We start from the raw sequence: 72,089 nt of genomic DNA, 5'->3' as shown, positions 1-72,089 counted from the left end.
CAAAGAGCCTTACCCGAAGCAAGGAAAGATCTCCCAAGAATAATTAGCACATCATAATTAACCTCACAATCTAGAATGATAAAATTCGCCGGAAGAATGAATTTATCAACCTGGACCAAAACATCTTCAATCACACCCAACGGACTTTTCATGATACGATCAGCCATTTGCAAATTCATAGAGGTGAGTCTTGGTTTACCAATCCCAAATTCTTGAAAATCGAATAGGAAATCAAATTTATACTTGCCCCAAGATCATAAAGAGCTTTAGCAAATTCGGCACTTCCAATTGTACAAGGAATCGTGAAAGCACCGGGATCCTCCAACTTTTGAGCCATTTAATGAACAATTGCACTCACTTGATGAGTGACTTTAATAGTCTCAAAGTTCATTGACCTATTCTTGTTCATAAGATCTTTCATAAACTTTGCATAACTGTGAATTTGTTTCAAAGCTTCTACCAACGGCACATTGATTGAAAGACTCTTCATCATTTGAATGAAATTCTTGAATTGGTTCTCACCATTTTGCTTGGCAAGTCTTTGAGTGTATGGAGGTGGAGGCTTAGGAAATGGTACCTTTGCCTTTTGCACTACTGGTTCCGGTATGTAAATAATGTTTTCCATATCATCAATATCAATCCGAACTTCCTCATTAGGTTGAACAACATTGTTCGGGATCTCTTCTTCTTGCATCACTTGATCATCATCAACAAGTCGCCTTCCACTTTAGGTGGGTGCATTCCTGTCTCTTTCACTTCTTGTGATAACCGCCATACCATGCCTGTATTGTTACCACCCTTTTGGTTTACCACCGTGTCACTTAGTAGTGCCCCCTTAGGACGAGAATTTAATGCTTGAGAGATTTTCCCCATTTGAACTTCTAGGTTGCGGATTGATGTGTTGTGTGAGGTAAGTTGGGCATCCGAACATGCATTCTTTTCTATCATTTGCTTGAACATGTTCTCAATACGTCCCATCTCATTATTTGAAGAACTTGACCCATGGGAAGGATAAGGAGGTGGGTTGCTAGGTTGTTGATACGTTGGGGGACTTTGAAAACCCGACCCCCGGTTGCCTTGATTGTTACTCCAAAAACCTTCATTGTTGCCTCCCCAATTTTCTTGATTGTTTCCACTCCAGTTCCCTTGATCATTGTTTCCACTCCAATTTTTTTATTGTCGTTGTTATTCCAATTCACTTGATTGTTAGAATTCCAATTGCCATGATTGTTTTGTGGTCGCCATTGGTATTGGTTTGGGATCTTGATAACAACACAACAGGGAATTCAAGAATTACTAAGGAAAAAATAAAAAAAAAACAAGAAACGTGTAGAAGCTAAAAGAAAATAGGGGAACGAAAAAGAAGATAAAAATTAAAGATAGATTGAATTTAAGAAAGAGTTTCTTTAATTCAAGAAGTTTATTCTTGAAGTTGAGTCCTAACAACAACAATTAGCTAACGAAGAACTAATCGCCTTTGATAGAGAATTAAAAACAAGAGATAGATTGTGAAACCCGACCCTTTAGAATAACAAGAACAACAATAAGCCTAAACTTATCACCTTTCTTGAATACCTAGAAGTGATCTAAGATTTCAAATAAGGTTTTAATCTTATCACCTTAAGTTTAGTCTTGAAGGTTGAAGAATAAATCCAAGAGTAGCCACACACAAGAGTGCAAGAAAAATCTCACAAATTTTATTGATATTGTCTATAATAATCTATGTATAAAAACAAAGAAGACACCCATTATATAGGTAGTAGGGGTCACGAAATAAAGTATAAAATAACAAGGAAATAAAGTCCTAAACTACTTTGGACAACAAGTCCAACTACCTTAGGAAAAGAAAAATACTAGGAAGCAAAAACCAAGTCATTCTCGGAAAGTAATTCCAACAATCTTAGGAAAAGAAAAACATAACCTTAACTAACTAGGAATGCAATAAATATAGTCCTAAAATATATGGAAATAAGTCCCAAACCAATCTTAAAAAGAATCTTGGAAATCTTGAAAGAAATTTGCAATCAACTTGGCACCAACTTGCACTCAACATGTAGCACGCCTATGTACCCTTCTTGGACATCAAGTAAGTCATTTTTATCTTATAAAAATATGGCTTTATGTAGGACTTCATGGGTTGCAAGTTTGGACATATTTTAGGTGCCAAATTGGTCCAAAACTTGACTGACTATGCTTCCTCAAAGGATGACTCTTGGGATCCAATCCTCCTCTTCTTGGACATAAATTTGGGCCATAAAATAATTGTAATACCTAGCCAATTCATATCCTTTATCCTTGAGCTCTTCCTCCCAATTAACAACTTCTTTATTTGCACTTGAACTCTAATGACCTTGTTTTGCAAATCTTTAGCTTGACATCTTGTTAAGGGCCTTCTTTGAGGTGCGAAAGCTTCATCTTTGTCCTTGAATAGATTTGAGCTTCCTAGGATGCTATCATTCCCCTCTTCTTGAAGAAAATTAGTCCTCGAATTTCGACCTTACAAGAAAAAGAAAACATGCACTGGTAAATGGCATCCACTTATCTGAAAAATGGTAGGAATAAAATAAGATAGTGACCTTGTATCCACGTAACCCAACTAATCTTAATAGGTGTAAATACTCCTTTATAAAACATATGGACATCATCATCCAAATAAAATTTATGCCTACTTTGATTTGTCCAATAAAAACCTCTCTTAGATGCACTATGTAATGAAATTTGCAATGTGATCTTGTCAATAAGGTAGTCCAAACATGTGCATGCCAAAGAAATTACAAAATATTGGCCATGCTTCACAAGTATCTCTTCCACATGTATCAAATAAGACACTTTTATGATATTGCCAAGTATCAATTATAAATCTCATGGATTCTTCTAAATGTAAGTTATTCAAAGAAGCACATAAATTCTCAGAAAGGCCAGAAAAACCCATAAATTCCAAAATAAAAATTTCAATACATTCAAGCTCATGATTATAACTTTCCCTTATAATATTCGCAACATCAATGGATTCTAAACAATTGCTCAAACTGTCACAGAAAGTCATAGATAGGTTCATGAAAGAGTACTTGATCACAAGCGTCACAATAACCATGCATATCCTCTTTACTAGTAGAAAACACTTTTACAAGATCACAATCAACATGACTTAAATAATGACTCTCTATCACACAACAAAAATCATGTTCTAGCAATTTATCACATGAAAGCTCACTAGACAATTGAATAAGAGAAGAAGAAATATTTAAATCATTCGCAAGCCTCTTCTCATAAATTTCATGCCTTTTTCTACTAAGTTGGAATTCATAATCATCTATGTCATACTCAATTTCAATAGGAAGCAAATTACTCTTGCACTTGAACTTAAATATTACAGTTAATGACTTAATATGCAAGAAAATATCATCATCCAATATAATTATAAAGTCACCAACATAAGAAATAAGAGTATAGTTCATTACCTCTAAAAATACCTTAGGTGCTATAGAAAGACCAAGAAATTGAATAAACCAATTATACATACCATAGTTGGACTTATTTACCAATGAAACATCATCACCTTGTATTGTTTTATGCAATGGCTCTAACTTAGCAATGTCTTTAGGCAACTTCATGTTATAAACCTGTAAATAAGGATCAAAATAGTCAAAAGGTTCAATAACAAAGAATTTAACCAAGCTTTTATCTTTCACCATCCAATAAGAATTAATTTGGAAAAATTCATATTGGAATACAATTGGATCCTTTGCCACCATCTCTTGAGCCTCACCTCCCCTTTCAGAAGGTCTTTCCACACTTAGCTGCACAAAATGACAAGAACTAATACAAGAAAGAGTTAATGGGTTGGGATGTAAAGAAAACTTTTTCTTGCTTACACTCTCTTTAGCTTTTATCACAATACTAACTTTCTCCTCACCCTTAGCCTCTTTTCTATCACTAAAGTTTTTTTCTTTTTCTTCACTCAAACCCTCTTGTTTTTCTCTCTCTACCTCACAAACTTTTGTTATCTCATTGCCTCAAGCTCACTCTTTTTCATAGATTTTGTTATCTCACAGACTTTTGTTATCTCTCTATTCGTTTCCCTCAAGCTCACTCTTTTCCTCACTTGATATCCCATTATTTTCATTCAACACAACCTCTCCTTTTTCCTTTCTTGGGATGTCGACATGCACTCCCCTACTCCTCTCATTCTTTTCTCTCTCATATTTTTTCATATTCTCTTTAATAGACTTTTCATCTTCATAGATTTCTGATGGAGTCAAAGGTCCAAGAATGCATTTATTTCCGTTAACCCCAAAAGAGTATCTATTTTTTTTCCATGTTATATGAAGCTCTTCTGTAGACATACCATGGCTTTCCCAACAAGATATGATAATTTTTCATGGGGATCACTTCACACCAGATCGCATCTACATACCTTCCAATAGAGAATAGTAATAGCACTCTTTTATATACCTTTACTCCTCTCAACATGTAGGGTTCAATATGCTCAACACAAGGCAAGTTCAATTTCTTAACCATATAAGTGCTAATTGAGTTATAGCCAAACTTTTTGTCAATTCTAAGGGCACAAATCGCATATATCACTTTAGCTCTTGTTTGAAAAATAACTTTACGATTGTCTTCCTTCCATTCGGTATAATGTAAGTTTGACTTTTCAAGTTGTTGAGTCATAGCTTGCCTCCTTTCACTATAATTTATTGTTTGAGACATCTTGACATAGATTAGAAGAAATATGTATCTTTTAAATTTGCATTTTTCCCTCTAATGTTCTCACATATCTTGCCTTTTTTTCACTCAAAGCAACTCTTGATCGTTAATCTTTAGATTTATTAATAAACCTTACTAGTCACAACCGTAGTGATAAGAATGTGGAGTTAGAAAAAGAAAAGGAAAGTGAAGGACCAAAACTAGGAAGAATAGGAATTGGTAAGTAGGAAATAATTTAGGAAACTCAAAACCCACAAGAATAAGGAAAGAAGTACCTTAATCTTCAAGAACTAGGATCCCTGTTGGCCCAAGTGAAGTTTGGTTGTGATGATTGAAAAAGGAACTTGTGCATAAACCAGGTCCATACACAGTGTACACACACATGGGCAGATTCGAGCATAAGGGATGCACGTAAAGGAGATAAGCTTAAGTTGTTATATCTGATATCTCTTGACCAAAAAGGTTGCATAAATGATAAGGAGAAGGAATCCTTACTCGAAGAAAACTTTATCCAAGATAAGGGAGGAGTTAGAAGTTGAAGATAACTAGAACTCTCCCACCAAGAAAGAGTAGTATTAGAACTCTAGTTATTTCTTATTCTACTAACTCTATATATTGCAGGATATTCTCATTCTATAAGTACGCACAAACGTTGAAGTTAAACATGAGTCAAGAGCAAAATATCAAGGCATTTTGCAAATAATTCTTGTGTGAATCAAGTGTGCGAACATGAAGCTACATGAACCAAATAGAAGAACCAGTTCCAAGTGTCTGTCTTTTATTCTAGTTCAATTGTAGTAGATGGTTTCAATTTGTACCTTTCAGCTTCATCTAGAAGCAATTGTATTAGGTACTCTGAGTGTTCAAGTTAGAGTTAACTTGAAGTTGTCGTAACAGTTAGAGGTTGGTTGCCACAACGGGATTAGAGTTAATCCTTAAGTTTACAAAGAGTTTTGTAAATGCTGTTTTGGCTCAATGATTTAGTGAAATGTTGGGAAAAATCTTTCTGTGTAGTAGGTCGTGGTTTTTATACTTGTGTTCTTTACTTTTTGCATTTACTATTTTCGCAACAGTACTATAAGGAACACTTAGAAGAACCAGGTCCTTCTATAATCAGTGCACGCGAAAATTGGACACCACACAAATCACCACCCATCCCCTCTGTGTGGCATTGAAATATAAAACACCATTTGGTATCAGATCAGGTTATCCTTGAAGAGTCTAACACCTTAGGAATAGATCAAAATGAGTGCACTACCTGAGAACTGTAAAGAGCAATCCGCCATTAGGTCACCACTATCCAGTGATCACTACTATTGCTTGTGGAAGGAGAGGAGAAGAGATCACTTGCAGATGACTAATGGATGCTTCAAATGTGGTAAAAAGAACCACAAGATCAAGAACTGTCCTATGTGGCAAGTCGAGGGGATTAAGGAGAGATCTAATAAAAAAAACAGAAAGAAGGAGCATGTCCATGATAAGAAGAAATACAACAAAAGGGCCATCTAAAGCAATGGTTGCTTACTGGGAAAAATATTCAGATGAGGACATTGATGATGATGATAATGATGATGATGATACTGAACAAGCTCTTATAGCAATTTTAGAATCTGAAGATAAACCTGATAAAGAATCTGAGATAAGTCTTCTGGACCTAAAGGATAAAATTAAATTCCTTTCTAAAAATAGACTATCAGAACTGTTGCTAACTTTAATTGATGAATCTAAGAATATAAGTTCTGAAAAAGAACAGTTATCAAAAGAGTGTAACTTTTTAAAATCAAAGTGCAAAAACCTGAAAATTAGGGCTTGTGAAACTGGAAAAGAAAATACTATTTTGAAGAACCATATTCATGTACTTGACGCAATTGTCTTAGAACTTAGATCTGATAATCTAAAATTAAAGTTAGGAACATGTAAAGAAATAGCTAGTGTCACACAACTCACACTAGAAAAAGATTTTGGAAAGATAAAAGATGAGCTATATAAGAGGGATGAACATGTAAGAGTCCTAATGGGGGATCCGAACAAGGTCAAGCATGAGCTAGATAAAACTTGTAAATTGAACAGGTCCTCTGATGCTCTTTCATGGCTACAAGAACATCATATTAGCAACAGAAGAGGACTTAGATTTGGGAACTCTGCACCTAAATGGGATCCCAAAAGAAAGTACCTCACACTTCTTGAGAACAAGATTTGTACACACTGTGGTAAAATAGGTCACTATAAAAGTGAATGCACTGCAAAAGAAAAGGCAAGTCAAAAAAATAAAGAATTTGTTCAAGGGAAGAATAGGCTACCAAGTTGGGCTAAAAAGAATTTGATTTACCCTTTTTCCTATAGAAAGGGACCCAAACTAGTTTGGGTTCCTAAGACTAACCCCTGATTTCCTTTTGCAGGTCCAAGTGAAGGGGAGCAGCCAAATATGGTACATAAATAGTGGCTTCTCAAAGCACATGACAGGAAATAAGTGTTACAACCCAAATTCGCGTACCTTAGATCACGCCGTAAGTTAGTCAACGTAAATCCAAGAAGAGATTATCTTTGAGATGATAAGAAGTTAATCCTATTGGTCTTAAACGATACAAGGGTGTATAAGAGTGGTTAACAAGTATTAGAAGTTAAACGAATCAAGGATGTTGTAACCCGTATTTTCGGGTAACACTAGAGGTGATTAATTATCCCAAGAGGTCATGTTTTAATGTATTTGAATCATATAATATCCGTATCATAAGTCTTGAAGTCAAGCGAGTTATGAAACAAAGTCGATAAAAGTTGTCGCAACTTACGTTTATAATTTTACTTAAACTTTAGGTCAAATGTTACTACATTTTTCTCCCAATATACTTGGAATTATGGGGTTATCTACCTATCAAATTGAAGATCTATGAGTCTAGTTTCCAACGTATTAAACCGTTCGTCGATACAATCTCGGAATAGAGAGATATTCGCGTTTTCGCGAGAGTGCGCCAAGCAGCTCTCTATGGGGCCCACATAGGCGATTTAAGACATATGGATATATATAAGATACCTCAACCCCGTTTTAAGTCATTATTTTTCAGTATATTCAGACCTTAGAACCCTAAAAACACTCTCTCAAGGTTCTCTCATGATCCAAGACCCAAACAAAGGGCAAACAACACAAATCAAGTATCGGGAATCCCGTGGCGCTAGTAAGTTTCTTGTTCTTCTTGTTGTTGCTGATTTTTGTGTTGTTCCAGCTCGTGTGGGAGGTTGTTTTAAGTGTTTTATGTTCTGTAAATACTTCTTCAAGTTTTTAATATCAACCCTAGGTGATTTCAAGTCTTCTAAAGTAATTCTAGTGCCGAAAAACCCGAATTGATTGCTAGTTTCGCTTCCTTGTTCTTGTGGCAGAATTGGAGAGATATTTCGTGGAAAATTAAGGTCAAATTGGAGTTGTTATTTCTGTTTAAAGGTAAGGAACCTCTTACTCTATATATATATTTAAGATTATCCAAGTTGCGGCTAAGTCGTTGAAGCTAGAACTTGTGAAATATATATCGAAAGGCTTGGTAGTAATGTTGTTGGTTGGTGGACTGTTTTGGGAGGCTCAATATGATTATTAATGATGTTGTTTGGGATGTTTGGTGATTGTATTGACTTGTGTGAAGTCATATAAATAGGGGAGGTGCTGTCCGTTTCATCGTAAAATAGGTTGCGGTCGATACATAATAGTTACGACGCTTAAACGATAATGAAAGTGTCATTTCTCTTATTGTAGACTAAGGAGTCGTGACATTTGCATAGCTTGAGGTTGGGCAGTATATACAAGGTATGTGAGGCTATCCCCTTCATTCTTTCGCACGACTCCAATTATACATAATGTAATGAACGAGCTCCCAAAGATATTCTACTCTTAGAAGCTAGCAGTACTTACATTGCTGCCCTTCTTATGAAACGATTGATATTGATGTTACTTCTCTTATTCTTATATTATCAATGTTGTTGGTAGTTCCTGATTCTTATAAGATTCTTGATGAAGAGTTAATCCTAATAACGTGTACGAAGGATACCGACCTTACGTCACTCCGAAAGGTTCAAAATGTGATTCCAATGAGTCCAGCATGCATCATATATATGTATCTATTTTACTCTACCGAGCCGCGCTATAGTCGGCCGGGTATGGCACCTATTGTGCAACCACTGATCAGTTGGGTTTTACCGAGCTCCACGTGGCCGGGTATGATTCTACCGAGCCCTATGATGGCCGGGTACGTTTTACCGAGCCTATTACGGCCGGGTACGATATGATGATGGTGATGCCCACAAAGGCGTATATTTTAAAAGTTTATGTATATATATGTATGTATCATGTGTTTCATGTCAGTAGCCCTCAGAGGTACCCAGATGTCACAGGTTGTATATTCCCTATCCCTGTTTACAATACTGTTCTTACTTATGCTTTTCTGCCTTACATACTCAGTACTTTATTCGTACTGACGTCCCTTTTATTTGTGGAAGCTGCATGTCGTGCTGCAGGTCCTGATAGATGGGTAGACGCAGCTCCCCCACCACAGTAGGCTGTCCAGTTCAGCGGTTATTGGCGAGATCCCTTCTCCGGACTTGCCGTGGTCTTGGTATGCATTTTTGTTATAGACATTATGGGCATGTCGGGGCCCTGTTCCGGCAATGTTGTAGAACTTATGTTCCTTTAGAGGCTCATAGACAGGTGTTGGCTCATGGTAGCTCGTACCTTATATATAGTTTCTTGACAGTCTTGTCGTCCCATGTTATGTATGTTCATGACATTATCTTTCATTGTTGGATGTTCATGATCCATGTCTACCATTTATATTGATCTTGTCGGCCCTTAAAGATAATAAGGAAGGTTAGATAAAATGTACGTTGGTGCTCGGCAAGTATGGCCCGGGTGCTAGTCATGACCCTCCAGTTGGGTCGTGACAATAAGAACCAATTCCTTTCACTTCAAAACCTTAAAGGAGGTAATGTCTCCTTTAGAAATGGGGAGAAAGGTTAGATCATTGGGGTTGGAAAGGTAGGTAAGACTGATTCTCACTCTATTGTGAATGTATACTTGATAGATGGAATGAAGTACAGTCTAATAAGTGTATCACAATTATGTAATAGAGGTAACATGGTAGCATTCACATCTACCAAATTCCTTGTGATTAATCTTACCACTGACAAGATAGTTTTGTAGGAAAAAAGAGTGAACAACATATATGTTGTAGATCTGTCCACACTTTCAGAAAATGAACCCACTTGCTTAAGTGTGTTGGATAATGATCCCCTCCTTTGGCACAAGAGACTTGGACATGCCAGTCTAAGTCAACTAAAGAAACTAGTCTCTAAGGATTTGGTGATAAGACTGCCTAACATTAAGTTCAAAGAAAATAAAGTTTGTGAGACTTGTGAAAGGGGGAAGCAGGTAAGATCCCCTTTTAAAAGCAAGAAAGTGGTAAGCACCACCAGGACGATGGCACTGGTTCATATGGATCTTTGTAGACCAATGAGAATATTAAGCAGAGGTGGTAAGAGATATGTGATAGTGCTTGTTGATGATTACTCTAGGTTTACTTGGACATTGTTTTTATCATCTAAAGTTGAAGCATTTGACATGTTCATTTCTTTTGTTAGAAAAACTCAGCAACAACTAGGTAATCAACTTGCATCAATTAGGTCTGATCATGGTACTGAATTTGAGAATGCTAAATTTGCTGAATTTTGTGATGAGCATGGCATAAATCATAATTTTTCTGCTCCTAGGACTCCATAACAAAATAGAGTAGTTGAAACAAAGAATAGGACACTTGAAGATATGGCTAGGACTATACTTCTTTCTAGTAAATCGCCCCATAGTTTCTGGACAGAAGCTGTGAACACTGCATGTTACATCATATGAAAGTGTACATGTGATTTTTGATGAAACTAGCATTCTTTCTGAGAAGCAGGAACATGAAGATGAAGCAATTGGGCTGGTGATAAACTTAAATGAAACCACAACCCAGACTGAATCTGCACCAGAAGTAGGAACAGGTGATGGAACAGGTCCTTCCACCCAGGGCAACTTGACAGGGGGAACTGAACAAAACGGAAGTGATCCTCAAACCTTAAGGGAACCTGTCCATGAACCTGTTCCTCAACAACAAAACATTGAAGGAACATTTAGGGAAAACCAACTGGTTGTGAAACCTTACAAGTATCAAAGTTCTCATCCCATTGAGAACATAATCACTGATCCAACCTCTGGAATCAAAACCATATCTTTTTTGAAGAATCTTTGTACTTTTGATGCTTTTTTATCTCTAATTGAACCTAAAAATGTTGTTGAGGCTTTGCAGGATGCAGACTGGTTAAATGCAACGCAAGATGAACTCAACCAATTTGAGAGAAGTCAAGTTTGGCATCTGGTACCAAGACCCAAGGACAGATCAGTAATTGGCACAAAGTGGGTCTTCAGAAACAAACTTGATGAAGATGGAACAGTTACAGGGAACAAGGAAAGATTGGTGGTTCAAGGATATAGTCAAGAAGAGGTCATAGACTATGATGAGAATTTTGCTCCAGTTGCAAGATTGGAAGCAATTAGACTCCTTATAGACTTTGCTGCTTATATGGAATTCACTCTCCATCAGATGGATGTCAAGAGTGCCTTCCTCAATGGCTATCTAAAGGAAGAAGTGTTTGTCAAGCAACCTTCGGGTTTTGAAAGCAAGGAATGTCCTGATCATGTGTACAAGCTTGACAAGACACTTTATGGGCTAAAGCAGGCTCCAAGAGCATGGTATGAAATATTATCAAAAATATTTCTTGAGCATGGCTACAAGAGAGGTAAAATTGACAATACTTTATTCTTGAAAGAAAAAAGTAAAGATCTCTTGGTAGTTCAGATATATGTTGATGATACAATCTTTGGAGCAACTGATAAGTTAAGTAAAATATTTGCTAAACTAATGTAGAATAAATTTGAAATGAGTATGATGGATGAGCTTAATTTCTTTTTAGGCTTACAAATTAAACAAAATTCAAATGGAACTATGATCCATCAGCATAAGTATGTGAAAGAGTTGCTAAAATGGTTTAAAATGGAAGATTCCAAAGAAATTGACACTCTTATAGCAACTGCCACAAAATTGGATGTAGATGAACCTAGTTCATTTGTTGATCAGAAGTTGTATAGGGGAATGATTGGCTCTTTGTTGTATCTCGCTGCTAGCAGACCTGACATTGTTTTCAGTGTAGGACTTTGTGCTAGATTTCAGGCAAGTCCAAAGGAGTCTCACTTGACTACTGTCAAGAGAATCCTGAGATACCTAAAAGGAACCACTGACCTTTGTCTATGGCACACTTTCTTGGCTCATGTCTTGTGTCTTGGGCCACCAAAAAGCAAAATTCTGTGGCCTTATCTACTGCTAAAGTTGAGTAAGTTGATGCTGCCTCATGTTGTGCTCAATTGTTGTGTATCAAACAACAATTAATGGATTTTGGAATTGATATAGGTTGTATCCCCATCTTTTGTGACAACACTAGTGCGACTAGTATGACCAAGAACCTGGTTCATCACAAAAGAACTAAGAACATAGATGTTAGGCATCACTTTTTGAGGGACAACTATGAAAAAGGTTTTATCATTGTGGAATTTTGTGCTGTTGACAAGCATATAGCTGGCATATTCACAAAATCTCTAAGTAAAGATCACTTTGAAAGGAACAGGTTAGAATTAGGGATGATTAAGATCACCTAAAAGGAACCAGTTCTAACTCAAAAATTGGTTAGAGAAATTGTGAATTTTTGTAAATAATTAGATTAGATTTTGCTCAGTCTCATACTTTCATCAGTATACTCTTGTGCCGTGTGCTAAAATAATTCATTAATCTCTAATGATATTATCTCTATTTTCTTGGAAAATTCAGACTTACACAAGAGATTTTTCAGTGAAGAACCTGGTTCATCAAGATTACTTGGAACGTACTCTCCACTGTGCATATTTTGAAATAATTATATTTGGATTATGATCAAGAGGAAAGTCACATTCAATTCTAAACTCCTTGACCTTATCAGTTACGAAATGAACCGGTTTCATTCAAACAAGAGTCCAAAACGCAATAAGTGCCTAGATTCTAGGGACACTCTTCAACGTCTTTTCAAACTGAATTCCAGTTTGATTAGACTTCTAAAAAGGCTGTCATTACCCAATTAAACACCTCCACTTTAAATTGATTAGGCTTTAGTTGTTTCTTCACTTCTAAATTTACAAGTCGTCAAAACTCTCTCTATCTTCTCTCATCTTCCTAACACACACAAAATCATCCTTTTCTCAAATTCCCAAGCACAAAAATGGCAAACCCTTCTGAGAATCCCTCATCACTACCCAAGGAAATCACACCCACACCATCTATCACACCTTCAACCACGCCCACCTCTAAGAAAAACAGAGTCAAGATGCTAGTCGCAAGGTTGTTGCAGGAAGAGAACAAATCAAGAAAATTAATGAAAAATTGAAAGCAAGTCGAGAAGAAGAACCCCAAAAATCTGATGAATCATTCAAATTTGCTACTGAGGGGGAAGAAATTGTTTCTTCTGAAACAGAACAGGTAATATCTGGCCCAAATACTACTACTGAAATCATCTATGAGGTTATTGCTAATTTGGAAAATATGTTCATTCTGGTGGGAATTGTGGCTGGGGTTGAGACTACTGAGTCTGGGAGAATAGGTGGTAAAGATAAAAAGAGAAAAGAAAAAGATAGTGAGGATGTTCAAGATGTTGTGAGGGGTATGGGAAAAGGAGTGGTTGAAGGTTCACCCACTCCTACTAGTCTGATTGAAGAAACAAGAGAAATGGTAGTGTGGAGTGAGGAATCTGCTGGAGAAAGTGTAAAAGAAAAAGAGGAAAGTGGGTTTGGATAAGCTGCTGAGGGGTTGGTTCGATTAGGAAAGGATGTTCAAGAAACTGTTACATCTGACCAGGAAACCCTCGCAGACCTACTAAAAAGGGTAACTGGCAGTTACAATCCCAAAAGGAAAAGGAGTTCAGGAGTCAAAGTTTCTGGCACTGCTAGCGCAAACAAGAAGAGAAAGTTTGCCTCTTCTATCCCTGTAGAGATTCATCCTACAAGAGGAAGAGCTACAAGGAGTCAAAAGAAGCAGAGTGAAGCTGAACTGGAAAGGGCCTTAGAAGAAAGTAAGAAAAACGCTGCTGCTAAAGGAAAAAAGAAGGTGGTTGAGGCTGTTGAAATTGACGAGATGGACCTGGTCTTTCGGGATAAAGAGGAGACAGAAGAAATGGAGGTTGTGACTCCAAAGGCAAAGAAAGCCAAGACTTCCACAAAGAAGTCTATTTCCAAAACAAATTCTGCGGAGCTATCTACTTTGACTAAAAGAACCGGGTCTGCATTGAAATCAAGAAAAGTGAAAATAGTGGAGGAAGAAGAAGAACAAGAATTTGATGTTGAGAAGGAAAAAATGATTAAGTTTAGGAAGAGAACCATCTTGAAAGGTAGACTCCTCAGAGACTTGGAGGAGGAAGGTATGTTAATGCTGCTGGAGAAGTTACAATTGCAAGGATGGAAGGACATGGTCCTTCAGATGGATGGAAAGCTGGCCAGAACTGAGATTGTAGAGTTCATGGCAAATTGTAAGATCAAAGATGGTAGGGTCATCAGTGTGGTAAAGAGGGTGACGGTGAGTTTTGATGACAAAGAACTGGGAGAGATCTTAGGTGTACCTGCTGAAGGGTACAATGATTACAAGAAGCTCAAATGGCAAAGTCTAGAGAATCTCCCTACTGCTCTTGCCATTTCAAGAAAGTTTGGTGACAATGATGAAGAGCTTGAGCCCAAGGTTGTGTATAAAAGTGAGATGAGACCACCCCACAAAGTGTTTTTAGAATTTGTTAACAAAGTTGTCCTACCTAGGCAGGAAATGAGGCACATTGCCACATTCACGGACCTGGTCCTTATGGAATATTTGGACAGTGGGAGAAAAATCAATTGGCCTGGATTTATTAGTCTCACGATTGTACTTGCACACTTCAAGATACCCATCAGAAAATGGGAGGTTGGTACAAACAAGGATCACTTTGGGGCAAATACTTTGACTGCTTGTGACTATAAAGTCCACACCACTCCCAAAGAACCTGGTTCATCCAAAAAGGTACATGTGAACAGCAAAGTGCGAGCCTTAGTGCAAGAGAGTGGGGCTAAGGATGCTGAAATTGATAGGCTAAAGAAGAGGTTGGCAGAAGTGGAAATTGAGAGAGATGCTCTCAGAGCTGAGATACCAAAGGAGAAGGAGAAGAATGATGGTGTTCTTCATGATATGTTGAAACTACTTAAAGCCAAGAACCAAGAATCTGGTCCTTCCCAGCCTTAAGACCTTCCTAGCCTAGTTAGATCAACCAGTGACCCGGATGGAATTTTTTTATTTCTTTTGCACATGATCCAGTATTTTTATTTCTCTTTATGTTTGTGGATGACTAAGTATCAACGATAATCGACTGTTTTTGTGCTCTAACTGTTTGTTGATGCTTCTTAGATGGATAATATCATTAGATTGATAAATGATACTTGATTCCATGATTGCATTTGAAGTAGCCCAGTGGCCATGCGTAATTTCTATTAAAATCTGGTTATCTAACATAATTATGCAACTTTTCAATGATGCCAAAAGGGGAAAGATAGGTTGTGCTTTTTTACTTTGGACTGTGATATTTATAACCTAATGAACCTGGTCCTTGATGATTAGTGTCTTTAAAATGGAAAGTGTTCTAACATTGTGCTGATGTTGAGCTAAGTTGACACATGGCCTATGCTTGTGAAAAGCGCATAGCTTGTCATCATCAAAATGGGAGAAATTTGTTGGCCCAAGTGAAGTTTTATTTTGATGATTGACAAAGGAACTTGTGCATGAACTAGGTCCATACACAGTGTACACAGTCACGGGCAGAATTCGAGCATAAGGGATGTACGTGAAGGAGATAAGCTTAAATTGGTATATCTGATATCTCCTGATTGAAAAGGTTGCATAAATGATAAGGAGAAGGACTCCTTACTCGAAGAGAACTTTATCCAAGATAAGGGAGGAGTTAGAAGTTGAAGATAACTAGAACTCTTCCACCATAGAAGAGTACCATTAGAACTCTAGTTATTTCTTATTCTACTAACTCTATATATTGCAGGATGTTCTCATTCTACACGTACACATAAACACTGAAGTTAAACGTGAGTTGAGAGCAAAATAGCAAGGCATTTTGCAAATAATTCTTGTGTGAATCAAATGTGTGAACCTGAAGCTACATGAACCAGATAGAAGAACCAGTTCCAAGCGTCTGTCTTTTATTCTAGTTCAATTGTAGTAGGTGGTTTCAATTTGTACCTTTCAGCTTTATCTAGAAGCAATTGTATTAGGTACTATGAGTGTTCAAGTTAGAATTAACATGAAGTTGTCGCAACAGTTAGAGGATGGTTGCCACAACGAGATTAGAGTTAATCCTTAGGTTACAAAGAGTTTTGTAAATGTTGTTTTGGCTCAATGATTGAAGTGTTGGGAAAACTCCTACTGAGTAGTAGGTCATGGTTTTTTTTTCACCTTTTGAGCCGGGTGTTATCCACGTAAAAATACTTGTGTTCTTTACTTTTCGCATTTACTATAATCAGTGCACGCAAAAATCAGTGCACGCAAAAATTAGACATCACACAAATCATCCCCCCCCCCCCAATCATGTGTGGCATTAAAGTATAAAACACGAATCCCCTCTTCTTGTTTCCTTTCTTGACTTGGAAACTAAATAATACTTGAATTTTGATATAATAATAAACAATAACACTTTTCTTTTTGTTTGTTTTTTTTGTTCAAGAACCTCCCAAGATTATCAAGATTGAAATCTTGACTAGCATATGCTCTAATACCACTTGATAACAACACGATAGAGGATTCAAGAATTACTAAAGAAACAATAAGAAAATCAAGGAACGTGCGGAAGCTAAAAGAAAATAGGGAAACGAAAAAAAAAGATAGAAATTAAAGATAAATTGAATTCAAGAAAAGAGTTTCTTGAATTCAAGAAGTCTATTATTGAAGTTGAATCATAACAACAACAATTAGCTAACGAAGAACTAATCACCTTTGATAAAGAACTAAAAACAAGAGATAGATTGTGAAACCCAACCCTTTAGAATAACAAGAACAACAATAAGCCTAAACTTATCAACTTTCTTGAATACCTAGAAGTGATCTAAGATTTCAAATAGGGTTTAATCTTATCACCTTAAGTTGAGTCTTGAAGATTGAAGAATAAATCCAAGAGTAGACACACACAAGAGTGCAAGAAAAATCTCACATTTTTTATTGATATTGTCTATAATAATCTATGTCTAAAAATAAAGAAGACGTCCCTTATATAGGTAGGAGGGGTCACGAAATTAAGGCTAAAATAACAAGGAAATAAAGTCTTAAACTACTTTGGACAATAAGTCCAACTACCTTAAAAAAAGAAAAATACTAGGAAGCAAAAATCAAGTCATTCTTAGAAAGTAATTCCAACAATCTTAGGAAAAGAAAAACATGACCTTAACTAACTAGGAATGCAATAAATATAGTCCCAAAATATATGGAAATAAGCCCCAAGCCAATCTTGGATAGAATCTTAAAAATCTTGAAAATCTTGAAGGAAATTTGAAAGCAACTTGGCACCAACTTGAACTCAACATTTAGCACGCCTATGTACCATTCTTGGACATCAAGTAAGTCCTTTTTATGTTATAAAACATGAATTTATGTAGGATTTCATAGGCTGAAAGTTTGGACACATTTTAGGTGCCAAATTGGTCCACAGGTGGACTGGCTAGGCTTCTTCAAATGATGTCTCTTGAGATCCAATCCTCCTCTTCTTGAACATAAATTTGGGCCACCCTAGCCAATTCATATCATTTATCCTTGAGTTCTTCCTCCCAATTAACAACTTCTTTATTTGCACTTGAAGTCAAATGACCTTGTTTTGTAACTCTTTAGCTTGACATTTTGTTAAAGGCCCTCTTTGAGATTTCAAAGCTTCATCCTTGTCCTTAAATAGATTTCATCTTCCTAGGATGCAATCACTTGGAAGTTGTTTCTTTGCCCTTGAAAATTGTTCACATGTTGCACTTCCTCCTCTTGCTCATTATAAGAATCATCTTGATCAAAACAACCATTGTCTTGCATATAGTTCTCCACTCGAGTTTGCACTTGTGGACCCTTAGTCCTCCTCTTGTTTGCCAAAACATTCACTCATTCCATAGCATGAACTTACTTAGGGGCTTGCACTTGACTAAGTTAAGTTTTTGCTAGTTGATTCATGGTAGTGGTCAATTCGGCAATGACTTGCCCATGGTCATGCAATTCATTGTAGAGGTGGATCATGTTCGGATCACCTTGTGGAACATTGGCCCGGGATTTCCAAGTCGATGACGTTTCCTCCATCTCATCTAAGATTTCACACGCCTCCGCATAAGGCGTAGTCATAAAGTTCGCACAGGCTAGTTGATTCACTACACATTGGTTGGTTGTATTAATCTCACGATAAAAGGTTTGCTGTATTATGTTTTCGTCATATCGTTGTTGGTACATTCCTCAACCATTGTTCTATAACGCTCCCATATCTTGTGTAGTGGTTCATTCGGCTCTTGCTTGAATGCCAAGATCTCATCTCGAAGTGTAGCCATGTGCCCGGGAGAAAAAACTTAGCAATGAACTTTTCTGCCAACTCATCCCAAGTGTGAATTGAATGTTTCGGCAATTGTTCCAACCAATCCCCGGCAACGGCGCCAAAAATTTATCCACGTCCAATTCGCACTCAATAGTGAGTGAAAACAGTCGTTGGAAGAATAGTACCCAACAAGAGCCAGGGTCGATTTCCAAAAGGAGTTTAATATGGGTGTTAGGGTGTACACTTGATGAGAGTAAATTAAATAACTCAATTGTGCTTCCAAACAAGGGATTTTATTTTCTACTTCTAAATTAACACTAACAATTGTAAACTAAAAAAAAGAAACTAGAAAGCGAGTAACTGTTTTTGTTATTTTTACCAAATGTTTAAAAGGCCTAGGGTAGTGACCTTCACCTAGGTGTTTGCCTAATGGGTTAAGTACGTTAATACTTATTTTATTGATTGGGGTGTATTATACCTCTAAACTCTAAGTTACGCATCAATACCTTTCGGTCATAGAGTGATTTTGCCCAATTTGGCTTTCTCAAGCCCAAATGGGTATCAAGCTAAATAGTTGATAAGAGCTCAAGTTAGGTTTTCCCTATCTCTAGTTCAAACTCTTTAATTAGGCTAATCAAATCCTTAACTAGCCAAGTTTTTCTAAACTAAGTCCTTTCTCAAGTAAAGACCAAGTCAAAAAGGCATGAATCAATGTTTGCAACCATTAATTCTATAATTAAAGAATAAAAAAACTCTAAATAACAAACACCCAACCATAAACAAGTATTAAATGAAATACCCATAAGGTTTACACACTAGGGTTGGGTCACAACCCTAGTAAAAGTCTAGCTACTCATAGTATAAAATGAAGAAAACAAAGAAGAAACATTAATTAAACCCATAATATAAAATTAAAATGATAAACTATGATGTTTTAATCCCAAAATGATCACAAATTTCCTAAAATGGAAAACTACAATAGCTATTGTTGCTAGAACTTCAACTTGACCTAAAAATGTGATTCTCGTCTATTTATAGTGGCTCAAAATTCGCTGGCAAAAATGCTCCTCGAGAGGTTTTTGCGGCCTCACAATTCCATGTGTGGTCCGCTTATTGCTTGAATCTGCAAAGAAATGGATTCTGCAGTCGCACAATTTGGTCTGCGGCTGTGATTTAGCTTCTGCGACCGCACAATTTATGTGCGGTCCGCACATTAGGCAAGGCTTTAAGTCTTGATTAGTTGCACACTCTGTGAACTTTTTGAATTCTTGTCAGTGCGGACTATGTTCTGCGGTCACACAAATTGTGTGCGGTCCGCACTTCTACTTCAAGTACTGCTGGCTTCTTCATCAGTTCTGCAGCCGCAGAGGGAATTCTGCGGTCCGCACTTGCTTCTGCAGACCGCACTTCTTGTGTGTTGTGCCCCTTCTTGCCTTTTGAGTCGGATCATTCCTTTTTGAGTTGGATTTATTCATAAGAGCCCAAATTTCCAATATTCCGACAATTTGCACACTTTTATTAGTTTTGGGAACATAAATCGATACTTTCAGACTTAAACAAAAGTAAAAATATACTAATAAGTAGTCAAAATTCACACTTATCATGGCCACAATCACAAAACCCTTCAATTATACCGCCAGAAATAAGAGTAATGCATGGCAGGCCCAAGAAAGTAGAAGGAAGTAACCAACTGAAAACAAAACAGGAAATAGGAGTGTTCCAAACCGAACAGAAACCAAAAACCGAACTGAAACCGAAAATCGAATCGCAAGATTGGCTTAATGGCTTATTGGTGTCGGATTAACTGGTGGGGAACATATTGAAATTTTATTATTAACGGCTTATCGATTTGAGGGTTGATTATTCAATTTTCTTATCGGATAAAGCATTAACCCGTTAAGAATTTTTATATTTATATATTTGTATCCATACGTATATTAAATAGCCCTTCCACTTATCCACTATTAGAAACCCTAAAATCTAAATTCCTAATTTCTAATTTCCCTCATATCTCAGAACTCAGCCCTCTCGCCTCTCCCTCTCGCGTCACCCCTCATTCTCAGACCCTCTACTCTCTAAAGGTTGAGGGAACAGTCAACACAACCACAACACCACAACGCCTCGCCTCCCATTCTCTTCTCTAATCTAGTAATTTGTTCCTCGTTTCCTCTAATCTCAGAACCCAGCCGTCAGTTACGGCCATAGCTAGTGCAGCGAAAGGTAAAGTGGATATGCTTTATATATAAAGACCAAATATTAGTATAAGATATGTAGTCAGATTCAATGTGCAAATGTGATGTTCAAATCCTTGGTCAGTTGCAATTCATGTAATAAAGTTTCGTTGTAGTAATAGAAGTAGAAGTAAAGTATTTGGAAAAATCTAGTATCCAACTACCTATATGGTTTCTAAATGTCAAAATTATTCTGGGATTAAAAGAGGGATTTTGTGGCAGAAGAATGTCATTTTCTCGTCATACTTTGTCTGAAAATAAATTTACTTTCTAATTCAATTTCGATTCAGTTCTAAATGAAAAATACTTCTTCTTCATTGAAAAGAGTGTAGCTTTTTATCATTCATATTCATTCCTTTTCTTTTCTTGTTGCAGTGACTCATAGCATGGCTGAAAATATACAAAGTGATAAGGCGATGGCTGAAAATGGGGATTCTAATTTAAATGCAATAAGTCAAGCCAAAACAACGGAGTCAAATATAACCAAAAAAGGAAAAAAAGGTTTGTTGCGTGGGATCATTTTACATAAATTATTACTTCCGAAGGGAGTACAAAAGCAAAATGTGACGGTTGCTTTCGTGAGTATTGTTTTAAGACAAAAAACGGTACATCGACACTTCTTTCTCATATATTTAAGTGTCCTAAACGTGCTGGTATTGTTGATAAAAACAATCAAATTTAGGCTTTCAATCTGTTTTGGGGGTAGTCAGGGTGACGTACTATTGTTACTTGGAAATTTGATCAAGAAGAGTGTAGGAAGGTGTTATGTCGTATGGTAATAGTTGATGCGCTTCCTTTCAACTTTGTTGATAAAGAAGGTTTTAGAGACTTTATGAAAGTGGCGCAACCTTATTTTCGGATCCCTTCCCGTAATACTGTAACTAGGGATTGTTTTGATCTTTTTAATGAAGAAAAGCAAACGTTGAATAGGTCGTTTATAGAAACAAAACAAAGAGTATGTATTATCACTAATACCTGGACTTCAATACAAAGAATCAATTACATGTGTATCACTTCCCATTGGATTGATAGTGAATGGAATATGCATAAGAGAATAATTAATTTTTGTCCTATTGTTATCCATAAAGGCGAATATATGGCAAATGATATTGGTAGGTGCTTACGTGAGGGGGGGATAAATAAGATCTTCAATGTCATCGTTGATAATGCAAGCTCAAATGATGTGACAGTAAAAGAATTGTCTAAGCAATTAACAAAAATGGGAACTAATTTGATGGACGATAATCACCTTCAAGTGAGATATATGGCTCACATCATGAATCTTGTGGTCTGGGATGGTTTAAAAAAAATCTTCAGTGTCTATTAAACGTGTTAGGCATGCAGTGAGATATGTTAGGCAGTCTCCTGCGAGGTTGAAGAGGTTTCAAGAATGTTTTGATGATGAACAACTCAATTATAAAAAAAGAAACTTTATGTTTGGATGTTCCAACAAGGTAAAATTCTACCTACTTGATGTTGCGTAGGGTTGTTGAATTTGAAAGTGCATTTTCACATTATGCTTCTTGTGAAATTGGCCTGGGGCATTATCTTGAGCATTCTTATATTGAAGTTGGAATTCTTACAAGTGAACTTTTGAGTAGTGATTGGGAGAATGTAAAAATAATTACAAAGTTTCTTGAAAATCTTCTATCTTCTTACTTTGAAAATATCTGGATCACGTTATGTTACATTAAAAATTCATTTTCTTGAAATTTGTGCGGTTGCTGTTTATTTGAAGCAATTGATAGAAAATAAAGATATAGTTTTAAGGGAAATGGCAAAGAAGATTAAAGAAAAGTGTGATAAGTATTCGAGTGATCCAGGAAAAATGAACAAGATAATTTTCATCTCATGTATTTATAACGAACCGACCGGTCGTTTTGAGTAGTTGCACTTCGCTCGGTAGTTTGAGGGCATGAAAAGCTCCTTATGATGTACTATGACTCATGAGAATCGTCGGTTTTGGCTTTCAGGTTATTCTGAATCGATTTGGAAGAATGAATTTCATGATTTAAGCTTTAAGTTAAGAGTTGACCAAGTTTGACTTTGTGAATTTGACCGCGAAACAGAGTTTTGATGGTTCCGTTAGGCCTGGATGGTGATTTTGGACTCGGGCGTATGCCCGAATTTTCATTGAGATGTCCATAGAAGGATTCGACACTAATTGGCGAAAGTTGAAAATTTGAAGGCTTGAAAAGTTCATACGTTTGACCGGAAGTTGACTTTGTGGATATCGGATTCGGATTGTGGGTCAGGGAATTTGAATAGCTTCGTTATGTTATTTGGGATTTGTGTGCAAGATTTGAGTTCATTCCGGGTTGATTTGATGTGTTTCGGTGCTAGTTTTTGAAGTTGAAAGTTCAAGTTCATTTAAGTTCGATTTGAGGTGTGATTCGTCGTTTTGATGTTGTAATGTGTGATTTGAGGCATCGACTAGGTCCGTATTTTGTTTTGAGACTTGTTGGTATATTCGGGAGGCGCCCTAAGTGGCTCGGAAGAGTTTCGGACGAAGTTCAGATCGTTTGGATCAATTTTTGGCTAAGGCAGCTAGTGGTCGGATCCGGTATGATCGCACCTGCGGCTGATTTGCGCATGTGCGATGGTCGCAGAAGTGACAGAGGAGTCGCAGAAGCAAGGTGAGAGCTGGGTGAGGAAGATCGCAGAGGTGGAATGATGGGCGCATCTGCGTGTCCGCAGAAGAGTAATTTTGAGCCGCAGAAGCGGTGTGGCGCAGAAGCGTGAGTTGTTTGTCGCAACTGCGTGTGCACCGAACTGGGGAATGCTCCGCAGGTGCGGAAGTCTGGTCTTCACAGGGCTTCGCAAAAGCGAGAATTGTCCGCAGAAGTAGAGGTCGCAGATGCGACAATGTGACCGCATATGCGAAATTGTTGGGCAGAGTCTATATATTTCGAGGTTTTGGTTCTTTTATCATATTTTGAGATGTAGGACTCGGATTGAGGCGATTTTTGAAGTAATTTTCATCACAAGGATTAGGGTAAGTGTTCTACATTTGGTTTTGGTTTTATTTTTTGAATCCATCTTCAATTTTGGCAATTGTTGATGAATTTTAAAGAGAAATTTGTGGTTTTAGCCTAAAGTTTTATAAAGTGAGTTTTTGAGTTTTGAACATTGATTCAGAGTCGGATTTGAGTGAAACTAGTATGGTTAGACTCGTAATTGAATGGGTTGTCGGATTGTATATGTTTCGTCGAGTTTCGAGGCGCGGGCCCGGGTTGGGCTTTTGGGTTGATTTTGGACTTTTGATTAAAGATCTTATCTTTATCGATTGAGTTTGTTTTTTTGGCATTATTTGATGTATTTGAGTTGTTGTTGGCTAGTTTCGAGCCGTTCAGAGGTCGGTACGCACGAGATGGCTTTTTTGGAGCATCGCTTGGCTTGCTCGGTATTGGAATTGGCTTGTTCGAGGTAAGTAACCCTTCTAAACTTGGTGCTGAGAGTATGAAACCCCGAATTTCGTGTTATGTGTTTGTTGTTGAGGTGACGCACATGCTAGGTGACGGGCGTGTGGGCGAGCACCGTGTGAATCGCAACTCCATTATTTATGTGGTACTGTGTAGTTACCTAATCCTATCTGTAACTATGAAATCTCTACGTACTAGAGCTATTGAGCTGTGACCTATGTTAGAAACCATGTCTACGCTACATGTTTATTCTGTTGGGACCCACTGAGGTCATTACTGTTGTTGAGTTATTTGCTTACATTGCAATTTCATACCCAGTCATGTTCAATCATTTCATATCATATCTCAGTCTCTGTTGCTGTTGCTATATATCGACACATCATATCATCATTTTTGGGCTAGTTTCATGGCATTGTGAGCCCGAGAGACTGGAGAGATTATTGACTGAGTGAGGCCGAGGGCCTGATTGTGAGTGATATTATGGGATCGGGCTGCACGCCGCAGCATGTTATATTGATTTATGCCTGGATCTGGCTTATTATAGCGCTTGGGCTGAAAGAGCCTCTCCGGAGTCTGTACACACCCCCAGTGAGCGCAATTGGTTATATTGAGGGATGGATCTTCCCTGGACATGGATCTTGCCCGAAGCATTTATATTTAGGGATGGATCTTACCCAGGCTAGATTGGCCTTATACAGTACTGAGCGACTGACCTGTCAGTTACTATATATATTTGGGATGGATCTTCCCTGGGCTGGATTGACCATATACAGTACTGAGTGATTGGCATGATGAGTGGAAAGTCTGAGACTGTGAGATTGAGTACTCTAAGAGTGTAAGTACATGAGTTCATCTCTGAGATACATTGCATTTGACATGCACACTTGACATACAGGCATAGAGATGCATTTTTCATCATGTTGTACGATATTGCATCATAATTTTACCTGCATAGTGGCATGTAGGCATAGAGATGTACTTTCCTTATGCTATCTGAAAAATGAAACATCTTACGAATTGTTGAAAAGTTTTTGTGAAAAATCACAGTTTTACAAACCTACTCATATTTTGGTGATTTCGGCAAAAGATTTGAGTTTTACTGTATACTTGAAAAGAAGCATTTATTTTATGGAATTTTATACGATATGAGCATTTATTTATTGAGTTATTTCCTGCACCATCTTTACTATATTGGTATGAACTATTGCTGGTTATTGGAGTTGGACTCTGACCTTTGTCCCAACTCGTCACTACTTTCAACCTAAGGTTAAATTTGTTACTTATTGAGTACATGGGGTCGGTTGTAATCATACTACACTTCTGCACCTTGCATGCAGATGTTGGATGATGATGTTGTTGTGATCGACGAGAGCTGGATTTGAAGACATACCTGTGTTCCGGTTGTAGTTGCCTCTTATTCATGGTAGCCTTAGATTTATGAAAATTTATTTATGTACATTTCGAACATATGATGTATTTGTTTCATACCAGCTTTGTAAATTTTAATCTTAGAAGCTTATGATTTGTATTACTAGTTCTTGGGGAGATGTATTAGTTTTAGATATTTTCCTTTAATTAATTTTATTGGAATTGGATAGTTGAAAATTGGTTTACCTAACGGGTTGGGTTAGGTGTCATCCCGACTAGTGTGATTTTGGGTCGTGACAAGGTGGTATCAGAGCTCTAAGTTCATAGGTTCTATAAGTCATGAGCAAGTGTCTAGTAGAGTCTTGCGGATCGGTATGATGACGTCCATACCTATCTTCGAGAGGCTACAGGGCATTTAGGATAATTTCCCATCTTTCTTTCCTTATCGTGCGGAATTGATTCAGCTTGAAATATAACTCTTTGAATTCCTCCCACGCATTTGTACATGCATGTGAATGCTCGATATCAACTGTGCATCACCGACTTGTGATTCCATGGGTAAGGTGCGAGATGTGAATTCGGTGTGCTGATGATGGGCCAGTCTGGAGGACTTGAAGCCGGGTTTTGATTGTAGCTTAAGCACGGGGATTTCAGTTGTGTGAGTATATACTCTTGGACTTATATATCCGGTAGTGTCCCTATGAGTGAAATTTATGGCTCGGTGAGTGGTTGGATGGCTATATGAAGAAATATGATGTGACTGTGGGATGTGTTCAGATGGATTGAAAGTGACGAGAATAGTTTGCTGAAAAGGTAAAACGGGACTATTGGGTGCTTGATCCATGTCTTGATATGACGTATAGTCTCGAGTTATGAGTGTGTTTGCGGATCTTTCAGGTTGTTTAATTGAGGAACGAAGTAGATTTTCATGTCTTGTTGATGAGTTCAGACTCAGGAAAATTAAGTGATTGCATAGTAGTTATGGCTGTGAAAGGGGATAGAGAGATGTCAGTTTGAGGCTAAACAGGTGGGTTATCTTCTGCGGAGTAATCTACGGGGGTATGATCCTTGTAATGTTGTATGGAGAGTTCTTTTCTACCAGCGGGGTAGATGTGTTGAGATTTGAATATGAATTTGGTTGAGAAAGTTGACCTGATCGTCACGTGGATGTCTACGAGCTTAGTAGATGATTTGAGGTACTATATAGTTTGTGTTATGTGAGCTTATGAAGGATTTAGTTGAACTTCGGTGTGGGATTATAGCAGTAATAGAGTATGGGTATTATGGGTTATCGAGTGTTTTGTTCTATGGCTTTGAGCCAAGTGGGGGAGTTTGCTATCGATGATTGGATTGCTTGGTTATGTGTTGTACTGGTTTCGGTTTGAGGCATACTTTTGAATCAGTAAGAAATTTCGAGATGCGTGATGTATTGCACTTTATGGGTATATGAAAATCGTGGAATGATTGAGTTGTTATGTGCGAAGGATGTAGTGTGCATGGAGTATGAATTTAATCGGTTGTGTTAAGGTAATGCTACTTCCTTGGGTGTTGTTGTGCTAATAGGGCACATGTCGTTTGGCCCATTTGGGCGGTATAATTGAGATTTGAGCAGAATGAATGACTCTCGAGAAGGTTCTAATGGATTCCAGATTAATATGTAGCGATTGAGAATTTCGCAGATTTGTATATGGCTAGAATCTGAGATTTAAGTTGAATGGTGTCGGGACTCGCGGTATTTCTATATCATTATGGATTATACATTTCAGCATCAAGAAGGTGAAGGAAACGATTTTATACTCACAGAAGGTCTTTTCAGAGTGGGTGTCTCAGTTGTGGTACTTTTGGGGGTGCTTAAAGGAGAATGCAGAGGCTTATGGGCCTTGGGGCGGTGTGATTTTATTCTAGGATCTCGTGGGGTGAGTTTTGGTTAAGGATCGTGGTGTTCTGGCAATAAGAAGTGTCACTTTGAGGGTAATTCAGAAGGAACTCGGAGAAATAGTACAGTTTAGTGGTAGGTTGGATCATCAAGGTAATAGATATGATCGGTTCTTCGGGTACTTATGATGTGGTGAGCCTCTACAGGTGTTTCGTGGCAATGATCTTGGGTTTTGGCGACCTGCGTGACTTTGTTGAGTTAGAGGGATTCGGTTCTGATAGCTAGGTTATGTACAAATGGATTTCAAAGTGTTCTCAATAGTTTCTACCACGGTTCGAGGTCTATATTTTCTGCTGGCGTGAAGAGCGTGTTGCGTGTTGTGATTTTCTCCTCGATTAGATCAAATAGAGGTTCCTGGCTAATTGAGTATGTATTCCTGCTGGACTCAGGGTTGATTATGAGATTCTCGTATTTTTCATATGATGGCATGATAACGGTGGTGTGTTGTGTGGGATTGAGGTTTGCATGTGCAAGGTCACGGTTTAGTTTTGAAAGCAAGGGCATGAATTCTTAGACAACATTGGCGGTTTCAGATGACTAGATGAATTATATTACCACTTAGTATTGCCTGAGGAGAGCGTATATTTCAGAAGGTGCACTGAGTGTTGACGTACGGATGCTTCATTGGTATTGCGGTACTCGCCTGGTTGATCGGCTGCTGATATTCAGATTTTGTTATGTGGTCTTTTTGTTCCTGCCTGTCGAGGACCTATGTTTCAATAACGATGAAGGGCTACTAGAAGGGAAAGGGCGCTCACCTTCGAAGAGTGAAAGGATCATTCAAAGCCATGGAAGAATTTTAGAAGTATTCCTCGTGGGATGATCATGTATGAGATATGTGTTAGACAATCGGGAGGGTGGAGTTGGGATTAGATATGGTGATTCGTGTGTTCTATGAATTTGGAGACTGGGAGTTCTCAGAAGCCGATTATTTCATGGTTGTGGACTGTGAAGTTGTGGCCAAAGCTAGCTAGGTGATAGCATGTGTTATGGTTCAGTCGTTGTGGACTTTCAGAGGGTTGTGTATCTATTTGTGGGTGACCAGAATTGATTTGGGGTTCAGTGTTAGGCCCAATGAGGATGTGCATTCTATAGCAGGCCGGATTGGTTGACTCCATACTGCTATTGTTGGGGGTGTGCCATTCAATTAGAGTTGAGCTTATTCGTGTTCTGATAGGATCTATATGCTACTCCTCTATGCTACGAGGGGTTGTGATTCGTTAGTTATATGCACACATGGTGCGGTTCGATTTGGGCTTTATGGCGGAGTTTGAGCGAGATGGGTATTAGGGTGTTGAATGATTGATTGCGCATTAGTTATGTTCTTTCCAGATTGTGGTATTGTGTTATTTGTCTCTCCGTGATTATGGTCATGCACCTTGGGTACTTGATGTCGAATTTCGCATGGTTATTGATTTTTAGCATGGTGTCTGAGGTATTTCATATAGACCAGTGTTTAGATGGGGTCACGCATTGCAACGAGGTTATGTTAAGATATGATTCTTTGTGTTAGATTCGTGTGTCTTGGTTCTACTATGTATGATAAGTTCGTAGTATTTCGGTTGTGGTGGTACTTGTTGAACTTGCAGGATGGTTCTCTCGTTTGAGTCATTTTTCATGATTGAGTACATTTGAATTATTGCGTATTGGGGCACGGATTGCACGGTTTGTGGCTCTGGGTAGTATTGGTGTGGCATGTCTGTAGGGTAGCTGGTATTTGTCAATATGAGGTGGTCGAATCTAGGATGGGTGCTATCGGATTTGATTACAGCATGTAGAGAGGATAATATCGGAAGTCGGCTTAGAAATTGGCTATAGTTTTTGTTGAAGGAGGGAGAGTTCCATGACTTGTTGATCTGATAAGTGGTTACAAGTTTCTGCGTGTTTCTTTCATCATCGGCAGTGTACTAAGTTTTTGAACGAGATTTTATTTGATATGAGGCTTATTATCGGTACCGGGCTTGTTTGGGGAGTTATTGTGGTCAGAAGTTATTGGTACAAATATGCGAGTTATGCGGTGTATCATGTGATTAAATCTTGGGTTATGGTTATGGCTTGATACAAGTTGTTCAGACTTATACAGTGTGTAGATGCAAGATTCGGGTCTTATAGGAAATTTCGGAAGTTGGAAATTGGATTTTGTGATTTACGGGCTAAGGTTGAAGTAATGATCTTTAGTATGTTGTGTTATGGGACCTATATGGAATAGGGTGATGTGGGATCACCCCCGGGTATGTGCATGGTAAGGTTACACGGCAGTTTGATGGCTTAAGAACAACTCGGGGCACGTTCGAGGACAAACGTATGTTTAAGTGGGGGAAGGTGTAATGACCCGATCGGTCGTTTTGAGCAGTTGCACTTTGCTCGGTAGTTTGAGGGCCTCAGTAGCTCCATATGATGTACTATGACTCATGAGAATCGTCGATTTTGATTTTCGGATTATTCGGAACCGATTTGGAAGAATGAATTTCATGATTTAAGCTTTAAGTTGGAAGAGTTGACCAAGTTTGACTTAGTGAATTTGACCCCAAAACGGAATTTTAATAGTTCCGTTAGGTCTCGATGGTTATTTTGGACTTGGGCTTATGCCCGTATTTGCATTGGGATGTCCGTAGAAGGATTCGACACTAATTGGCGAAAGTTGAAAATTTAAAAGCTTGAAAAATTCATAAGTTTTATCGGACGTTGACTTTGTGGATATCGGATTAGGATTGTGGTTTCGGGAATTTGAATAGCTTCATTATGTCATTTGGGACTTGTGTGCAAAATTTGAGTACATTCCGGGTTGATTTGATGTGTTTCGGCGCTAGTTTTGGAAGTTGAAAGTTCAAGTTCATTTAAGTTCGATTTGAGGTGCGATTCGTCGGTTCGATATTGTTATGTGTGATTTGAGGCCTCGACTAGGTCCGTATTTTATTATGAGACTTGTTGGTATATTCGGGCAGGGCCCCTAGTGCCTCGGAAGAGTTTCAAACGAAGTTCGGATCGTTTGGATCAATTTTTGGCTAAGGCAGCTGGTGGCCGGATCTGGTATGATCACACCTACGGCTGGTTTGCGCAGGTGCGATGGTCGCAGAAGCGACAGAGGAGTCGCAAAAGCAAGGTGAGAGCTGGGTGAGGAAGATCGTAGAGGCGGAATGATGGGCGCATATGCGCGTCCTCAGAAGCATAATTTTGAGCCGCAGAAGCGGCGTGTGGCGCAGAAGCGTGAGTTGTTTGTCGCACCTGCGTGTGCACAGAAGCGGGGAATGCTCCGCAGGTGCGGAAGTATGGTCTTCAGAGGGCTTCGCAGAAGCGGAGGTCGCAGATGCGACAATGTGACCGCATATGCGAAATTGCTAGGCAAACTCTATATATTTCGAGGTGTTGGTTCTTTTATCATATTTTGAGATGTGGGACTCGGATTGAGGCGATTTTTGAAGCAATTTTTATCACAGGGATTGGGGTAAGTGTTCTACACTTGGTTTTGGTTTTATTTCGTGAATCCATCTTCATTTTTGGCAAAGTGTTGATGAATTTTAAAGAGAAATTGGTGGTTTTAGCCTAAAGTTTTATAGAGTAAGTTTTTAAGTTTTGAACATCGATTCGGAGTCGGATTTGAGTGAAACTAGTATGGTTGGACTCGTAATTGAATGGGTTATCGAATTTTATAAGTTTTGTCGATTTCCGAGGCACGGGCCCGAGTTGGGCTTTTGGGTTGATTTTGGGCTTTTGATTAAAAATCTGATCTTTATCGATTGAGTTTGTTTTCTCTGGCATTATTTGATGTATTTGAGTTGATGTTGGCTAGTTTCGAGCCATTCAGAGGTTGGTACGTGCGATATGGAATTTTTGGAGCATCGCTTGGCTTGCTCGGTATTGGAATTGGCTTGTTCGAGGTAAGTAACACTTCTAAACTTGGTGCTGAGGGTATGAAACCCCGAATTTCGTGTTATTTGTTTGTTGTTGAAGTGACGGGCGTGTGGGCGTACACCGTATGAATCGTAACTCCGTTATTTCTGTGGTACTGTGTAGCTACCTGATCTTATCTGTAACTATGAAATCTCTACGTACTAGAACTATTGAGTTGTGACCCATGTTAGAAACCATGTCTAGGCTACATGCTTATTCTGTTGGGATCCACTGAGGTCATTACTATTGTTGAGTTATTTGTTTACATTGCAATTTCATACTCAGTCATGTTCATTCATTTCATATCATATCTCAGTCTCTGTTGCTATATATTAACACATCATATCATTTTTGGGCTAGTTTCATGGCATTGTGAGCCCGAGAGACTGGAGAGATTATTGACTGAGTGAGGCCGAGGGCCTGATTGTGAGTGATATTATGGGATCGGGCTGCACGCCGCAGCATGTTATATTGATTTATGCCTGGATCTGGCTTATTATAGCGCTTGGGCTGAAAGAGCCTCTCCGGAGTCTGTACACACCCCCAGTGAGCGCAATTGGTTATATTGAGGGATGGATCTTCCCTGGACATGGATCTTGCCCGAAGCATTTATATTTAGGGATGGATCTTACCCAGGCTGGATTGGTCTTATACAGTACTGAGCGACTGACCTGTCAGTTACTATATATATTTGGGATGGATCTTCCCTGGGCTGGATTGACCATATACAGTACTGAGTGATTGGCATGATGAGTGGAAAGTCTGAGACTGTGAGATTGAGTACTCTAAGAGTGTAAGTACATGAGTTCATCTCTGAGATACATTGCATTTGACATGCACACTTGACATACAGGCATAGAGATGCATTTTTCATCATGTTGTACGATATTGCGTCATTCATGATTTCACATGCATAGTGACATGTAGGTATAGAGATGTACTTTTCTCATGCTATCTGAAAAATGAAACATCTTAAGTATTGTTGAAAAGTTTTGGGAATAATCACATTTTTACAAACCTAGTCATATTTTGGTGATTTCGGCAAAAGATTTGAATTTTACTATATACTTGAAAAGAAGCATTTATTTTTCGAAATTTTATACGAGCTGAGCATTTATTTATTGAGTTATTTCTTGCACCATCTTTACTATATTGTTATGAACTGTTGCTGGTTATTAGAGTTGGACTCTGACCCTTGTCCCAGCTCGTCACTACTTTCAATCTAAGTTTAGGTTTGTTACTTATTGAGTACATGGGGTCGGTTGTACTCATACTACACTTCTACACCTTGCGTGCAGATGTTGGATGTTGATGTTGATGTGATCGACGGGAGCTAGATTTGAAGACGTACTTGTGTTCCGGTTGTAGCTGCCTGTTGTTCATGGTAGCCTTAGATTTATGAAAATCTGTTTATGTACATTTCGAACAGATGATGTATTTGTTTCATACCACCTTTGTAAATTCTAATCATAGAAACTCATGATTTGTACTAGTAATCCTTGGGGAATGTATAAGATTCAAATATATTCTTTCACTTAATTGTCTTATTGAATTTTATTGGAATTGGATAGTTATTAATTGGCTTACCTAGCGGGTTGGGTTAAGTGTCATCATGACTAGTTGGATTTTGGGTCGTGATAGTATTTTGGATCCACGTTACAAGCTCGAATCAATTGGCTATGCACTTGTAAAGATGTTTGGTAAAGATCTGGGGGCAACTATACAAGCAGAAGTGAAGAAGTACATGACTTCATTATTTAGTGAGTATGTAAAGTCCAGCTCAAAAGGTGTCGTGTTTGCTTCATCTTCAGATTGTTCTTCATTGGAAACTTCTACTTCCAGGCTTTTTGGCAGTCAAGTAAGCACCCAAAATACAGGACTTTTAGAATCACTCATGCAAGATATAAAAAAATATAAAACTGTGAGTGGAGGTGTGGATAATAGAACAGAGTTAGATAAATATTTTGGTGAAGAAACTAAGGATGACACTAAAGAATTTGATGTAATTGAACTCAGCTAGATTTCCTGTTCTTACGGAGATAGCTCGTGATGTATTAGTTATTCCGGTTTCAAGTGTGGCATCTGAATGTGCGTTTAGTACGGGAGGACGTCTTCTTGATTTATTTAGGAGTTCATTAACTTCTAAATTGGTGCAAGCTCCAGTGTGTTTTCAAGATTGGCTTTGAAATGAAAAATTAAAACAACCTATTAGTGTTAGGAAGATCTTGATAAAATTGAGCAGCTTGAACAAGGTAATAATATTGTTACTATATTTGTTATATATTAGTGTTGTGGATATGCTTATATTTATCGCACGACTCATTATTATAATTTTCTTCTTCAGATTTAGCTAGCGTTGGAAAAGACCCTTACGTAATTAACGTGTAGTGTTAATATATCTAGTAAGAATTCCAATTGTAATATAGTGTTAATAAATCTGTTAATATATTTATCGCATGACTCGTGTGTGTTAGTGCTTAGTTCCAAGTTCTAGCCGAACTAGTTTATGAGGTAGTCTGGCTTTATACTGTGATTGCCCCTTTTCTGGAATAGTATGGACTTAAGCATATTTAGTTTGAAGTTTTAGCTAGGGCTGCTTATCGGGCGGATTGGGCGGTTAATTACTCTTAACGGTTTGGCTTAACGGTTATCGGCTTTTAAATGTATTAATCCGCTAGCCACCCGATAAGATATCGGGCGGATTGGTATCGGTTTAGCTCTTATCGGGCGGTTTATCGGCCTAATTAAATCTATATTGCGTGCATTAATTGTTTGTTGACCGCCTAGCATACAAATTCATAATAGGAAATTACACATTGAGTCCAGACAAACATGTCTGCTAACGCCTACATAAGAATGATGTAGTGTGTCATGTGTTGTAGAGTGAAAAAAGTAGAACACATTGTAGGCTAGATTACATCCCAAAGTAGACTACATATGAGTCCAGACATACATGTATGTTAACGCCTACCATTAAATCCCAAAAGCAGACTACATTACATGAGTCCAGACATACATATGTCTGTTAACGCCTAGCATACAAATTCAAAATAGGAAATTCCAGTCTATATTCAAAGTGAGTCCAGGATACATATTTCAAAATGATTAACCCATAAGTGAGCAGACTACACAGAAATGTTTGGCCTGCAGCTAACGCCTAACATAGCTTGAATTTATGTAGCTTCAAAGTTCAAACAACAACTTCAAATTTCTAACTTAAACTCTCAACCAGGCATTTCACGCTATATCATTAACCATACAAACAACACCGAGCAAAAAGCAGTTATGTATAGAAATAGGGATGGATTATAAGCAGTAAACAATTTACAGGAAACACAGATGCGCTATTTCCCAGAACATAATTCAAGACAGTACTATCGTCAATATTGTGGGATAAAAGTTATGGCAACAACACTGTTGTTCTTCTATTAAACATAGACAGCAGGCATTAGTTTTAAAAAACAAAAGCAGAGGTGAACCATAGACAGCAGCTTAAACAATCTTATAGTAGGGTGGGAGAATAAGCTAAGCTAATAGCTGGAAGAAGTGGAAGAGTTTTTGATATTTAATATATATATGGATAAAAATAAATTTTATATATATATATTCTTTCTTAACGGGTTAACGGATTATCCGTAAAGAAAATTGAATAATCCGTCCCTAAACCGATAAGCCGTTAATAAAAAAATTTCAATCTGTTCCCCGTCCGTTAAACCGTTAACCCGATACCAATAAGCCATTAAGCTTCGATTTCGGTTCGATTTTCGGTTTCGGTTCGGTTTTGAACACCCCTAGTTGGTTATGCTCGAATTACATTTTGTCTACAAGTTGGATATTCGAGCAAACTTTCTGGAACAGTATGACCTTGTAAATTACATTTTGTCTACAAGTAGTAATCCTTGGGCATGTAGGAACACAATTTGTCCCACGCATCATTTCTATAATGCATGTCCATATTTTGCATTTTCTCAAGTTTTTGTGGCTTTGTTCTGTCCCTTCTTGATGAGTTAATAAAGTCTTTTTTCTGTTGCTCTAATTGTAGGCTTTTGTTGTCTATTGTTGTCCTTCTATTGGTCAAGAATATAAGCTTGAATATACTTATTGTTGTTGCTGACTAAATCTGCTTATTGTTATCAAGAATATTGTTGCTCCTGACTGAATCTGTTGCTGCATCAGTTGAATCTGCTGCTCCTCAACTTATTCCTCTTCTCATCTTTGCAAGTTGTTTGAACTTTGAAGCTGCAGAAATTGAAGCATTGTTAGCTGCAACAGTTGTATTTTGGATGTCTCCAATTGTTCTAGATTTTATGTCTAAATTTTTATTTTATCTCTAGTTGTATTCTGGATTCATTTTGACAGATGTAATTGCCATGTTAGGAAGTGTTAACTATTATGTTAGCAGAATGTGCAGACAGCATTACTGTTGAAGAATTTCTATTTTTTCTGTTGCTCAAACCTATAACATACCAACAATCTCTTTCTTTGCATGTTACCAACCCCTCGATAGTTTTAGCCAAAAAATATTAATTAATTTTTTATATTATTATTTGAATCTCGGTCAGTTATAACTTTGTACTCCAATGCCTATTGGAAGAGTTGGGACATAAAGCATAGTTAGTATTGTTATGATTATTATTGTTTCTATTAACCCAAATATTTTACATAATAAAAGGAAAAAGTTTTTCCCACAACAAATATTTTTTTGTTAGTGTCTTTGTCAAGATTCTTTATAGTAAGAAGTCAGTGCATAGAGTTATGCCTGAGAGGAGTTGTGATACTTGGGTATATGAATTGTCATGATAAGTGAAAATATTTAAATATTAAATATTAGGCATGATAGAAACTTTTATACAATTAAATAAAAATATACAAACATATCGTTTAATAAAATTGGGTGAAATTTTTAATTATGCAAGTAACATAATATTCTTTATTATATGTGGTGTATTAACATTTTAATATACAACAACAACATCATCATCAACAACAACAACAACATACCCAGTCTTAACTCACATCGTGGGGCCAACTTATAATGCTCCCTATTCGCCATCTTCTCCTCCTCGTCTACACTTTCCACTAGCTTCAGATACGCTGCTTTCTTGGATTTCACTTTACCTTGCACTTCTCTATTCCACCACCAATCTCCCTTGTGACCACCAGAGTAACCCTTTGAGACCCCTAATACCTCACCTGCGGCTTCCCTAATGCACTGCGCAGTCGTGGTCCACATAGCGCTTGCGTCCCCACTACTCCTCCAAGCCTTCATAGTCACCAGCTTGACCCCAACTCCTGCGCTTTAACTTCTGTCAAGGCTCCCCACTTGATCCTATGTTGGCTATGCATCGCCCTCTTCCTCGTGATCTCAAGGTCCATGACCAGGAGCCTATGAAGGGCCGAGAGGTTTTCACTCGGGATGACCTTGCAATCCGTGCAAAGACCTCTATCGGACTTCCTGCAGAGTAAATAATTAATCTGAGTCTCGGCCACCAAACTCCGGAAGGTGACCAAGTGCTCCCTCTTCTTCGGGAAACTCGAGTTTGCTATCACCAAATCAAATGCTCTAGCAAAGTCCAGAAGAGACGTTCCTCCTCCGTTTCTATCTCCAAAACCAAAGCCACCATGCACATCATCATACCCCCCAGACATCGCTCTAATGTGTCCGTTGAAATCTCCTCATATGAAAAGCTTCTCGGTATGCGGGATACCACGCACCATCTCATCCAAATCCTCCTAAAAACGCTTCTTGACTTCCTCATCCAAGCCTGCTTGGGGTGCGTACGCATTGATTATGTTCAAAGTAAAACCTCCAACAACTAGCTTAATAGTCATCAACCTGTCATTCACCCTCCTAACCTCCACCACTAGTTCCCGGAGGTCCTTATCAACCAAGATACCTACCCCGTTCCTACCCCCCACCCTCCCAGAATGCCAAAGTTTGAAACTGCCTACATCCCGTGCCTTATCTCCTGCCCACCTAGTCTCATATACACAAGCTATATTAATCTTCCTTTTCTCGAGAATCTTCGCTAACTCTACAGATTTTCCAGTCAAAGCTCCTATGTTCCAAGACCCCAGTCTCAGCCTAGTAGCTCCCTTAGCCATCTTACCCCCCCTTCCCCCCGCACCCCCTCCCCGCACTGACACCCCCGAGGACAAGACCTTACCCTGCCATCGTTCACCAAAGCCACTATAATCTAGGAGTCACTACGCAAGCATTATCTCGAAAACAAGCGATAAAAATAAAATGAATTTCGAAATATAATCTACCACTATGGTTGCAAAACAGGTGAAGAAATAAAATAAAGGAATTAATGGAAACTATAATTTACCACTAAAGGTCAGACAAACAGGTGAAGAAATAGAACAAAGGAACTAAAGGACCTATAATCTACAACTAAATGATAGAAAAATATATGAAAAAATACAATACAAGAGCTAAATGGGCTATAATCTACAACTAGAGGTTACAAACAAAATGTGCAATAAAGATTCAAAATAAAGCAAGTAGGATGGAATTACCTAAATAGAGGAACACAACAAGAATGGGGGAAATCCAGTCAATGCAATTTAATTCGGGATACCCAATAGAAACGATGAATAACAAAGCAAGAATGCTACTCAGATTCAAAACTCAGGAGCAATAATGTTAAAATAACTAAGCAAGAATATAACCAACATAAAGAATTCCCAAAAATTGATAAGCGGTAGAAAAATTAAAGCAGAAGAAGAATTAACGAAGTAAATCAATAACCAGAACTAGAAATAAATAAGGAAAAGGAACGATTGAACCTGGTCGGAAGCTCTGATCGCCGGACAGGGGAGATCTGAATCTCAAAACGTCACCGTTTCAACTGATCGAATAAAAATTTCTTCAAAATCTGTTATGGACGTTCCTGCAGATGAAGAACAAAAAGAAGAAACAAATCTGTTGAAGAAATGGCTGCCTCCTCCGCCAGAGACAAGTGTTTAGACGAATTACAAGAAAAGATTATTAAATTGCTTGTTCTAAAGAAGAATTCTTCAGAACGAAAAAAGACAAAATCTTGAAAAGGGGCGGTGGATATTCGTATTAACATTTTAATATATTTTATCAAAATATCTAGATTTATTATTGATAATCCTAGAGATTCTATATCGTATTGCTATAAAGATAGCTAGGAGTGGCAAATGGGCGGGTTGGGTTGAAAATGATTCGGGTCAAAACGGGTAATAAAAAAACGGATAAATTATTCAATCCGATCCATATTTAATACGATAAAAAACGGTTTAACCGGCCGATAATATAGGTAACCATATTATCTATGACTTTTTGAATATGATCACTTTTGGGAGAACTCCTAATCTTCCAAACTTGAGGAATCCCCAATTTGAGGTTTTTACAAATGTAAAAGTTAAACTCATTGGTTATACATTGGTTACTTATTGGTTATCCATTTTCTAAATGGGTAATATGGTTCTTATCCATATTTGACCCGTTTTTAAAAAGTTCATTATCCAACCCATTTTTTAATGGATAATATGAGTGGTTAACTATTTTCTTATAACTATTTTGCCACCACTAAAGATAGTTATCATTGTTATAGGTAAAAATTTGTTATAATGATACTAAATATAATATAAAAGTCTGTTCGGAGAAAAAAATTTGACTTTTAACCTTTTACAATGAATGACTCTTATTATAGAATTATATTTAGCAAATATATATATATATATATATATATAAATTATATGTATATGAAGAAAAAAAATGAAATCTTGGGATGTAGATAAGGGTGTCAATGGTTCGGTTTGGCTGGTTATTTTATAAAATTTGTACCATATAAAATTTTTGGCTATTCTATTATATATAACTAAAATTAGACTTTTCTAAATCGTCTCAATCATATCGGTTTCTCTTCGGTATAGGTACGGTTCGGTTAATTTTCGGTATTTTTTTAAATATCATGTAAAATTCACCAGTAGAAGTAGAATGGAATAACATACGTTTTTTTATACGACTTAGCAAAACTCTCTAGATATTTTTACTATTTAAAGGGTGATGAATTAAAAAAAAATAAAAGATGGCTAGAGTATAGATCCATCAACTATTCTACAACAACTTAAAAGAAACCAAGCAAAGGCAAAGAAAATATAAATCACACGAGTAAAAATATATTAACCAAGCTGGGACTCAAGAATAAAGTCTATAGAAGATTAAGTGAGCGTTTGGACATAAGAATTGTAAAATTCCAAAATAAGTGAAAAAAATTTCAAGTGAAAATGGTATTTGAAAATTAGAGTTGTGTTTGGACATGAATATTATTTTGGGTTGTTTTTGAAGTTTTGTGAGTGATTTGAGTGAAAATTTTGAAAAACAGCTTTTTGGAGTTTTTCAAATTTCGAAAATTTCAAAATTCATCTTCAAATGAAAATTGAAAATTTTATGGCCAAACACTGATTTCGAAAAAAGTAAAAATTTATCGAAAAAAGTGAATTTTTTTTTATGTCCAAACAGGCTCTAAATATTCAAAAAGATAAATCTTAATTATATGAAAGTAAACATATTCAATACATTGTAGTTTGTTATTCATAATCACTAGAATAATGTGTCTTGCTAATAAAGATACTTGAAATAACTTGTTTTAAGTAGAAGTAGCATAATAGGTTTTAGAAATTAGTATTTTGAGTTTAATTACTTGTTGACTTGTAAAAGTTTTCATAGTTTCAAGGCCCAAAGAAAAATTTAATGCATTATTATTTTTAAACTTATTATATAAATATATTTTTTATATATAAAATTTATTCGGTACGATTTTATATTTTTCGATTTATTTTTATAAAATAAAAAAACTATCATAATTATCGGTCTATAATATAGATTTATATTTCTTTTACAAGAAAACTAATATCGATTCGCTGTGTAACACTCCTAGATGCAGAGAAGCTAAACAAAAGTTAATGTGGCACAGCTTTTCTCGTTTTGCATGCGAATTTCAAGGTGCGAACACGAAATCCGTCCATATTGCGTCTTCCCGCGTTCAAAAAGCCGGTCACCCTCTAACTCCTCCATCGTACGGTCGTCACCGCTATAACCGGTAATACCGTCGATCTAATAAAACCTCCAATCATTTTCTTCAGATCACACATTTCAACATCAAAAGTCGTTATTTCCCAGGTCTCCACTCGCATCTTCACGCGCCACCACCATCACGGACCGCTTTTTTTTTAAATGGAGCAGCCAAACGGTGTAGCGACAGAGACGGATCAGAAAAATATTTCGGGTCAGGATTCGGATCGAATTCCGAAACCGGATCCGCGACCCGATTTAGAGCAAATTCAACTACAGGACAATACTGCCGCTATCGATGAGAAACAAAATGGCGAATCGGCGAACGGTTTGAATAAGTCGAAGAAATCGGTGAGCTGGAGCGAGGAATTGGTGATGGAATCGCCGACGCCAAGATCTATGCCTTCCGATGACCGTGGATCGAATCCTTATGTGGCTTATTCTCCTGCTCCGTCCGACAATTCATCTTCCTTCAACATAAAAAGTCAGTATTTTTCTTTATTCGTGTGAATATACGTATACTTGAGATCTAATTTTTGAATCGGTCCAAGTTCTCGAATTGTTGTTTAACATTAGCATATGCAATACGAATTCGTATACTTGATAATTGTTAAATTGCGGTACAGTTTAGCTTTTGTTTTAGCTCTGGATTCCCGCCGCTTTGAATTGTTAATAGAAGTTTCTAAGTTACGTACACTGATAGTGTCAGATTTTTTACTCTATCAATGAATTTTTACTTGTGATGGCAACTAATAAGTTACCATTTCTAACATTAGCATATGCAATAAGAATTCTTGCACTTGACGATATCTGAAATTGCGATATATTTTAGCAATTTTTAGTCTCAATTCCTATGGCTTTGAAATGTTGATGGAAAAGATTTAAGTTATATACACATACAAAAGAATTTTTACACTATCAATGAATTATTACTAGCATATTCGTTACTATTTTTACCAGATTATCAATTAATGTTTATCAAGAAATTTAACTATAATTACCAAGTAGGTTGACGCAGGGGCGGCCCAACGAATTTTGTGGCCTAAAGCCAAATTTTGCGAGGGGCCTCAACGTTTTCTAAAAAAGATATTATTTTTGATATGAAGTCTATTTTTAGCTTTTTTAAGATGCAAAGTTATTAATAATTTTTTTTATAATCAATTTCTCCTAATAAGTCTTTTCCAATTAACAATAGAGCTAATCAATTTAACCTCTCTTGAGAAATTGTTGATTTTAGGTAAGATTTTATCAATTTTAATTTTGAAAAACTTTACGCTGAAGCAACGGTAACAAGAGCCTTTAACATTATCCTATAAGCAATGTAGGCGTTTGGAAAAGAATCAAATCATTTTATTTGATTGAGTATATCAATTAAATTGTTATCTTCTAATTGTTCAATTTTTCTTAACACTTTTAATTCAAAAAATAAATCTAACATTCAATATCAGATTGATTATTATGCTTTAAGGAGCATTCAAGATTAAGGAAATATTTTTTCAAATTAAATTTCCATCATCGAGTGATCTCATTTTTTACTACTAAATACAAAACCAAAAATATTTTCATGTGCTTTGAATTGTTCAAATCTAATTTGAAGTGACAAAATAGCCTTGTCTACTATATATAAAAAATAATCAACTCTAAAAACTTTTCGAGAGATTTTGAGATTTCATTATCAACATTCTTATCAAATTGTTTCTTCCTATATATCACATGTTTCTTACGAAATTCCTGTTCGATATTCATTTCAAATGTAATTTCCTTGACCTAAATCATAGTCGCCGCAAGTCCTTCTTCTCTATATTAGTTAAAGAAAGAAATCAAATATTTTCACTTCTCATAACTTTTTCTTAATTTATATATAACCTATTATGTGTAACAAAAAATTGGGTCCCCAGAAATGTGGGGCCTAAAGTAGTTGCTTTACTTGCTTTAGGGAAGGGCCGCCCCTGAGTTGACGTGAACTGCATTATGTTCATACGGATAGAAAAGTTTGATGTGAGAGCTTTTAAAAGATAGAATGTCCCCCAAAATAACAGAATTCAAAAAAAAAAAAAAGAACAAGTTGAGAAGAAGAATAATGCAGCGTCTACATCTTGCTTAACAGATACAATGGAGAGTGTCAAAGGTGTGCTCGGTAGATGGGGGAAGAAGGTTGGTGAAGCAACTAAGAAAGCTGAGGATCTTGCTGGCAATACATGGCAACATTGTAAGTCTTTCCTCTTCCATTTTTTGGGCTTCTTTGAGTTGTGTGTATGTTCTAGTTACATCTTTGAGTTGTATGTTTTAGTTTGAGAAAAGGTGTCGGCAATGATGTATTTGGTCCTCCTTGCTCACAGGGTGGATCTACGGTTGAAGTTGTAGGTTCAGTAGAATCTTGGCCCAAACAGTCTATTCGTGTTAAAAACTTCACCTAAATATGTATAAATAATCTATCCAGAACCCATAAACTTAGCTCCCGTTTGGCCATAGATTTTGGCTTCATTTTTTCCAAACAATTTTGAAAACAATGTTTGTTTATAAAATATGGTCAATGTTTTGGGGAAAAAAATTCAAAAATTTTCAAGTTCCCAAAAATTGGTTTAGGATAGTTTTTGGGTGAAAAATTTTCTTCCACTCAAAACATCAACTTTTCTTCAAATAAATGCATGTCCAAACATAACTTCAAATTTAAAAAATTATTTTTCAACACAACTTCAAAAACCCTTTTTTCAAGTTTCAATCAAATCTATGTCCAAACGCTAGCTTAATATTCTAGATTCATGTATTCTTTCTCATCCAATGGATAAATCTTTGAAAGAACTAAGAGATGATACAAGTCTCTTTTGTTTGGGTATTTAGTAAGAGAACTTTTAATAGTAGCACGTGAGAAAACTATTATGAACCTTCAGTAATATAGGACCGAGAAAAGCATTTCAAATTTTTAATTTTACTACACTCTTATGCTTCCAATTTCACATTTAACAAGTAAAGTGTTACACAAGTTTCAAAATTTGTGACAATATATTTGGAGTTTGGAGTAGAGAATCCTAGAGTCCGAGCATGATAAAGTGAACTTGAGATTATGTTGTTTTGAAATGTACCTTGATTATATGATACATAAGACAACATATATTGTAGAAAGTGCTAGCTTTGCGCTTAGAATGGGCCCTCAGAAATTTAAGGCCTAATTTCCATTAACTCAGAGATGAGTGTAGTACCGTGGTGGCACTGAGTAGGCGAACTACGATTGAACCGATAGCTAAAGATTATTTCTTAGAAGGTTTGCCTGGCCTAGCATTAACACGACACATCTTGCCAACAATTTACCTAGCCTGGCCTGGCCTGGCCTGGCCTTTATCCAAATAAAAATCTTTAAACCATGGTACTCATTCCTACTATGATTTTAATATTTTACACCCAATTAAGGATCAACCTCCCTTAATTGAAGAAAGAAACAAGAGAAAGAGAGAGAGAGTTTAGAAAGATAACTTTTTATTTCAGCATACAACATTTTATTAGGATAGGAGAGTTTTGCCTCCCACTTCTTAATAGTTCTTAGTGGTCACTTGGTCAGCGAAAGTGATCTTAGTGACCACTTGGTGGTGTCCTTTGACTTTTAGTGCCTTATTTCAGATGAGCTTCTTTTGCTCACGTTTTAAATACATGAAGTGTCAATCTAATAAATTTTAAACGTTGTCATGAAGGGTTTCCCTATGAAAAGGGACCTTCGCAGTCGTAGAGGGGCAGAACTCTTCTATTAGTGCAAGTATATATTACTTGATTAACGTATATCCTCCTAATACTTGAGGATTCCAGAGTTCACTTACAATGGACTTCTAATACTCTCACTTGGATATTATCAGTAATTCTTGGAATCCAAGGTAGAAATTAGTATATCAGCAGTACTCTAATGATTTTTATTAGAAAGTTTGTCTCTGAAAAATGCAGACAACCACTAGTGCAGCACGGTAAAAGTAATATTAATTAAGATTTAAGTATGATTGAGCAGCGATGTTCATGTGTAAGTGAACTATCCAAAGGTAATAATAGACAAATAAAAAAAAAAGGAAAGGATATACAAATGTGTGGTGAAGTTGGGGGTTCAAGTCAATGAGGGAGCAAAAGTGGGATCGGCAACTGTTGGATTTTTGGATAGTATGTTTTGGGTTATCTTATAAAGAAAAGGATAAAAGGAGTCATGCTATGACTTCTTTAAATGTTAAGTTCAAGTTTAGATTTGGTACCAGACTTCCTTAGGTGTGGTGGTTGAATAGGTGCTTACTTGCTTCAAAGTCTTCCATTAGGTCAAAGGTTCAAGTCTAGTATGAGGAACCCATCAAAGTTCAAGTTTTGATTTGGTGATCTAGCACCAGGGAGAAAGGAGAAAAGGGATAAGAATAGGGAGAAACAGAGAAGAATAAGGGAAGATTTAATTCTTAAAGTGTTATTCACTAACTCAAGAGTGTCAAAAATAAGTCCATATTTATAGAGCAGCGGATGTTGAACAGATTAAACTCGTGAAACTTTATTTTTAAGTTGGAGACAAAGATAAAATCACAGTGGATGTTGAACAGATTGAACTCGTGAAACTTTATCTTTAAGTTGGAGACAAAGATAAAATCAAGGATAAAGATTAGGAAAAATTGCTTTTTTGATACCTAGATTCGAGAGTTTGTGCTTTTATTGTCCTGTTTTCTTAAGTTGTACACATAATAACGTAACTTTAACATTTGTGCAAATAGTGGGACTTCATCTTAACGGTGTTAACTTTTGAATGGAAAAGACTCTGTCTACCTCGCATATGACGGGTTTATTAGTCTTTTTAAGGGCTCAAAACTTGGTTTTACTTATTAATCAGTTTTTTGTGTAAATAAAACTTGTCATTGGTGTAAAATATCTAATTTGCATACAGATCCTTTTCATATAGTAAATACTATTCTTTGTTTAACAAAATATTTACGATAAGTTTTTGTTGTTTTATCTCAATCAGATTAAAAGTATTTTAATTTTACTTACTATATATTCATAACCAAAAAGCATCTCTTTCTTTTTTGTACTTCTTTGCTACTTAAACAAAAAGCTATCATATTCAGTAGAAAAACAATGAAATCCACCTCTTAAATAGCACGGTAAAATTTTACAATAATGAGATTCCTTTTCTGTTTCTTGAGTTTTTAATATTCAAATCAAAGGATTTTTCAATTTTGTCCTACTTTAAAAAGCACAAAGAAACTGGAAACTGTTGCTGGGAAGCTGCAGCACTACAATTTCTATCCTTGAGTAGCTAGTTGTTAATCTTAAGGGATGAGTAGTTGATGTACTGGAAACTGGAACTGTTGTTCAGTTTCCTTTCTTTGTAGTACTTTTATTTTGTTTTGTTGTACATATTCTACTTGCAATAAAATTCTTTATTTACCAAGAAAAAGCACAAGGAAAAAGAAACGGCCTTTATGATGAATATTGTAAAAATCTACTCACTATATTTAGAGGATTCGTATGCATATTGAAGGTTTGATGTCAATTGATGATTTTTTCAATAACGGTGGCGTCTGGACCAAGTTGCGCAGACCTCGACTAATTCCATCGGTTACCTGCTATCTCCTACCACCACAAGTACCGCCGAGTAACTGTATTTTGTCTTCACGGGGCCGAGTAACTGTATTTTGTCTTCACTGGGATTTGAACCTGCTATACCCTTTGGCGCTGTCAAAGATGAGTTTTATTCAAAAAAATAAAACCGAGTTTTGAGCCATTAAATAGACTAATAAATGGGTCATGTGTAAGGCACATGTTTCTTTCCCTCCAATAGTTAACACTATTAGGCTGAGATCTTGTTTTGCACCTAAATTTAAAGTTAGGTTTTTACGTGCATAATTCAAAAAATTAGGAAAAAAAATGCACATTATTTAAAAATTAGGTACCATAAATGAAATTTTACCTAACAAGACTCTCTTATCTGTATCCACGATGTGAAGCTTAAAAATACTCTAGTCTCACAATGCAGGCAAAATTTTTTCACATCCTGGAGATGGTGTTGCTGCGAATTCATAAGAAATTTACAAAAAGATAAAATGAATTCATAGGTAATTTATAAAAAGATAAAATAATAACAATGTATTTCACTTTGCTTAAATTGATATTTAGGACGTCTGTAATAATAAGCACATTTGCAATGTGGATGTCTTTATAAGTCATTTGCGACTAAGAGCCATACCTCAACTTATGGCACTTCTCTAGAGTTGCCACCAACTTTGCTATGAGCTTATGTTGAGGATATGATCCTGTAAATACCTTCTTGCTGTGAGTTTATGTATGTATATGATGTGAGCTTCAGAAGTGCGGAATCCTCCCCTTACGTTTCTGCATCTGTCAACTTTTTTTCTTTCTTGTGACAACTTCCTTAATAGGCATGTAAAGCTTAACCTTTTCTTTCCTTCTTGTGGGTAGGGGTGAAGGTTGGGGCCAGGAGGGGGAGGGCTTATATCTGTTGAAGATTCTAATGCTTTCCTGTCTTGCAAGCTTTGTTTATTGTTAATACGTTAGGTCATATACAATTAGATGAAGAGCTCCTGTTCCACCCACTCACATGCAATAACTTTGTTTCTTTTATTGGCTGACATAGTGAAAACGGGCCCTAGTCTTGCTGATGCTGCCTTGGGAAGAATTGCTCAGGGAACAAAGGTTTTAGCAGAAGGTGGTTATGATAAGATATTTCGCCAAACATTTGAGACTGTTCCCGAGGAGCAACTTCAGAATTCATTTGCATGTTACTTATCCACATCAGCTGGTCCGGTTATGGGAGTATTATATGTCTCCACAGCTAAGCTTGCATTTTGTAGTGATAACCCTCTCTCCTATAAAGCAGAAGACAAGACTGAATGGAGCTATTACAAGGTATGTTAGACTTTGTCCTTCAGTACTGGAAGCCCATATATGTGTTCAATTAATTATTTGTCAGCCTAGAGCTGCACTAGTGACTATCACGTATACTGCCTTTTCTGTAATTACTGCTGAACGTGAGAGGTGATTGTTACATTGGAGAACATCTGCACTTATGTAGGTTTTCTATAACTATGGGAAAATGTAGATGCTAATATTTCTGGTCATCCATTCCTAGATGACAGGATGAACACGCAAGATTTATTTAATTAACCTATCTCATCTTGTTGTAGTTCGTGTCACACTAAAATACGTGCTGTTTATGTTCAGGCTATGTAACTGCCTTAAAAAATTTCCTGTCATATATTTTCAAGTAATTCTTAAGATAGTTGAAGAATGCTTTCGTGCATAACAACTATCATTTGTTAAAACCGGATTCAAGCATTGACATAAATATTATCTTCTGCAGCTGTGGATCAGAAAAAAGTTACTGACTATGCTTTTCCTGCGTAGCGATCCCCTAAAATCCACTTTAACATCCCAGCTTCACTTCCCAATAATTTGTGCTGCAGCACTTGGGTCTCAAAATATATCACAGGTTTTTGAATCATCTTCATCTCTGGTCCAAATTTTCAAGAGTGTGTCCTTTTTCCTATTCCGCACCTCAATCATCATCATCTGCTCTGTCCAACTAATTAGGTGAAAATGATTGGAGACTGAGAAGTTTACTTGGAAATAATAATTTCATGCAAATTAGAAGCCACAAGAACCATCAGATAGGGTTAGAGGATTCATTCTACTCATTTTAATGAAACTAGTGTCATCTAGTTGAAAAGGGGAAATAATTGTTAGTGATTCTTATATACCTTCATATCCATATTCGTGTGTGTGTGTTGTGTCTACACCAGGTTTTGGAAAGGGAAAGAGAGTTTGGGAGGATGAAAGTGGATGCAATAGGGGTTTTGTAGATGGTGGAAGGGCGTTGTGGCAGAGGGGACCAGGGAGGAGGGAGGTTTGGCTAGAAATGGGAGAGGATGCAGTATTGATGAGGTGGCAGCAGCCTGAAGGGGTTACATGCTGTTTTTCTATAGTTAATCTGTACGGGAAATCCATCGAAACACCCTTTATTCTATCATGTGAATAACACATGCTCCTCCCGTGGCCAAGTTTACGAAGAGGCAATAGACCTGGAAAATGGGGATAATTGAAACTTCGAGGTTAACAATCAACAGACAGGAATAATATTACACTTCACAAAATTGCTCAAGAGCATTTGGTGCCATTTGCTATCATATGTATCCTTTTTTTCTGTCAAGCCAGTTGTTTTTCCCCCAGGTATTTTGGTTCAGTGGCAAAGTGCAACCAGTAATGTTTGGATTAGGCACACGTCACGAGTTCGAATCTTGATGCAGGCAAAAGCCTAGTATTTAAGTGAAGAAAGGATAGAGAAGAGGGAGGAGAGGGTGCGTTATCCACCGAGTTATGAACCGTGCTCAAACTTATTTATTAGAAAAACTCCATGTATGTTAAAGTGAATTCTCACATCTCCATTGACTGTGCCAATCTATTGTTTCTTTTCTTACAAAGAAAAACTCATTATATATAATATAATATGAAAATTTATACTTGTCAGTTCTCAAGCGTCCCTGGGTAATCCCAATAGTATATGAAGTCACAAGCTCAACATGTTCCGTCAATGAACTTTTAAGTAGTTCGCATTCTTAAAACTTCTAACCTTGCAAAGCAATTTGAGTCATGTCAATTTGAAACAAACTTTGATATTGACGAAGTTTTTACTTTGCGTGCAGTGAGCAGACATTATTGTATATTTGACAATGTAGCATTCTCCATCTTAAGTCTTAAATATATTTCATTGATTGCTTATAAGAAACCTCTTCAAGCTCAAATGATTGTCTATGTATGATTGGAGGATCTGTCTTGCTATCCATTAATAGACTGTAGGAATGAGTGGTTGTGATAGTTGCGTCTTCCATGCTACCTATCTCATGATAGCCTCTTTTTCCCTTAGTTCAGTGAAAACTGAAAATGTCCTCAAAGGCCTACTATTAAAGCGGATCAATGCTTGCACAGCAATGTGGTGCTGCTTTCCTGAGCCGAGGGTCTATTGGAAACAGCCTCTCTATCCTCACAAAGTAGGGGTAAGGTCTGCGTACACACTACCCTCCCCAGACCCTACTGTGTGAGATATTAGTGGGTATGTTGTTGTTGTTGTAAATGCTTGCACATCAAATATTCGCTTTCTTCTGCTTGACTGCAGTTTTTTGTGAAGATAGCACTTCCTTAAACACTTCAGGGTATCTAGATAGTCCCGAGAGTGCCCAGGTATTGCATTACATAGTGTTAGATCATAAGGATCAAGGTGAAGTCATAGCCATAGACAGCTTGGAGACAGAAACTTCGGTTGAGAAACTACAATTACAGTGGTTGAGATGTGGAAAATTTGGGATAATTAGCCCTTGCAGAAGCTGTTTCTATACTGGAAAACAATGTTTTAGCTCATGACTTGTGTATCGCAGAGTCCATTCAAAGTGTAACACATCTGTTATCTCACCTTTGCTTGTTTCCTTTAATGTTCGAGGGACGTTCTCTTGTTTGCATGAAGTGTCATTTGTATTTCGTTTGATATCAACAGGTATTACCATCATTTATAACCTTGGATGTTTCCTTGCGCCACCAGTTTAGATCTTTGTCAATACCTGCCAATTCAACTTTACTTGCTGGGAAATCTATGCTCATATATCTTTTGAGTATTCTTGTCTTATTCATTAACTGTTCGTTCATTTAGATAATGAGCATGTGTATATGTATATGTGGTAAATAGGTCTATAAGTTTTCATTTGTCATTATTCTTGTAGTTAATTTTTTTTTTTTCATTTGACGAATCATTATTTATACTAACATTTCACACTTTTTCCATGAAATCTGCAGGTAGTTATCCCATTGCACCAGCTTAAGGCAATTAATCCTTCATCAAGCAGGACCAATCCATCCGAAAGATATGTTCAGACTATATCTGTCGATAACCATGAATTTTGGTTTATGGGATTTCTAAATTACACTGGTGCAGTGAATTGCCTGCAGGAGGCATTACAAGCACGCAACTTAGTGTGAGTCTGTTCTTGATCTTAAATTTGGTTATCTGAGAGGGCATAATTCATTATATGGAGTGATCACTGTTGAAAATTCTGAAGATAAATATTAGAAAGAAACAGAAGTACTTGTCTGCCTAAATGAAATTTTCTGATATCCTTGGAAGTGAACTCAGATTTCATGGTATTCACTTGTGGATTATCTCTTTTGGCAGATACAAGGTTAAAATGAACTGCTTCCCTCTCTAGTCTCTGTTGTATTGTATGCGAATATTTATGAACATAATTAGCAGTTTTAACATGCCTAACAATGTGAGGCACTTATAATAGCTCCTACACATTTTTTCCTGTGCTATGATAGCTTGTTTTGCCTTCCTTTCTCTTTTTCCTTACCCCATCACCTTTGTTCAATTCACAACCGATCACCACTGCATTTGTATTTTTTCACTCCCACACGCACCAACCCATGCATTCACTAAATGTTGGTTTAGTCGATTTTAACTTGTTTGTGATTGGGACGTAGTTGTTGGTCATGAGAAGAGTGCTTAGTCGTATGTCTCATTTGACTCTCTTACTTCTCTTTTAACGTAAGTACATCCAAAATGGGGCCAAACTCTACTTCAATGAAGTCACCACTATATAGCCTAAAGCATTTGTTGCATCTTGCTCAACTCATGTTCACATCTCTATTTAATTATATTTTTTTATTAGTTTGTTTAAAAGAAGTGTATCTTTTTGTATTTTAATAAATTGAAACTTTTTTATTTTGTTCTTTGCAACATGTTTTTATAGCCACAAAAATTTCGTAGTATATTTAAATCACAAGTTTTAAAAGTATTTTTTTCCTTCCTAACTCCATACCTATCGAACTATGCCACATAAAATTAAAATAGATGAATTAGAGTTTTTTTTCTCGTAGAATATTATTATATGACATCAGAATTGCACCTCCCAATTATACCTTTTTTTTGTCAAAGCCCTAAATTTTAAGGTCTGTTTAAATACTGAGAATATAAGTGATTTCATATGCAATTTAAGATTTTCTTTTTTTTGTTAATATTAGCAATGTCTGATCTGAATTCAGTAATTCGTTTTTCTTTCTATCAATTCTTTCAACCAATTTAGCAACATCTACTAATCGCTTCTCTTCTCTGATCCTAAAGCCCTCTTAATCCCTTTATTTATCTTTCATCCCGGAATAGGTAAAATCTCACTCTTTCTAATCTGAAAGAAAAAGAAAGAGGGACGATCATCCAAATAAGGAACTTTTACATTATCGGCTCCCATGCAAAAATTTATAGGTAAGCTTTCTTAAAATGTGGGATTTATAATTCTGAAAAAGATGAGTTACACATAAAGGGATTATATTTAAGTTTATTGTACAATGTATATAACTTTGGGATTATATTTAAGTTTCTTGTGCAATATACTCCCTCCGTTCACTTTTACTTGGCACGTTTTGACTTTTCACGTTCCTTAAGAAATAATAAATGAAGCGCAGAATTTACCATAATACCCATATTAATTGATGCATATTTTATTGGATTTGAAAAAATAATTTTAAATGAGTAATAAATATTGTGGGTATAACATGAAAAAAAAAATGTCTTCTCTTGATATGCGTAAAGTGACAAGTAAAAATAAAAATCTATTTTTAGTATGCATACCAAGTAAAAGTGAACGGAGGGAGTACTTATTTTAATTAGATTTAGAATATTAGTATCAGTACATCTTCCTCTTTTTACCCATTTATACCAAAATGTAGAATTGTGAGACGTGCCCAATTTTGCTGAGAGTAGAAAGGCCCAACAAACTTCACATCTGCTAAGCCCATTATCAACATCCAACAACTTTATTGCCCCACTTGGTTACAACTTACAAGGCTCGGCGATGGATTTTTGGGTATTATCACTTTTAGTCCGCGTCAGAAATTATTTATATTTGATAGTCAAAAAAATATATAAAATTATAATATTTGTACATAACCTACATAATGTGTATATATATATATATATATATATATATATATATATATATTTAACTATTTAACTATTATTTGAGAGCGACTATACAATGTTATTTTTCCAAAGCTATATTGCATGGCACAAGAAAATTTAAAAACTTACCTTAAGCCAAATAACTTTACTTTATTAGTTAAAAATAAAAATATAAATGTATATCATTAGCCATGTTAATTGATAAATATCGATACAAAGGACACTTGTTCTCGCCATCCATTCATTTTGTATAATATCAGAGACGGATCTATGTTGTAAAGAGAGGGGTCATCTATATATATATATATATATATTTGGCTATTATTTGAGAGCGACTATACAATGTTATTTTTCCAAAGCTATATTGCATGGCACAAGAAAATTTAAAAACTTACCTTAAGCCAAATAACTTTACTTTATTAGATAAAAATAAAAATAAAAATGTATATCATTAGCCATGTTACTTGATAAATATCGATACAAAGGACACTTGTTCTTGCCATCCATTCATTTTGTATAATATCAGAGACGGATCTATGTTGTAAAGAGAGGGGTCATCTACATCAGGAAAGTTTGGCAAAATTCTATGTATATTGTATATGTCTTTAGAAATTAGTAATATATTGGTAGTGACACTTTATATACAAAGCAAATTTTGGTTGATTGCAAAATACACGTCCAACCTTTAAATTCTAGGTCCGCCTCTAATAATAACATCATGCGCTATTAATTTTTTTACTAAATGATTATAAATAGTGTAAAGCATACCAAAGGAAATATATAGCGTAACGTGTGATCATGAAAAGCAATTGGCAGAGCAGTTTACAAAGAGGAAAAGACCAGGCCACATAAAAGAGGAAAAAGGGAGAATAATAATGGGAAGAAGAGGGTAACGTATGACAGAGAAGTATAGTGACATAACAAAAGAAAAAACTAATGTTTTCTGTCATATTTTATCTGTTTTTTACTGCAACTCCAAATGCAGAAATATATGCTGGGGCTAGAGCTAGTATAATTGGTTTCCTTCCAGCTGACAATAACACAGAAAACTGAGAGAGTCCCAGTCTGTGAACCCTGGCCCTTTGGTACTAGAAACGGGAGTTCGGAACCAAAATGTGGTTCTTTTGGACTCAAAGAACTAAAATATGTGGGAAAAAAAAACTGATGACCATAATATATATATGTAACGCCCTTTTAAAAGGCGCTATACCTTAACGGCCGTTTGCCCAGTATAGCGCCCTTATTTAAGGCGTTATAAAGGTATAGCGTGCTAACTTAAGGCGCTATAATATAACTCCCTTACCCAAGGCGTTATACTTACATAAATAATAGTCCCTTCCCCTTCACCTTTTTCAGGTCGACAAGACAATACACATAACGTGGTATTTCACCGCGCTATGTTTCGCGTGATAATAATTCTTTCGGATATAAAACAACTTCTTAAACTGAACCAAATCATCTGTATTTCAAAGACCTTTTGAATAAACATTACAACATCCATTTAAAAAATGTCACTAACATTTAACAAGTGGTTCAAAAAGAGGCAAAATGGTGAAGGTAGTTCAACAGATCCCCATGGAACACTATCGATCCCTACCTTGAAACAAATATGCTAGGTTGCTACACTGACTTGGTTGATGACAAGTGGTATGGTGTTCTGTGTACCTTGAAAAATAAGCCTATCAATATGCATACTGATCTCAAAGTTGTAGGGCACATTATTGAGGGCGAAGCGCATTCTACAAAGCCTGAAGGTATGCAAATTCGGGGCGAAAAACTACAGTGGGTTCCCATTTACTCAAAACGGTGTGATTACGAAGTACTATGTCGGTGACCTTTTGAATAAACATTACAACATCCATTTAAAAAATGTCACTAACATTTAACAAGTGGTTCAAAAAGAGGCAAAATGATGAAGGTAGTTCAACAGATCCCAATGGAACACTATCGATCCCTACCTTGAAACAAATATGCTAGGTTGCTGCACTGACTTGGTTGATGACAAGTGGTATGGTGTTCCGCGTACCTTGGAAAATAAGCCTATTAATATACACACTGATCTCAAAGTTGCAGGGCACATTATTGACGGCGAAGCGCATTCTACAAAGCCTGAAGATATGTGAATTTGGGGCGAAAAACTACAATGGGTTCCCCTTTACTCAAAACGGTGTGATTACGAAGTACTATGTCGCTGGCATGGGCTTGTTGTGCCACAAGCTCTGCAACCTTCCAAACAAACACACACAAAGAAGAACCAGAAGTGATTCGACATTTCATGAAGGAGATTCTAGAGATGGAAAAGGCACTAGCTGTTCATCATGCAATGGATGATCTTAACTTCCTGGGAGGAACGGAAGCTCAGTACTGGATTTATTAGAAAATGATAAAATACATAGAGACAATGATTATCTTATTTTCCCAACAGTTGTCGAGTGGGAGGGACTACCTAAGTTTCTACTACAGACGTTGGATGTAGGAATCCCATATTACTGTAGAAATAAAGCAAGTGGTCTTCTTGATGATAGTGATAAAATGCGAAAAATGTGTGTCAACTTGAGCCTAGATTACGATGCCCTCGGTCCCGAAGGGTACGTACACGATGTTGACAGAGAAGATGAAGACAATGAAATAGTGCCAGACAGCGACGATAATGGTAAATGACAATTTTCTTTTCTTGGGGTGTATGTTAAATTGTTGTACTGAAGTATTAATGCTAAATATCAATAATACTTAACACCAATGGAAACATAATTTTATTTCATACATTCTGCAAGATGAACATGTACATACACTTATTACAATAAATTATTGGAATACAACACTACGGGTATCCTTGATAATTGGGCACATTGCATGAACTTTCACCGGGAGCTGAATTACTACCGCTACCCAAACCAACTGAAGGACATTTACGATGGCCGTGTCTTGTTTCCGAGCATATGCCATATTTACGCGCATAAACGGTATCACCAACATCCATTTGGTTCCGTATACGCGTTCGTTTTTGCACTTATCGTTAACGCAAATACTCCTTGTTATACACCATTTTAAATGATTCTGGCGGCCAATAATGCTCAGCACCCACTGGCTGCAACTGTCCACTATAGATGTTTAAGTATGCAGCAATATTACATTCTTTATCAACGTAGCTGGTTGCCGCAAAACCTGTATGTTGAAAGCACTTTATGGCATGTGAGCACGACATGTGGTAGATGAATCATTTCCCATAAGAGCATAATCTTATGGCTTCATTTATGGTGTGTGTATTATTCTCCCGATTTTGATGGATAGCGGTGCGAACTTCAAAAATATTTCGCTCGTTGCAATACTGTAAATTTGAATGCTAATGTACTCACCTCCTGTATTTCTCAAATCTTTTCATTGGTATTGGCATAAATTCAACACCCATTTCCATCAATGACGATGCACCTCTAGCCCTTTCAACAAACCTCTCCACCATCTGCTTGAATGACATTCGCACCATGGCAGTGACAGGCAATCCACGTGCAAACTTCAATAACCAGTTGAAAGACTCTAACATATTTGTAGTTAGAATTCCCCATCTTCTGTCACCATCGGCATGCAAAGTCCACTTGTCAAGCTCATGTCGTATTAACCAACGATAGGCTCTTTGGTCTTCCTGCCTGATCGATTCCATGCGCCTCCTGAATTTACACTCTTGGTGATCTGTTGCAGCCATTCACATTAAATCATGCAAATCCTTGTTGAGATGTGCCTTCTGGAAATTGGCCTTCAGGTGCCTCACATAGTACGGTTGTCGGCATATGATTCTGAAAATTGGCCTTCAGGTGCCTCACATAGTACGGTGGTCGGCATATGATTCCTGCCATGCAGGCAAATTCTGTACAGAACTTAAAATACCGACATGCCGATCAGATATTAGACAAATACCTGAACGTTGTCTGATAACATGCTCCTTGAAGTGGTTCAAAAATAGTGTCAACGTCTCTTGTCTTTCATTGGCACAAATAGCAAAAGTTAGGGGAAATATACTTCCATTAGCATCTACTGCAACAACGATCAACAACTTAATATAATATTTTCCATAGACATGAGTGCCGTATATGGATATTACCGGTGGACAATGCACAAAACATCAATTGCCGGTTTAAATACCCAGAACACATATCTGAATATATGTTCTGGTATTCCCGAACTCCGCTCAAGCTTTCATTCAACAACAGTCCCGGGGTTGAAGTATTGCAATGCGGCCATGTACCTGGGTAGAGATGCAAAGGACTTATCCCAGCTACCATAAACAATATCAAACGCACGTTTGCGCCCGAGAAATACCTTTCTTTTGGTAATAGAACACACATATTCCTGGTGGACAGATGTTATATACTTTTTGATCTTGTACCTTATGGACGCTTCAATGTGTGGAATCAAGACAAGAGAAATCAAGTCAACATTCAAGTTAAAATGATTCTCACTAAATGTGTCCATTTCACAATTGTGGGTGCCAATGTATTTACCCACAACCCACATATTTGTTTTCTTCTTCCTCGCACGCAGTATCCAATTACAACCCATAAACCATCTACGGCAAATAACCTTGTATACATCCGGAGATGACTGTGCTACCGTGATCTCACGACACTCTATTACGTTGTACATTCGCACCGCCCTGCTTAGGCATGCTTTATCAGGAAAAAGCATGCCCTTTGCCAGCATCGTTGCTCTAGATTCATCCCACATTGCAGTGTGAATTTCGTCAATATCCCTTGTAAGGGCATCCACATCCGGTATATTTGGCAAATGATCAAGGTAGGGAATCTCCCCTGAATGAAACGACACGTGGGACTCGTACACTCTTGGTTTAACGGGAGATGGAGCATGCTCCCTCGTCAAATCAGGTTCAGCATTCTCTTCCTCCTCATCATCACCCTCATTAGGGAAAGGTGTGTCATCTCGAGACTCATCGGTATTGTTGTTATAATCACTATTCTCTTCCTGACTATGCACATCTGCTAGATCCCGATTACATATGTCGTCTTCGGGCAATTGAATAAGGACAGTACCTTCAAGTTGCTCGTTTTCACTGCACAACCAACAAAATAATAAGTTACTCAAATTGATCCAAACTTTACATGATGGACATTATCCTGTTAGTGATGACTTCCGGATGGACCACCATGATCCAACACATCAATACTAGGCATATTCCAACTGGGCGTTAGTTCATAACTTGTAAAATTCATATCTGGCCGGTACCCCTGTGGAATATATGAGTGTTAATACAAATTCGATACATCAAAAATAAATATCGTAACACAAAGAAAAATTGAAGTTTACCACTCGACTTGTGGAGTATGTAAACTAGGGGAGAAACTATTTCCTCGCTCCTCATTCGCCCATGGAGATAAGTTTAGATCATGCCAAACTCTTTCACCTGGAACCTGTTCGCCTAAAACTGCTCCAAAATAACCACCCGATGACTGAGGGATATCCCTACTTTGCGCAACCTCATTATTGCGAACGTCTTCAGCCTTGACGTACATTTCCAATATTTTTATCACAAGAAATTCCCGGTATTCATCCGGAGTCCTCAAAAAATCTCTCAAAGTTTCATCGTCTTCGATGTTAAACTCAACATAACAAGCAACCCCTTGCGAAGTGACAGAATATCTTCTGATTACTTTAATATTCACCGAACGTTTGCTCACACTCATTTTTTTTACATAACAACAATACCAATGTATCGTACTCCATTGTAAGTGGTAACTTAACATGACACTGTGGAGATAAACTATAGATTACTGAGTTATTCGTCACCACAACCTCGCCCCTCCCAATATAATGAAACCCTAATTCTTCGCTTTTCAAACATTATGACAAAATATAAAATAACTTAACGAAGAAATATTTCAGAAGACTTGAGAATATTTATGAATGGATGTTTACAAAATCCTTAACCTCTTTAAATAAGGCAAAAACTAATCCGGGGGTACAATCAATTATTTGAGGTACTGCGCCTTAAATATGGGTGCTATACCCAGTTGAATTATTGTTATGTCAGTTAAGCCCAGAAAAATTATTGGTGGGCCACATAATATATATAGCGCGGTATGTTAGGGCGTTATATATATAGCGCCTTAAATAAGGGTGCTATACTTAACTGGGCAAACGGCCGTTAAGGTATAGCACCTTTTAAAATGGCGTTATATATATTATGATCACCAGTTTATTTTTCATATATTTTGGTTCTTTGAGTCCAAACTACAACAAATGTGAAATTTAGCTACGAAATTATTAGTTACGATACAAAATTTGTCACTAATTATTCATTGTTCGTGACAAAAATAACAATTCGTCTTTAAATATATGAACCACATACTTTTAGTGACGAAACATAAAAATTCGTAGCAAAGTTTCGTCCATTAAAGCTTCCCACCAAAAAATGAGTTGGTATCATTTATTGAGTAATATTAGCCACAAATTTAAAGTTATTGATGACAAATTATTGTCACTCATGATGTACTCAATTAGCGACGAACCATTATTTGTCTTAGAACTATTTAACTTTTGGACACGAAAATATTTCGTCACAAAATATATATTGTTGTAATAGTGACGAATTAGAATTTGTAGTTAAACATTGTAAACTTCAGCAATAAAATTTTATATTTAATTGTGACCTTAATTTTTGTCACTAATAGTGCAAGCAATTAGTGACAATTATTTTATTGTCTCTATTTAATTTACAATTCAGTCACAATAAAATTTTGTCACAAAATATGTAATTTTAAATGGCTACGACTTAACTTTGTAGTTGAATCATGCAGTAATTGGCTACAAAAAAAATAATTGTAGTTCAAAATCAAAAACTCATACTTCGTATTTAATTATAAATCTGAAGTTTATGCATGCACGATACATATACTTACTTCTTTACGACTAATTTCACTTGTGATTGAAATAATCATCTTATAAAAATTCTCAATTTGGAGAAACTCAAACCCCCTTTTTGCTTAGAAATTTTGGGAATTTTGTTTTCTACATTGAGCACAATTCAAGTTCTTATGGGAAAGCATCAATTTATTTAATTCTGCGTGGGAGACAAACCATTCAATTTGGTTCTTATAAAAAATTTATGTCGTAAATTTGAATCTAGATTTCAAAATTAGTATACATTTTTAATTTAATTTCGTATTACTTCAACTTAAATACTACAAGAAGATTTCCGTCGGTTGAGAAAGCTGTATACGGGCGAAACTGAACCCATGGGATATCTCGATTTACGATGAAGTAAATGGAGTGAGGGACGTGACGGTAAGGAACCAGAGTCGAGGCAAAGAGCCCCTAGAGCTGGGGTCTAGGCAAAACATCTGCCCTCGGGAGTATCAGGACCATGACCCCCAAGTTCGAATCCCAAAGGCCTTGGAGAGCATTACGAGATAATCGAGCACGGACAATAAAAGACCGTGATATCCGTGACCAGCCGGATGTCACGGCGTGAATCTCGGCACGTATCGGCAGAGAACCGACGATTAGTTAAACATGAGATTTTTACCTTTTATGGAGTTGTACGTAGGGTAAAACTCCCCTACTATATAAAGAGGGTATGATTATTCATTAGAGATATTGTAACACACACATCAAGGCAATATACTCTTATTTTCTCTATTATTCATAGTTCTTATTTTTGTTCATCAAATCATCAGTAACGTGAGACTGGGATCGAAAGCAGGCATTTCATTAAGCTATTACTAAGTTCGGGATCACTCATCTTGATTGGTTTGATAATTTATTACGTCCTTTATCTGTTTAATCTAACACAATTTATCCTTTGTATTGAATTAACCCATGTATCATTAAAACCACTAACAAATTTAATTGTTATCTATTTTTAGAGTAAATAAAAGCGAATGTAAGTTTTTCTTTTTTTGAAAAAATAAAGTGGTATATATTTGTCTTTCATTGTTTTTACCTATTTAAAATAATGTGTCAGATTGGACAAAATTATAACTTCGTTCAATATGTTCTTTTTATATTTACATTAGAGATTGTTAGGACTATGGTGAATTCAAGATTTCGAGAAGATTGATGCACTGTTATGAAGAGGTATTTCTTAGATATAATTTCATGGCTTCAAACTTTAAATTCTTGCCATTGAATCCATTATTATTATTATTTTTAAAATTATAGGTTCAAAATTAATTTGTTTAGATAATAAATTTTTACGATTTACATATATCTATACTTTGTGCTGAAAAAGTTGGGATGAGTCAAATTTCATTGACTATATGCTACATCCTCTGCTGTTACTAGTTTTATATACACATTTAATTTAATTATATAAAATTTTACGGTGACAGAATAAGAAAAGTAATTTTATTATGATCTTGAAAATTTTGAAAGAATAAATCAATGAAAAAGAAATAAAGAAAAATAAAAGAGTACTTAATAAAAATGCAAGAAGGGATACTAGACAAGACACTTGGGAAATCAATCTCACGATTAAGAACTAAGAATAAATTAAGATTCAAGGAGTGTGAATGCAAATTATCTGTTCGCTGAATTCAAGATTATCATTCGTGACAACCATATAGACTCAAGATCAAGTTCAAAGGTCTCTAAATTTATTTTATATCCTTGAAAAGAAGAATCAGAGGAATTATAGAGACTGTAATATTTATAACATTTAAATAAAATACTATACTTGTTGCAATATCTGCAGTCTTGATTATTTCTTGACGTAAATTTATCGGCCACATCTAATTTATTAAAATTACAAGGGAAAATTCGTCACTAATCCCTTACAATAAATAAAATATTTATCTCGTAAAAAGCTATTACAACAAAAATTTGTCGTTGTTCTGTTGTATAACTTTGAATTATTTTTTCAGAATAATTGGCCATAATTCCATCACTATATTTGGTAAGAATTAACGCGAAAAATAATTTATCTCAATATTTAAGGAAGTCATAATTATGGAAATTTTACATGAAAATATTGAAGGGAAGATAAAATAACAAAATTTAACTTTCAATTATTTTATCTTCCCTCCAATATTTTCGTGTAAAATTCCCTCTCTCATCCATTCCCGCCCTATAAACCACTAACAATCTCCCACTTAGATAAGTGTGAGGTATCCAACTCTAATACAACTACATAGACTCCAATAAGAAAGAGAAATTAGTACCATTTATTTTCTACTTCTTCTTCCTTTTCTCCCAATTGCTTTCTGTTATCCCAACTAATGGCCATCCACATCCAACTATCGCAGGTGCCATCATCCCCGACCTCTATAACCAGGTAAACCAACTCCTCTCTTTGGTTTTGACTTTCTTAATTTCTCTACCTAATAAAATTTTCTAACAACATTTACCAATGTTCTATTTTTTAGTTTATATGCAGGAGTTGAATAACACAAGGAGCAACTCCACAATCCTTTGCTGAGAAAATCGTCTTTTGTTATAATTGAGGGACTTAATTTATGGCTTAAGGAAGGAATTCTTGATATTCTTTTGACGATGAGGTAAATTTCTATTGATATAGTGTTTTTTTTCTAAAATACTTTATTTGTTCTTCAAATTTTTTGATGTAGGGTATATTGTATAGTTAACGATTTTGTATAGAAGTTACTATCTCTTTCTTATTTTATTATTATTGATTCACTAATTAAAGTTATTTTTATGACTTCAGTTTGAAGATTTATTTTATTTAAAATAATGAAATCAAAAGTATTTATAATTTTTTTTCTTTACACAGGTATATGAAGGTCTAAAAAGTGTCTGGGAAGATTGTAGATAAGGGACGCTGCATTGGCACATGAGGAAGCAACATGCTTGTCTTTTTTAGTTTACCATTGTTCATGTATTTCAATTAGACTTTTTATGTATTTCACATGTTTTTCTTAGAATAATTATAGATGTATTAGTATCTGATTTTGTATGAATTTTTGGTATTACGTTTTCTATTTTATTTTTGTGATGTTTTTAATTTGCATAAGCTAATTTTTAAAAAACTGAATAGACATGTAACTAATAACAAACTATTTAACTACAGTGTTGAATAGTGCGATTACAAAGCGATAAATATATATATGCAATTTCTCGCAAAAAACATTTAGTAACAAAAAATTATTTCTCCAGAAATGGCCTTCATATTAATAATAGAAATATATTTTAACTACAAATTAATTTAATATTTAATGACAATTGAAATTGTCACTATTAAGACTAATATATAATGACAAATTGGTCTTATCACTAATAGTATCATTTGTCGAGACACAAAAATAGTTTTCAACTACGAAATTATTTCCTTCTCGGACAAACAAATTTGTCACTAATTTATCTATTTAGAGACGAAAATTTTCTTTTGTACATAAAGCATAACCATTTAGTGACAAAATCACATTCTTTTAACTACAAATTATGCATAGCTTTAAAGACAATCGACATCGTCACCAATTAAAATGATAATTAGTGACAAAATAGATTTGTTAGTATTAAAGATCTTGCGACGACACAATGTTTTAACTACAAAATTTTTACACTTTTTATGACAAACAAGTTCGTCATAAATACTATGTATTTGGAGACAAAAACAGCTTTTGTAGTTAATATAATTTTATTTAGTGACGAAACATAAAGTTGTCGTTGCATACTATTAGTGACGGTGTTTTAGAGATGAATGTTTGACAAAAAATAAATCGTCACAAAAAGCATTCTGTGACGAAATATGAATTTTAGGTGACAAAATAATTTATCACTGATAATGAAATTTGTTGTAGTGAAAAGAGCCACATTTTGGTTTCGGACTCCTAGAAACGAATTCAAGATTGAAGTTTATGAATTTTTATAATGATGTTAAATTAAAGTACAACTACTAGATATTTGCGATCAATATTTACAAATATTTAGTGAACCTCTTAAATTATACTACAAGATTTGGACAAAAAGCTATTGCGTTAATGTGAACTCATATGCAAGACTATAGATCCGCCCTTGGAGAGGGGATAGCAATGAGAAGTTTGGATAAATACTAATATACACTCAATGTTTACATGAAATTAAATAATACCTTAGTAATGACCAGATAAATCGCTGGAGATGGGTTAAAATTTGAGGCAACGTATTGTTCAGAGGCAGATCCAGGATTTGAAGGTGGCGGGGCACATGAGTAAAGTTTTTCAACCAGTATCCTCATCGGGCTTTAATTAATCTTAAGGATTCCAAACAAAATATATAGTCGTTTTCAACATATATACACTTATATATTCAGAATTTTTGCCGAAGTTAACAAGGACCGGTGTCCCCTCTTCTACGTGAATATGCTCGCCTCTGGTGCTGTTACATGAGTGTGCAGCAAGCGATATGCCAAGTCATGCATGGCTATTTAGTTGACGCACTTAAAAGACGGTTGAGGTATCTAGTTGGCTCAGTTGAAATGTCTATCTGGTCGTTTCGGTAATGGAATCAATAGCTTTTCCGAACAGGGATATAGGAAGAAGACAATAGCCTACAGGCTTGCGAGCGGACTTGCTTGACCTATTGAAATGCCAGTATAGACTTTTGGCAGCAGAAAAGCGCTCACTCACTCGTATCTGAAAAGGCAAGCGGGGGCTCTCTATCCTTAAGATAAGATTTTTTTTGTGCACAATTTAAAGGGGTTCTTCATGTATTTTGCCATAATAAAAATATTGCATTACTCAATTTTGTGTAAATACTAAGTGCTGAGTAAGTTTTCGTCGCATATTTTGTTGGAAAGCATGTCTAGTCATAGGTCTTTCGATCCAAGTTGGCTATGTTTTAGAGATCACATGAATTTAGTCAGTACTCAGGGCCTTAAAAGGACGTTTTTTTGCAGTTCTGAAAACCTTACTGCAATTCTTGCTAACTTGTATACTGTAATAATTTCTTGCTCTTTTATAGCATTCTGTACTGTTTTGTCTAATTTATTGGTCAAAGGACATGTAAGAGCACATGTACGTGGGACTTGTTCAATCAGTTGAAGAGTTTAGTAGGGAGATATTTTTGGGTTTGTCCACTAGTAAGATTAGGAGCTAACTAGTAACTAAAGACGCTAAATTAAAATGTATTAGTAATGTTGTTATTAATTATGCTAGTATTAGCTATGCATATAATATTAGTTATGCTGAGATTATTTTTTATCGAATGTTTGATTTGGTGTACGAAAATTACATGCATTGTATAATATTTTTTAAAAATTATTTGCTTACAAAAATACACTCCAAATTCTCTAGGAATAATTACAGTAATTTGGTCTATACAGTTGTATCCATGAAGCAATTGGCCTCACAAGGAAGAGGAAGAATCCCACGATTGTAGAGAAAAGTACTTTAATTTTCAGAAAAGGAAGTGCGAGTTTTTAACACGTTTTGTTAAATATGATATTTTAATAGAAGGGATGATTAATTGAAAGAATTTAATATTAGAAAACGAGGTGGAAAAAACTAGAAAAGACAAATTTGTCAACATGTATCTATTTACTTCAATGAAAAATAGGTAAAAAGAATTTTAATCAAGCATAAAATTTGAAGGGGCAATTTTATCTTTAACTAAGCTTATGCATGTATTAATAACTTTGGTATTGCTAATATCATAGTTTGCTATGTATTAACAATACATAGAATAATTCCAAATAGGATGTATAACTAATATTTTTATTAGTTATACATAAATTGAAAAAGTGTACCAAATAAATTATTACTAATACACAAAGCTAATATATGCATTATTTTTCCTAATACATTCTATCAAACGACCTCTTAGTTTCTGTTGCGAGAAACCATTCATTCAGCTAAACAATTAATTTGTTAATGTATTTGGTTTCGCTTTAAAAGCTATTGCCTTGTTTTCTTATCAATAATAATAATAATGATTCCAAAGATAGTCAAAGCAAAGAATGACCAGAGGAAATACATATGGGAATTGTATCAAAAAATCATTTGTGAGTGTATCCAATCTAGCTTATTTAATCATTACTTCCTTCGGTCCAATTTAAGTAATTTTTTAATTTTTTTTGTGATCCATAATATTTAAAAATTTTAAATATCAAGAAAGCATTAACTTCTTTTTTTCAAAATTGTCACTGGAGTAAAGAGCCTAGGAATATTTGTTGTATTTCCAATGAACAAATTAAGGTTAATATGATCAATTACATTATTAATTAATGCTAAAAGATGAATTTCTTAATATGTGTTAAAATAACCTAAAAATCACTTAAAGTGGACCGGAGAGAATAATTAGTTAGAGAATGGGGCCATAATGAAGTATTAAAATTGTACCTTTTTCATTTTTTCCTTGGCGTTGGCTACACGTTTTGGGATTCGATTAATCTAATTTCACAGCATAAGACCCATAGAAAAAAATAAGTTAATTTTCAAAGTTTGAACCCGAGACTTATAACTAATATATAGGGATGTTATTCATCCCGCCACACCCGATGATGGGATCAAAGTATACTTCAAAAGTTCAAAGTAATGTTAAAAAGGCTCTTCGGCTGTGGGCAAGTTCAGCCTTTAGCATTTAAAATATTGATTCTATTATTTTTTAAAAAGGTTAAATTTAAAGTGTCAAAATTTTATGTACGTAATACACACTTAGTTTGTCATTGTTTACTTGTATTTTTCAATTTCAATATCTAGTTAGTGTTTAGATGCACCTTTAGATAAGCATATATTACATAGCATTAACCACAACTGAAACAAAATTAGCTGGAGCTTAATATTGTTCTAAGTAAAAATTTCTTTAATCTAATCAAACACATTTAATAGCAATATAATAAAATCTCCTTGAATTGTAAGTGATTCTCTAATTATCACAGTTCCATAAGTGGTATTAAACTAAACATTACTCCATTTAGTTAGGTCATACTTAAGAGTAAGATCTCCTTGAATTATAATGATGTTCTAATTAGGATGGAGTTGTGGCCTAATGTGCAAGATTTTAATTCCACCAAACCCCTACCTTCTATTTATCGAAAATAATCTCTCTACCCTCCCAGGTAGGCGTAAGCTGCGTACATCTTACCCTCCCAGAACCCACTTATGAAAAATCATTGAGTTTGTTGTTGTTGTTGTTGTTCATTATTCGTGAATCCACCCCCACCCAGAAAAAAAATGAAAAAATGCAAATATTCTAATTTGTCCAAAATTATGATTGGATTTTTTTTCTTTTCACATTTAAGGAGAGATATTCCTTGGTCATTATTGACAAGCACAAGTGTAAAAAGCCACAATAGAACATCAAGGATTGCGATAGGATTAATTAAATACTTTCATCCTTTATTAAAGGTCTCACATTCAAGCCTTGAATAAAATTAATTTTTTTTTGATAGAAAATATTTTTCTATTAATGAATCTTATGCGGCGTGAATTTGTATAAGTCAGAATCACAATATTGATACATTAATTTATCCGAGTAGAAAAAACAAGGATATCACAATATATCTTCGTTCTTTTTTTTAATTTTTCACCTGATGTCAAGCGTCCGTAATGGAATCCGATTAAATTCAGATTCGCACCGAAAAATTTCACATTGGAAGGTAAAATTCTTTCTAATAAAGACAACTTCATACCCAGAGCTCAAACCTAAAATCTTTGAGTAAGAACGAAGAAATACTTACTGCTCCATCATAACCTCATTCGTCAGAATATATATTCAATACACAAAGGTACAAAGCAGAAAATTAAATATGTAGGAATATCGTAATGCATGCGACTGCTATGTTGCAGTAGTGACCACATGTACCTTTTGGAACATAAAAAAAGAAAAAGTTAAGTTAGGAACGAGAAGAAGAAGCAGAAAAAGAATAAAAAGAGAGAAGAAGAAAGATGAAAAAGAGAAAAGGGATCAAGCTTTGGATCTATCTGACTTTTTGGAATATTGAGATTATGGACTTTACTGTTGCAAATATCAAATTTTCATTTCCAAGAAAAATATAAAACAATGTAAATTTCAATATAATAGTAGTAATATGTTTATTTCAGCTCTTGCCTTCCCTAGGAACACTGCACACATATCAAACATCTTTGTTCTTTTTCTACTTTCCCTTCCCCTATGACAAACTCAATCATTTTCATTCTTTTTAAAATATTGATTTTTCTTTAAATAAACTATACTAATCTGCCTGCACCAAAAAGTTTTACGAGAAGAAAATGGAAATATTTTTCATCATCATTCATCCAAAGAAGCAGAGAGTCGTTTGGTTAGTGGGATAAGGTATAATAATCATCTATACATGGTAAAATAGTTTAAACGTGCGCAAGTTAAGATATAACCGTTATAAAAACAAGTGAATTCCTTTAGTCTTGCTCTATTAATTATTCTTTGTTAGTGTGTATTATACCAAGCTTAAACGCAACCATGCATTTTCTCAACTCTTTTTTCCTTTTCCAACCATTTTTTATCTTTTCTTTGATCAAGTTTCACTTCCAACTTACATTTTTATCGTGTTGTTGTTATTTTATTTTTCTTTACTTTTTCAGTATTACTGCGTTTCTTTCTTTATTCTGGTGTGATTATGCATGCTTACTTTAAGTTGAGTGTTTATCAAAAATATCATTTCTACCTACACAATATCGAGGTAAGCATACGCAGACATTATCTTCCTCAGACCCCACTTATAAAATTACACTGGGTATGTTGTTGTTGTTTTATACTTACCTTTCATGTCCTACGAAAAACAAGCTTCAGAAAGATAGCTTAGATCAATTAATCTTCCTAGCTTGCATCAAATCACCCTCTTAAAGGAAAAACCTCATAAGGAATTAAAAAACAAGCAGATTTGATTACCATTTGACCTCTTTTATGAACACATATAATCTAGAAGAAGTAAAGATACAATGATGCATTTAACATTCCAAGTACACAAGTGGAAGTAGAAGAAAAGAGCAATATTCATGGCCTAAAACTTAGTAGGCGGATTCACATTAGGTGATCTTAATCCGGTAATTTAGATGCGGAGCATAAATTTATATATAGCTAACGTTTGGTCATAGATTCCCAAATTTGTTTTGAAAAATTTAATTTGGGTTAAGTTTGGTGAAAATAAAAATGTGTTTAGACATCAACTTTCAAAACATATTTCACTTTTATTTTAAAAAAACATGAAACAAGACGTATACCCACAAGTTCTAAAAGCTATCACAAATACCCAACAATACCTTCATCAATAACATTCATTATCATTATCACAAACCATAGTCATGAACATAAATAAATTTGGTACAAAATTATTATTTTTATAATGAACTACATAATACACTATCAGATGACCGAGAAGACAAAGCACCATTGCTACAAAATAATAAATGGTGGGCTCTTTTATAAAATACAAAAGTTTGGGACAATTTTAAAAAAATGTAATAGTAATATTTTGAGCCAAAACCGGCTCTTGAGTTGGTTTTAGAATTTGGGTTTTGATTTTGAGAATTTGCCAAAATATGAATAAAATTTATGAAAAAACATGTATTTGCCAAAAATATTTGATAAAATCTATGACCAAACGGGTTCATAAAATCTACTAAAATTGCAACAAATGTATGACTCATAACCTTAAACATAGGCGGACCTATGGCTTACGTTGAAGTCACCGGACCCCATAATCTCTCTCTCTCTCTCTCTCTCTCTCTCTCTCTCTCTCTCTCTCTCTCTCTCTCTCTCTCTCTCTCTCTCTCTCTATATATATATATATATATATATATATATATATATATATATATATATATATACCTTCAAAATAGCGCATATGCATCACTTGACACCATTAACACTAAAAAAATTTAGGGGGCTAAAACATAATATTGTTCCCCGTCGCATTAAATTCCTGGGTTCGCCTCTGACCTTAAAGGTTGAACCCACAAAGTTTAAATTTTGAATCCGTCTCGGATAATATCAACTGCCATTGAGAAAGATTACATTCTCAGCCACCCAATATCTCAAATTAATTTCAAAGTCTTCCTCTTCTAACACAAAGATACGTGGTTTAATTTCCAGATACAAAATAAGAACTTAATATCTAACATAATATTAACAAAAATACCTAAAATAATGGGGCTTCTTTCTTTTTCTTTTTGTTCTAGGGTTTCTTACCAAGAGTGTTCTTGTTGTTATGCATCCAAACTTTAAACACTTGCCTTCTCACTCCAGTCTCGTTGCACAACTGCTGCACCAACTCCTCATCTTCCCTTTGAATTCGCCACCCCAATTTATCCGCTAGTTCTTGCATTTTCTCCTTCTGTTCTTGGCTAAATTTTGTTCGAAACCGCTTGTTTGAACCACTGCCTGCTAAAACATAATTAAGTAAATAAAAGATATTCTTAATAACCGCTTAACTTTTAAGCAAAATTAGTCACACAATTACTCTCGAGCAAAGGTGGAGCTACTGTCGCTTACGGTTTCGGCCAAAATTGGTCTTTCATTATTTGTCTAAAGAAATTTATTGAATATATTTGAATTATTAATTTAAAATTTAATAACTTAAAATGATTAAAATTTCGAACTCATAAGATTTGTCTCATGGCTTCAAAAAGAGTTTATATAAAAAAAAAATTTTATTAAAGTGACAAAAAGGTTCAAAATTTATTTTTGATCACATGTTCAAATGCTAGTGTGGAACGCTAATATTTTCTTGAATCCGTTGTATAAATTTTTGGATATTGTCACCTTCAACTCAAAAACCTAATTCTCTAATATAATATTAAAAAAAATTAAAGAAAAAAAAAAATACCTCCGCTATTATTGAGGTTAGACATGTCCTCCTGATCTTCACGATACCCACCAGAAGTTGACGGCAAAGCTAACGGTCTTTGTTGTGGCGCCACGTGGTACTGTAGATAACCACAAGGTGGCGGTAAGCTTCTGTAGTACGGCGAATGATAATTAACAAACGGCGGCGGTTCAGCGGCGGTGATAAGTGGTGGTTGAGTAATTTTACGGTGGAAATTGCGGTGGCAGTTACAAGCAGCACATTTGAGGGAATCAAGTGAGCCATCTTCACCGGCAGGCATGAACTCACCACAGCCGTCTACGGCGTGGCCGCCGATACTTACGGCGTGGTTCTTCAGACACTCTTTGTACTTTGGCTTATTATTATGCCACGTGTGAACTGCAGCTAAGGGTTCGAGTTCCATTGGTGTAGGACTCGGCATTTTTGTTGGGTGAGTTGAGTTCGAGTTGTTGAGTGAGTCGTCGTAACTCGGTGGTGGTTCAGTTTCTTCTTCTTCTACTTGATGATTTTCGAAGTCCATGATTTTCTTTAGCTAAAAAATTCACCACCTAATCATATTGCGTAATCTATATATACTCCGCGTTTTAATTTATGTAAATCTATTTGACTGGGCATGAAATTTAAGAAAAGAGAAAAGATTTTTAAAATTATAATGTAAAATAAGGTATGTATTTTTTGTGTGACTATAAATTATTGTATAAAGATAAATTATTTTCAAATAAGAAAATGGATCATTTTTTTGACACGGACTAAAAAAGAAATAAATTCGGAGATGAAGTAATAATGAATGCTATACTGTAAGTAAAATACGTATTACTATAAAGAACAACACCGGCAACTATGAAATGCCGGTTTTTCTTGAATTTTTTGGATTTTTATTACTGGAAGTACGTACACTAATTTATTTCTTTGGTTGACTTATTAGTTCCCTAGTTACATTTAAAAGTAAGGGTGGCATGGGGCCTGTTAGGATTGGGATCGGCCCAGGATCGCAAGCTCACATGGACGGTGGGCCTAAACTGTCCTAATCGGATAGGACCGGGATCGTGGAGAGGTGGGTTGGGTAGTGGACCGGTCCTATATGGAAGGTCCGCGAGATCGGGACCGTTTGGGACCGGGACCGGCTGAGAAGTGGGCCGGTTCAAGCGGTCCTAAACGGTACTATCCGGGCCCAAAGGATAATTTTTTTTAAAAAAAAAAATTGACCATTTGACCATTTAAAAACTAGCTGTTTGGTCTGTCAAAATAGCCGTTGGCTATTTGCAAAATAGCCATTTAACCCCCTTCCCCCAAACATTGTTTTAACCCCAAACCTTTTATAATTACACTTTTTTCCTATTTTCAACTATAAACACCCCCTCATTCTTTCATTTTTCTCATAAAATCATCAATCTCTCTCTAATATTCTTCTATAATTGCTTACTTAATTGTTATATTTTGTGCAAAATTGTGAAGTTGGTGAATTGAAGTTTTCAAGTCTTCAACGATGATTAATTTTCAACAAGTTGTTCGTCAATTCGGTAACTCGTTCCAACTCTTAAGTTTTAATATTATATTTTTATTTGTTTTATTTACTTTGCTTGATTAATTAAGATGGCTTATTCCTTAAAAAAAATATTTAGTAAAAATAAGGAAAAATCCAAGAGTGGTGAATCTAGTGGTCAATCTGTTCCTCCTCCACTTCCCCCGGCTCCCTGACCCAAACCTGTTACCCATCCTACACCTCCTATTCTTGATAGCGATAATAGTTTATTGCAATTTACCGAGAGTCAATTTTGCCATAATATTGCAGCCGGTGAACAATTAAACCATGAATATATGAATGCTCTTTATGGTAATCCAACTATTGATGAAAATGATGATGAAGAAATAGATTTTGATGAAACGCAACCGGATGACGATACACGCACTAGTCCTGCTCCTGAAGTTAACCCAACTAATAATAATTCAAATGATGCCCCGTCTGACCCTCTTGTTACTACCCCTACTTTTTTCAGACAATCTTCTAAACGTGCAGAAACATCTCTTGTTTGGCCTTTTTTACTCAACTAAGAGAAAAAAATAGGGTTAAGTGTAAAACTTGTGGCAAAGAGTTAGTTTTAAAATATGTTGGAAGTCGGGAGG

At 35.9% G+C, this 72,089-nt stretch overlaps 2 protein-coding genes and 1 long non-coding RNA gene across 5 annotated transcripts; 1 reads left to right on the top strand and 2 right to left on the bottom strand.

Annotated features, from left to right (window-relative positions):
- Positions 1 to 34,807: 34,807 nt before the first annotated feature.
- LOC107790232 (uncharacterized) lies at positions 34,808 to 38,320 on the bottom strand. The gene is made up of 2 exons (XR_001648987.2): positions 38,016 to 38,320; positions 34,808 to 35,462 (listed from the first exon to the last, which is right to left on the bottom strand). It is a non-coding gene; the product is annotated as an uncharacterized LOC107790232 (long non-coding RNA).
- Positions 38,321 to 40,110: 1,790 nt separating this feature from the next.
- On the top strand, positions 40,111 to 50,598 carry LOC107790233 (putative GEM-like protein 3). 2 transcript variants are annotated; one of them, XM_016612139.2, is made up of 5 exons: positions 40,111 to 40,300; positions 40,381 to 40,756; positions 42,380 to 42,481; positions 46,877 to 47,148; positions 50,083 to 50,598. In XM_016612139.2, the coding sequence occupies exons 2-5, from the start codon at positions 40,435 to 40,437 to the stop codon at positions 50,263 to 50,265; spliced, it is 879 nt and encodes a 292-aa protein (XP_016467625.1). In that variant the 5' UTR covers positions 40,111 to 40,300; positions 40,381 to 40,434; the 3' UTR covers positions 50,266 to 50,598. The 2 variants fall into 2 exon arrangements, with proteins under 2 accessions (XP_016467625.1, XP_075102386.1); XM_075246285.1 differs by having other exon boundaries at positions 40,162 to 40,756.
- A 16,232-nt stretch (positions 50,599 to 66,830) lies between these two features.
- Positions 66,831 to 70,519, bottom strand: LOC107790230 (zinc-finger homeodomain protein 2-like). Of its 2 annotated transcripts, XM_016612135.2 has the most exons (3): positions 69,966 to 70,519; positions 69,329 to 69,520; positions 66,831 to 66,985 (listed from the first exon to the last, which is right to left on the bottom strand). In XM_016612135.2, exons 1-3 carry the CDS (start codon positions 70,483 to 70,485, stop codon positions 66,924 to 66,926), a joined length of 774 nt encoding a protein of 257 aa, XP_016467621.1. In that variant the 5' UTR covers positions 70,486 to 70,519; the 3' UTR covers positions 66,831 to 66,923. The 2 variants fall into 2 exon arrangements, with proteins under 2 accessions (XP_016467621.1, XP_075102993.1); XM_075246892.1 differs by lacking the exon at positions 66,831 to 66,985 and having other exon boundaries at positions 69,102 to 69,520.
- Positions 70,520 to 72,089: the final 1,570 nt, after the last annotated feature.

The sequence above is a fragment of the Nicotiana tabacum genome, chromosome 23 (assembly GCF_000715075.1).
Source record: "Nicotiana tabacum cultivar K326 chromosome 23, ASM71507v2, whole genome shotgun sequence".
NCBI classification, from domain to species: domain Eukaryota; kingdom Viridiplantae; phylum Streptophyta; class Magnoliopsida; order Solanales; family Solanaceae; genus Nicotiana; species Nicotiana tabacum.
The sequence above is the reverse complement of the archived record's forward strand: the minus strand, read 5'-3'. Positions and strand labels throughout refer to the sequence as shown.

Bases quoted from the DNA above. Each gene is read 5' to 3' on its own strand.
- LOC107790233 (XM_016612139.2), top strand. From the start codon at position 40,435: ATGGAGCAGCCAAACGGTGTAGCGACAGAGACGGATCAGAAAAATATT. The intron at 40,757-42,379 runs GTCAGTATTTTT...CTTGCTTAACAG, and splicing joins ATCTTCCTTCAACATAAAAA to ATACAATGGAGAGTGTCAAA. The intron at 47,149-50,082 runs GTATGTTAGACT...TGAAATCTGCAG, and splicing joins CTGAATGGAGCTATTACAAG to GTAGTTATCCCATTGCACCA.
- LOC107790230 (XM_016612135.2), bottom strand. From the start codon at position 70,485: ATGGACTTCGAAAATCATCAAGTAGAAGAAGAAGAAACTGAACCACCA. The intron at 69,521-69,965 runs GTATTTTTTTTT...ATGTTTTAGCAG, and splicing joins TAACCTCAATAATAGCGGAG to GCAGTGGTTCAAACAAGCGG. The intron at 66,986-69,328 runs GTAAGAAACCCT...ATGTTCCAAAAG, and splicing joins TAACAACAAGAACACTCTTG to GTACATGTGGTCACTACTGC.